Here is a 72,089-nt window from a genome sequence, read left to right on the forward strand (position 1 = left end):
TTAGCATTTCCCTTATGTATTGAGGTGCTCCTATGTTGGGGGCATAGATATTTACCATGGTGATATGTTCTTCTTGTATGGATCACTTGATCATTAGGTAGTGTCCTTCCTTGTCTCTTGTAATAGTCTTTAAAGTCTAATTTGTCTGCTATGAGTATTGCTACTCCAGCTTTCTTTTGACTTCCATTTGCATGGAATATCTTTTTCCATCCCTTTACTTTCAGTCTATATGTGTCTCTTGGTCTGAAGTGGGTCTCTTGTAGGCAGCATATAGAAGGGTCTTGTTTTTGTATCCATTCAGCCAGTCTGTGTCTTTTGGTTGGAGCATTTAATCTATTTACATTTAAAGTGATTATTGACATGTGTGTTCCAATTACCATTTTCTTAATTGTTTTGGGTTTGTATTTGTAGGTGTTTTCCTTCTCTTGTGTGTCCTACTTAGAGAAGTTCCTTTAGCAGTTGTTGTAAGGCTGGTTTGGTGGTGCTGAATTCTCTTAACTTTTGCTTGTCTGGAAAGCTTTTGATTTCTCCCTCAAATCTGAATGAGATTCTTGCTGGGTAGAGTATTCTTGGCTGTAGGTTTCTCTCTTTCAGGACTTTCAGTATATCCTGCCATTCCCTTCTGGCCTGCAGAGTTTCTGTAGAAAGGTCAGCTGTTATCCTTACGGGTTTTCCCTTATATGTTGTTTGTTGCTTTTCTGTTGCTGCATTCAATATTTTTTCTTTGTGTTTAATTGTTGTTAGTTTGATTAATATGTGCCTTGGTGTATTTCTCCTTGGGTTTATTCTGTATGGGACTCTCTGTGCTTCTTGGACTTGGTGAATTATGTCCTTTCCCATGTTGGGGAAGTTTTCCACTATAACCTCTTCAAATATTTTCTCAGACCCTTTCTTGTTTTCTTCTTCTTCTGGGATGCCTATAATTTGAATGTTTGTACACTTAATGTTATCACTGAGGTCTCTGAGACTGTCTTCTATTCTTTTTATTCTTTTTTCTTTTTCCTGCTCTGTGGCAGTTATTTCCCCCATTCTATCTTCCAACTCACTTATTCGTTCTTCTGCCTCAGTCATTCTGCTGGTTATAGCATCTAGAGTATTTTTAATTTCAGTTATTTTGTTATCCATTGCTGTTTGTTTTTCTGAGTTCTTATGAACTGTTTCTTGTACTTTCTCTATTTTGTTATCGATATTTTGTATCATTTTTACTATCATTACTCTGAATTCTTTTTCAGGCATTTTCCCTATTTCCTCCTCATTTATTTGGTCTTGTGGGTTTTTTTCCTGCTCCTTTGCCTGCACGGTGTTTCTTTGTTTCCTCATGGTTGTCCAAACTTTTAGGGTTGCTTGTCCTGGTGATAGAGGTGTTTATAGAAGACTGTCCAAGCCTCAGACTAATGTCCAAGTGTTGGGTTAAACAAATATTAAGTCTAGGAAACACATACATGTATACGACACACAATTACTGAATCCATGAGGACATAAGGCTCTAGAAAGACCTGACAGAACCCCAGTATGCTATCAGATATTCAAAGAGAAACCCAACAGAAATTGACAACTGAAACAGAACAAGTCAGAGAGAAAAGCAAAAGCAAACTAACAAACAAATAACACCTTACACATACAAACACTAATCCAGGGAGATTTTGTAAGCTAGAATCAAATATAGAAAAGATCTAGAGTACCACCAGACAGAATGGAGATTCTCAGAATGAAATTAGACAATTGTACTAAGAACTAAGATAAAGACAAAAACCTAATACTAAATACCAAGGCGGTGCATCACCTGGAGAATAGAGCAAGGAGTCTGAGCAGATCGATAGTGTTGCTTATAAGTATGTTAAGATAAAATAAGCTAAAAATGGATGGAAGAAAGGGGAACAGAAGAGTGTAGTGTGATTGGAAATATGCAAATAAAAAGAAAGGAATAGAAATGTATAAAAGATAGGGATGAAAGGAAAGTATGAGAGATATATTGTCCATACTACCAAAAACTTAGCTAGAAATAGAAGTATATAAAAAGGCAAAAAAAAAATAGAATAAGAAATATCATTAATTAATATCAGTAATCCCACTCCTGGGCATATACGCAAAGAAAACCATAATCCCAAAAGAAACATGTACCATAATGTTTATTGCAGCACTATTTACAATAGCCAGGACATGGAAGCAACCTAAATGCCCATCAACAAATGAATGGATAAAGAAGATGTGGCATATATATACAATGGAATATTACTCAGCTATAAAAAGGGATGAGATGGAGCTATATGTAATGAGGTGGATAGACCTAGAGTCTGTCATACAGAGTGAAGTAAGTCAGAAAGAGAAAGACAAATATTGTATGCTAACTCACATATACGGAATCTAAAAATGGTACTAATGAACTCAGTGACAAGAACAAGGAGGCAGGTGCAGAGAATGGACTGGAGAACTCGAGGTTTGGGAGGGGGCGGGGGGTGAAGGGGAAGCTGAGACGAAGTGAGAGAGTAGCACAGACATATATATACTACCAACTATAAAATAGATAGCCAACTGGAAGTTGTTGTATAACAAAGGGAGTCCAACTTGAGGATGGAAGATGCCTTAGAGGACTGGGGCGGGGAGGGTGGGGGGGACTCGAGGGAGGGTGGGGGGGAGTCAAGGGAGGGAGGGAATATGGGGATATGTGTATAAAAACAGATGATTGAACTTGGTGTACCCCCCCCAAAATAATAAATAAATAAAATAAAATAAAAAAAATTATGTTATAAAACTTGTAGATTCCTTAGGACTAAGATCGTAATTAATAAAGGAAAAAAAAAATCCAGAACTGATCCCAGAATGGACCAGTTCAATTCAATTGATAGTAATATTTCTGTTTCCTTAGAGTCTCAGCTTTAAGTGTCCTTCTACTGAACTTCGGTTGTTTTTTGTATTATTCTGTGACTAGCAGAGCTTCCTTTATTGTTGGTCTGTAAGTGTTGGTGTGTGGGGAGGGAGAGGGTACAATAGTGGCTCCTTCCCCTGGGAGTGAGTGAGCAGTGGCGCACTGTTGTTTCAGTCGGGCTTGGAGGTAGGTGCCTGTTGCAGCGGGACGCTGGTGGCTCAGGTGTAAACAGAAAGTCTCAGAGTTGGGCCTCTTTCAGGTTTTTTTGTTTTGTTTTGTTTTGTTTTTTTCTCGGCAGCCTCCCTGCTGCCAGCGTTCCAAGGGGTTTTAATCCAGCCCCGCCCGAGTGCCTGAGGGTACTTATTATCCCTGAGTGCCTCAGGTGGCCCACAGGGCATCTTTCCACTGCCTGTTGCAGAGGTGCCGAAAGAGAGAGAGAGGCTATGTGCATGGCTCCTCCCCGCCGCCAGTGAGCCTGCAGCCTCCAGCCGCCATCATGGCCGGGCAGCTCTCAGGGGCTGGCACTCCTCGCCGCGGCCCTCTTCCCTCCTGTCCTCTTGGTCCGTCCCCTTACTGGCAACAATATTTCTCACCCTGAACCAGCTCTCCGGTTCCCATGCTCCCACTCCCGGATCCTCTGTTCAGCTGTGAATTGATGGCTCAGTCCCGGAACGCTGAGCTGCGGTGCGCACCCTCCACCCTCCGTATGTTTCTCACTCCCTCCTGTCTGCCACAGGTCCGCTGCTTCACCCTCTTTGAGCCGTCGTAGACGCCTCCCTACTGGTTATGTCGGGATCCTTGTGGTCTTTTCTGGTGTCCGAGGTCGTCTGCTGGTGTTGAGCTGGTTCTCTGTGGGAATTATTGCGTCCTTCGGTGCATTCCCAATGCATCTGTGGAGAGGGATGCATTCCACGTCCCTCTATTTCGCCGCCATCTTTTTCTCTCCCAAGCTGCTTTGTTCTTAAGACATACATCAAGATTCTTTCTTTAAGAGTGTTTTGTTAGGAAAAAAATCCAAACCTTTTTTCTCTTCTTTGTATTTATGTTGGTCTGTGAAATCTTATATTGCCATTGATGACTCTTTCTCAGTATTTTCAGCTGTCTTAAAAGTCTGCTCTATACCAAAACACCTTTTTGTGTTACTATTTTTTTCTCAGTTTCCAACATTTCAAAGTTTATGACTGTCCCCCTAAATAATTTATTTTTTTCTCTATATAATTTCCTTAATTTGACCAAAGAATCAAACTGGTCTAGAAGATTGTGTGAGCTTCACAGTGATTTCAGAATCAAATGAGAAACATTCATTGCAATTTTGATATTCTTTGTGTCTAAAGTGGCTTTGTTATTTATTAACTTCAAAGTGACAAAAATGTATTTTTTTCACATCTACTCTTATGCAACAGCATCTACATAGTTCCTATTTTTTCCTTATTAATTAATAGAAAGATATCTTTCTAGGATGCTATCATCTGGCAAAAAAAAAAAAAAAAATTTCCTGAACACAGTGTAAGAAAATGATAGTCATAGAGTAAAGATGTCTCCCTTTCTAGTGACCACCTCTCGTAGCCTTTTTTTCTCAAATTACCAATTGCCATACTCAATTTATATAATTAATCAGAAAACAGTGGGGCAGAAATTTAGATGTATTTAATAACTCTGTGCCCTTATATTACAGAATTCTATGCTGTAAAATTATTTTAAATATTAATTAAAAAGGAAGTAAATCAAATTATTCATAATCTTTGATTTCCATAGTAATTAGCCTAATTTACATATTTTAAAGTCTCAAATTCTAAAGCACTTATGTACGATATTGAAGTTCCTGTATTTTCTTCTAGAATCCAGAAAAAAAAGGTACTAGACTAATGCATTATGAAGGTACTCGTAGTCTAGAAAAGCTTTTTCAATGACAAATTGAAAACAAAATAGTATTCAAGGTGTGATTCAATTGCAGAGATACGGTTGTGTGTTCTGTGTGTCTGTCCATTTCTTACATCTTTATTCTCATCCTCTCATGTTATTTTGAACTTGTATAATGCTTAGGAACTTGTGTAGTGAAAACTACAATATATTTGATTTCTATCTCCCCCAAATTAATTCCTGATTACTTTCCCATCCATGTTGAAATGATACAAATGATACTAGTGTAACACATTTTCTTTTTAACATTTGTTATAATTGGTAATGGGAATGCAAAAAATTCAAGAATATCTCACATGAAAAGTTAGCACATCCTCCAAGCAAGGAGCTATATCACTGCTAATTTTATATTAAATGATTTTTAAAAATCATTTAATTAATTATACATACAAGGGATCCTATTGGGAGGAGAATTAAACAACCCAAAATAAAACCTTTCCTTGGGAATGAATGATCAGAAGACACTAATTATTTACAGTAAAACTAACTCATATACCATATTTTAATGAAAGGTGAAGTGTCAGTATACCTAAAAAAAACCCCTGAGTTTATTAAATGTCTGCAAGAGAAAGAACAAGACCAACCATCACATTAATTTTACTACTAAAAACTTGACTTTAGGGAGTTCCCTGGTGGTCTAGAGTTTGGGATTCAGTGCTTTCACTGTGGAGGCCCAGGTTCAATCCCTGGTCAGGGAAATAAGATCCCACAAGCCGTGAAGCCAAAAAACAAACAAACAAACAAACAAAAAACACTTGACTTTAAGTTTCAGTGTATTGGTATAAAATGCCATGAAGTTTACCATATTAGAATTTATTTTATTTATCAAATCCTTGAAGAGATGGATGAAAAATTACTCATTTTATCATATGCTGTGGCATCATCCATCCAATAAATTTGGGGACAGATTGTCTCAATACACAAAGTCCAACACAAGGAGGGCAGTACCTCAAGACTCAATTTATTAATAAATTGGTGTTTATTTTATTAACTATTAAATAAGATATTATTAAATTAATAGTCAACCATATTAATAAAACCAGTGAGGCTTAATACTTATTGGGAGTTGTGTCTGTGAATTATAAAACTTATGTAGCTTGCACTAGCATAAAAGAATAAGAAAGTAAGACTGATATTAGTAATTTTAAGATATCTCTACCAAATATGTTATAACAAATATAAAAAGAATGTGTAATGGTTCATTTCATGTATCAACTTGACTGGGCTAGTGGATGCCCATATAGCTGGTAAAATATTATTTCTGAGTGTGTCTGTGAGTGTGTTTCTGGAAGAGATTAGCATTTGAATTGGTAGACTGGCTAAAGAAGATCACCCTCAACAAGGCGTATGGGCATCCTCCAATTTAGCAAAGGCCTGAATAGAACAAAAAGGCAGAGGAAAGGTGAATTTGATCTTTGCTTGAGATGGGCCAGCATCTTAGTCTACCTTTGACAATAGCACTCCTGGTTCTTGGGTTTTCAGTTTTGGACCAGGATTTACAAGATTGGCCCCTTGGTTTTACAACTTTCAAACTTGAACTGGAACTTATACCATGTATTTCCCTGGTTCTCCAGTTTGCAGATGGCAGGTATCAGGCTTCTAAGACTCCATAATCATGTGTTTCAGTTCCTATAATAAATCTCATCCTATATCTATATCTACACCTGTATCATCTATATCTCCTATTTGTTTTGGTTATATACAGTTTATTGACTATATATATTACATATATCCTATTGGTTCATTTTCTCCAGAAAACTCTGATTAATACAGATTTTGTTACCAAGAATGATTCTAGAGGAACAGAATTTTAAGGATGAGTTTGGTGAATTGGTTCTGGGGTTTGTGGAATTGCTCTTGAAACTCATTAGATTTAAGGATGCTAATAACTCTATTTCCCATAATAAAGAGAGCCCTGATAGTCTAGGGCATGAACTGATTGTAGAGATATGTAATACATCTACATTGGCTCCTCATAATAAACCACTTATGAGAAACAAGAATCTAAGTGACTCTGTGTTTGATAATTTGAACATTTTTTGAAAACTAAGGAATATGATGACTTTGGGTGGTTGTTCCTAAAGTCACTGGAAAAGTAGTAAGGAAAGGATGAGTTAAGGGATTCAAATCCCCAGCTCAATTACTGCATGTATGACCTAAGAGGTTTTATTTTGTTCTGAAGAAGATCCTTGTCTCCTAGAGCCGCAGGGCTGAAATTGCTGAAAATTAACTGCAGAATCTCATCCAGCAGAAGTAGCCTCCCCACCCCCAGTGGCAGTGGCATCTCCAGTCCCAGCGGTAGAGGCCTTTCTACTCACAATGGTATTAACCTTTCCACTTCCATCTGAGGTCATAAAACTAGTCTCAATAAATTTAATAAAGTGACATCATACAAAGTATCTTCTCTGACCATAATGGGATGAAGCTAGAAATCCATAACAGAAAGAAAATGGAAAATCTACAAATATGTGACTATTTTAAACAACACAAAATAGACAACCAATGAGTCACAGAATAAATTACAAGGGAAATTAGAGAATACATAGAGATGAATGTAAACTAAAACATAACTACCGAAAATACTAGGAGGCAAAAAAGGCAGGGCTCCAAGGGAAATTTAGGTCTGTAAATACATACATTAATAAAGAAGAAAGATTTTAAATCAAGAACCCAACTTACAACTTGAGGAACTAGGCAAAGGAAACTATATCTAAAGCAAACAGAAGGAAGACAATAGAGAAGCATAAGAAAATAATAAAGGTTAGAATAGAAAGACATGAAATGGAGAATAAAAACGGTAGAGAAATGAATAAAACCAAAAGGTCAATCTTTGAAAATATCAACAAAATTGACAATATTTAGCTAGATTGACAAAGAAAAATGAAAGAAAGATGCAGATAACTATAATCAGAAATGAAAATGGGGACATTTCTACTGTCCTTTTTTATAACACTATTTTTTTGAATAAAAAGAGCTATAAGAGAATACTATGAATAACTATGCCAATGACTTAGATAACTTTGAGGAAATGGAGAAATTCCTTGAAACTTGTAAATGACCTAGACTGTCTCAGAAGAAAAAAAAAAATCTCAACAGACCTATAACGTGTAAAGAAATTAAATCAACAACTAAAAATTTCAATTTTGTGTTGATCTCAGCCTATCAATAATGATGCTATTGGACTCCCCTGGTGGCGCAGTGGTTAAGAATCCACCTGCCAATGCAGGGCACACAGGTTTGATCCCTGGTCCGGGAAGATCCCACGTACCGTGGAGCAGCTAAGTCTGTGCACCACAACTACTGTGCTCTAGAGCCCGCAAGCCACAACTATTGAGCCCACATGCCACAACTACTGAAGCCTGTGTGCCTAGAGCCCATGCTCTGCAACAAGAGAAGCCACCGCAATGAGAAGCCCGAGCACCGTGATGAGGAGTAGCGCCTGCTCGCCACCTCTAGAGAAAGCAACAAAGACCCAATGCAGCCAATAAATAAATAAATTAGTTAATAAAAAAATAATGATGCTATTGACTAGGGATGCCTGGGGGAACTCATCTGGGTCCCTATTGCTTGTGGTGAGTCCCACAGACATTTCCCCACCCAGCCAGTGTTGTGGCCAGACCAGTCCATGTGGCTCTTTTTATGATTTCAAGATGCAGCTCAGCAACAATCATTAAGAAACTTTGAAAAAGTATATGTGAGGCAAATATTTGTGGGATATATCAATTTATAACATAATACAGTATAATATATATAATATTTGTGGGATATATAATATGTATAATATTTGTAGGATATACATATACACATACATATACAGCAAATTCAAGAGACAAATAATGTATTATCAGGAAGTTGGAGAAAGTGGGTTAGGAGATTATTTCTTTTTTTTTTAAATAGGCTGTACTCTTTTTTTAAAAATTAATTAATTAATTTATTGGCTGTGTTGGGTCTTCATTGCTGCGCTTGGGCTTTCTCTAGAGGTGGTAAGCGGGGGCTACACTTTGTTGTGGTGTGTGGGCTCCTCATTACAGTGGCTTCTCTTGTGGAGCACGGGCTCTAGGCATACGGGCTTCAGTTGTTGTGGCATGTGGGCTCAGTAGTTGTGGCTCGCGGGCTCTAGAGCACAGGCTCAGTAGTTGTGGTGCATGGGCTTAGTTGCTCCGTGGCATATGGGATCTTCCCAGACCAGGGATCGAACCCCTGTGCCCTACATTGGCAGGCAAATTCTTAACCACTACACCACCAGGAAAGTCTAGGAGATTATTTATTAACCTTTGTAGGACATTCTGCTGGGTGATGAAAAAGTTTTGAAAATAGTGATAATGGTTTCATAATACTGTGATTGTAATTAATACAATAAATTGCATGCTTAAAAAAGATTGTGGCAAATTTTATAAGATATATATATTTGCCACAATAAAAGAATTATGTAAAAAAGTCATGTGAGGCTGGCAGAATAATTTAACTTCAAGAATTTGCACTGCTTACATGAGTGAGATAGTGGCATTAATTGCATTGTAGGAATAAGGGCAGGTCCATGCCTATGGAATTGTCCTTTGGAGACATTAGGTATGGAGATTGTCAATGAAGACTGTATGAATCTGGTGGAACAAGCTTAAGAGTGAAACCTATTGAACTGAAATTCAACAATCAAGTGTTTATACTCTGTGGTTAAGGGAAAATTAGTAAGAGCAAGTTAGACTTATAGAACCTTGGTCAATCCGTGACTGGGCCCAAGTAGTGGGGAGAAATGAAATAAACAAGCAATAACAAAACTTAAGAACCAGTGAAAAGAAAGACTATATGGCAAGTTAGTAAAAAGACATACCACAGAGTTGTGCAATCATTAGAATTAGTCACCGAAGGCTGATGTTTTAAAAAAATTTTTGCTTCTAAATCTAGAATTTATAGGTTGTGCTTGGGGAAAACGTAAACTTGGAATGAACGTCCATGTTTCTTCAATCTATTTTCAGTTAATTCCAATTAGACATGAAATTTAAGACTGTAACCAAACAGGACCCTATGAGGCCTTTGCAGAATAAACCCCTACCCATGTCCTCTGCCTGCCTTTTGTGTAGAAAAAACTTTAGTCAAAGAATAAATTTAATCAGAGAAGTGAAAACATGCAGAAAGGAAAACAGTCAAGCCAAACAAAATAATAATACTTTAGCCATTAAACGAAGTCAAGGACCTTTAGCTCCTCAAGGACAGTAGATAATATTCTGAGCCATGTCCTTTGAGCTGTTTTGTGGGTCCTGAAACCCCCACCAGGTGGAGGAAGTTACCCGTGTGCTGCCCACAAGCACTAGAACCCAGACGGGTTGGAACCAGAAGGTTGATGATGCTGACTCCCCATTACCTCACCATCAACCAATCAGAAGAAGGTCCAAGAGCAGATCATGCCCTGCTCTTTGAACCATTACTATAAGACTCCTCACTACCCCCTCCAGATGGGGACACATACTTTTGAGAGCTCTAGCACGCAGTGGCTCACTTTGTCTGGCAAAGCAATAAAGCTATTTCTTTGTACTTCACCCAAAACTCTGTCTCCGAGATTTAATCCGGCACCTGTGTACAGAGGCTGGGTTTGGGCCTCAAGAGAGTGGTGATATATGACTGGCTTCACTCTCTCCTCTCTCAATTTGTATTGCTTTATTTCTATTATGAAGCATTCTTTTGTGTTTTTAAAGTTCATGGTTCCAAAAGTTCAAAGTGTATATATTCACAGTACAATCATTTATTGCTAAATAATGCATTGTATACTTTTCTATTAAAATACTGTACTATATTTTTATACTTAATATCATCATTGTTAATAAAATGATTTATCACTATTGCTGAAGACTATTTTATGCATTAATGTCTTAACTGATGCTTTAAAAAATAACACACATGTAATTTTAAAGGGTTTCCTTGAAGTCACACTGCTATTTTACTAGAGAGGCTGTGCCATGTACTGGAATGGACATATATCTTGGAGGTGAGTGCTACTGGATGCAAATCACATTTTCCAGCAATTACTGGCAACATGTAGCTTTGCTCAGTCTATTCAAACATATTTTGTAGAAAAACACATGCAAATAAACATACAACTTTAAAAACACTAAAGAGGGCTGCCAGTGGAAGTCTGAGGAATGGGAATGGGAAACGGAGATAGAAAAGTTTAAAAACAAAATAAGGGAACAGAAATACCTAAAGATAATTGTAATATAGCAAGACTGAGAGAAAGGACTGTCAATGATCTACACAGAAGAAGGAAATGGGAGTCATTAGACTTCAATTTTGCCATTCCTCAAAAATTTACCTTGAGGATTAGCAAATATATTTTACGTGGAAAAGTTTATTGCTCTCATTATATGATTAGCATTGCTATGAGTGAAAAATGCAAAAAGACATTTTAAAATTGAAAGAGTTGCAGAAAACTTTGTTATGAAAAAAAACTTTTTTTAATTTCACACAAATTACACCCACCTTATTTCTCTCTATATGACTCTGATTCAAAGTTAGACTTTATATAGATGTTTCCTCTCTGAAAGTTTATCTTTAGTGTTTTCAATGGGATTTATTCAACTAATATTTATTTTAAAACATATACTAATCACCATTGTCTTTCCAGGGGTCCATATGCACACTAAAGACATGAAAGTAGACTTGAGACAAAATAGATAGGGGATTCATGAAATAGAGGGGAAGCATAGTGTCTGTGGAAGATGGGTAGCAAATATGGCTACCCCTCTCTCTCCACACCCTCTGCAATATGTCTCTCCAGCTCCTTCCATGTATAAGTGATTTTATTTTTCTCCCTTGAATCTTGGCGGGTCCTGTGACTTGCTTGGCTAGTAAGAGTGTGTGTGGTGGCCAAGATGCTGCGCCTAGGACCCCAGAGGCCTGGCGTACTTCCACTCTCTCCCCTGGAGCCTCACGGTCTTGCCATGTGAACAACTATTAGCTGGAAGATAAAACACTCTCTGGAGGAGGGTTCATTTATCTTTAAGGAGTCATTCAACTTCTAAATTTGTGAATGAGGCCCTACCAGACAGCAAGAGCCAGTCATCCATAATGACAATCCTATCAACAAACCCAGCTAAGATCGGCTGATGTCTGTGCAAATTGGCAGAAACACCCGTTTGACCCAGAAACTCAAGTTTCAAACCACTGATTTGGGGATGATTTGTTATTGCATGATAACTAACTGCAGGATCTGACAAGTGCATATATGAGGGGTTCCAAACACAGATGGCTAAGGAGGGATGCAGGGGAGAAAATCTTTGTAAGAGCTGACACCTTGAACACAGGTCTAGAACTGAAAGTCAAAAACATTCCAGGCTGGACCATTGGGGTTTATGGTGAGAAATGTGAAGGATGGTAAGGAATAAAATAACCAAATGTGGAAAACCTTTTCTGAAAAATATTAGTGAAGGTCAATGTTTTGTCAATGTTAAAAAAACAATTATGAGGAAACAATTTTGCCTTCATATTGATTTCCTTGTCTATAACCCAAGGCTTCCTTATATTTTGCTGGTTTAATTTTCTTTAGGTCTAGGACTTTAATTTGCTGAAATTTGCTGGTTCCCACTGGCTTAATTTAGCTATATTTAGGACTTGCATCCTATCATGTATTTCAGCACTAGTCCTGCTTTGTCATCATATAGATGGTCTTATTGTCTCAGCAGATTTTACCAGATCACTGCCATCTGGGTGATGAATTAATGCAGAGGCTGTGCTCTTCACTTTATAGACAATCCAATGAATCTAAACTCTAAGGCTTTGGGCTTTAAAGTTTCTTTTACAAGATAAATGTGGACCTCCAGGTGCCTAAACTCATATATTTTCCTCTCCAGCGTTAAAGTCCAATCCTATTTGCTCAAACTAACTCATTGTTATCTTGGATAATTAATTCCTGCTTGAGAAGAGCAATTGTGATCATATATATGTCTTTTTGGATGTTTGCACTGAAAAAAAAAACCAATGGATACCATTACTTCATTATTTTCCTGTGAGTTCAAGAATTCAGTTTCTTTCTACGTGAAATTTAAATATTTATTTTTATCTATTCGGCTGCGCCAGGGCTTAGTTTCAGCATGCAGGATCTTCGATCTTCATTAAGGCATGTGGGATCTTTTAGTTGAGCCATGTTGGATCCAGTTCCTTGACCAGGGATCGAACCTGGGCCCCCTGCATTGGGAACACGGAGTCTTAGCCACTGGACAAACAGGGAAGTCCATCCACATAAGATTTAATAGTTCTTTTATTGGTCAGAGCCAGGTTAGCGCTTGGGTAAGGCCCTTTTCCTGGGAATCTAATTTCATGTTCTCCTGGTATGAGATGTCAACTTGGAGAAAGTTTATTTTCAACACGAGTTGAAATGACTCAACTTGTTTATTTCAACAAGCATTAAAAAGATGATTTTTAAAGTGGTATAAGCATGTTGATATGAACAGACAATAGAGCAGGGTACGATGGTTAAGAAATGAAGATTGTGACCTTAAGGTCCACTGCTCTTTTTAAATTTATATTTTATGCTTAGTTTCAACATTCCTTTACTTCTTTGAAATTAATGAAATTCTTTTGATTAAGTCTATAAAAGCTTGTTTCACTTGCTTGTTCCTCAGGGTATAAATAAATGGATTTAACATGGGGGCAACTGAAATGCTAAGCACTGACACACACTTATTAACTGTCACTTCATCCTTTGCTGAAGCTTTGACATAGATGAAGATACAACTGCCATAGGTCATAGAAACCACAATCACGTGAGAAGAGCAGGTAGAAAAGGCCTTCATCTTTTGCTGGGCCGAAGGGAACTTTATGATGGTCTTGATGATGTATGTGTAGGACATGACTACACACAGAAGTGTGACGATGTCGGTCAACACAGCAAGGGCAACAACCATCTGTTCTATGAACCATGTGTCTGAAGAAGAGATCTTCAGCATAGGAGAAGCATCACAGAAGAAATGGTCAATGACATTATAGTCACAGAATTCCAGGTTTAAGCCCAGGCAAAGTGGTGGAAATGTGACCAGGCAACCTGCTATCCAACAGCAGAGAACAAGCCATGCACAGACTCTGCTGTTCATGATGGTTGCATAATGTAAGGGTTTGCAGATGGCCACGTAGCGGTCATAGGACATGATGGCCAGGAGAAAAAATTGTGCTGTTCCAAAAAGGAAAAAAAAAAATAGTTGACTAACACAAGCATTATAGGAAATAGTCTTGTCCCCAGTTGTTAAGCTGTATAAGAATCTGGGGATGCAGACCGTGGTGTATAAGGTTTCCAAAAAGGAGAAATTTTTGAGGAAAAAGTACATGGCAGTTTTAAGGTGAGACTCTACAAAAGTGAGTATAATGATGGTCAGGTTCCCAGTTACAGTCAATGTGTAGGAGACAAACAGAAGCATAAAAATCAGAACCTGCATTCGAGGATCATCTGTCAGTCCCAGGAGTATGTATGTAGATAATGATGTACAGTTTTTCATTGCTGACTTGTACTTCTTCTCAAATTCCTCACAAACTCAAGTGACATTGAACTGGGAAAACCTGTATGAAATTATGAGGCTATGGCCAGTGGATAAAAAAATCCAACCATTGCAATGAATAATCACTTTCTTCTTTGACTTTATAAGGACCCGTCAAAACTCTGGAATTCTCAGCTCTTTTGATGCACATCATAGATCTCCTCAAGATCAAGTTTTTCTGAAATATGTTTGTACTACAGTCTATATTTTTATACCCACTTGCATGTTCTCACATCTCTATTTTTCAATTAAACTCTGTCCTCTATTCTCTGAAATATATTTAGCTATAGAATTGGAAAGGATCATCAGTGTGATACCACTTGTGGATATTATGTCGTTTTGTTCCTAATAATTCTTCATTACTCACGAGTTTGAATGAACTCACAAGCTGCTTGAAGTGTGGGTTCCTGTCAAACGCAAATAAATGGCTGAGTTTGACATTTTATACAGAGCCTATAGGCCTTGAGTGCAGTATTTGAATGTTTGCTTTTACTGCATTGACCAAAGAAGTTATTTCATTTTATATATTTTACTTTTGGTATCAGAATTGTCATCCAAATAACACCCATTGCTTTCCAGGTTTTCTGTTCATCTTGAAGATTCTACATGAATGCCAACTTTCTCTCCATTTTCACTCTGATAGAACACAGTGTTTCAGAAGTACTACATAAACAAGTTACCTGCTGCAGTACTGGGTAACGAAATTAAATATTATTAGCAAGAAAACAACAACAAAAAACCCAAAACCCTGAAGAATTTAACCTCAATTGTTTGTACTTTCAAGGTGAAGAAGGATAAGGGGACACAGGATGAGAAACAGGTTGGAGGAGACCAAGGACAGATGACATTTCCTTGTCAAGTAGTAACTTGAATTGGATCCTGCAACAGAAAAATGACAGTGGAAAAACTGGGACAATCCAAATAAAATCTGTATTAAATTAAATTAAATTAACCTATCTTAATTTTATTTATTTATTTATTTCAATTAGTCATTCGCTCCTCTGAGACCCTGCAAGCCAGAGCCAAAAACGCTCTCCTCCCTGGCGCCTCTGGGGACCCGCAGACCGCCGCAAGGTCGGCCGGCGCACTACGCATGCTCAGTCCGCGGGCGCCGGGACCGCATGTCAGGAATCAGTGTGCGGCCCCGCGGCCGCCGAGCCGGCAGGGGGCGCCCAAGGAGCGCGAGGGACCTGTTGCTGCGTGGGCGCGGTGGACTCCTGGATGCCTGGCCTGGCCATCACCAGGACTGGTCCTTAAATCTGTTTTTTAGTGATTAGTGTTTGTAAACAGTGTTAACTCCTTAGTGTTAAGAATTCCACTATGGTTATGCAGGGTGAAGGATATCTGGGGACTGTCTGCACCATTTTTTCAACTGTAAGTACAAAATTATTTCATAATTAAAAATTTACCAAATAGAAATAAAAATGAAAACCAAAAGAGCCAACAGCAATTACTAAGCACATTCTATCTAGGAGGCAGTGTGTTGGGGCAAGTCTTCACATGGATTATTTGTCTGATATAATATATCCACCCTCCAATCGTTTGTGCTTCTTCAGCCGTATTTTTGTGGTTGTGTCCATTTTATTCTATCTATACGTGTGTGGGATATCATTTGAAGTTAACGTTTGCAGTTAAAATTATGGATTAATATTCATCAGCAATACCTGAATTGCATGGATTCTGTCTGTACCTAAAAGCCAAAATTATAACATCGACTAATGAGGCCTGACGTGACCCACTGATGGTACGCTCCTGTGATGAGGATGCCCATATTTGGAAAGGAACGCTACCTGTGAATCAGCTGCTCAGAGTGCTTCCACCAAAGGGGGCACTCACTTTCCACAAACCAGAATGACGTCTCTACCAGCCTGAGTGGACTGGTACAACTCTGTTCATGACTGGCTTCCCATGCCTGTGCACCCCTTCACTAGACTGATGCTAATACTGATAGGTTTTCCAGGTTTTGGCTTAGTGTCACTTCCTGCAAAAAAGGTTCTTGACACTTCATTGTGTAAGGGATCTGCTTCTCGTTTTTGCCCCTGTAGCCCACTATGCTTGTCTCTTTGTTACCACTAAATATGTAAATGTAATTTTATTGAGATTGGGCTATGTGTTGTTCATTGAGATTCCACAGCAGCTAGCCCTATTCAAGCTTTATCAAGCGCTCAATAAATATGTTTATTGTAAAATTCATAAATTTTATATGCACTCTTCTGACTCAGAACAAGCAGTCTGTTTTCTCATTTAATGAAATTTCCATTCACTTTTATTGTACATTCTTTAATACAAGTATGTAAGTCCAGTTGGAGGTTCTTGATTTTTTTCTACAAAGGGTCAGTTAGGTTCTTTTGTGTTTTAGCTTTATTGAGGTCTAATTGATATCAAAATTGCACGTATTTAATATATATGCCATATATAATGTCTGTTGTCCATTCGCCTTCATTTTAAAAATGAGCTTTTTAAAATATAAACATCATTCTTTGCTCCTTGGCAGTACAAAAAAAAGGCTACATATCTGTTATAGTCCTCAACTAGAAAAGAAAAGAAGTCATTCGAAAGTTTTTGCCTGGATCAAAATAGTATTATATCAATGTATTTGGTCTTCTTTCTCATTGCTTACATAGCAGCTAACTCAAATATTTTATCCTTCAGTCATTGTCTGGATACCTTATCATTTTCCTACATTGCTGAACCAAAAGGCATTTGCCTTAGGGGCTTCAATTACTTGGAGTTTCACTTGGTTGCTTTAAAAAATTCCCTTCCTAATTATTGGGAAAGGTGGATATCAGCTCCCACTTTGTTCTTAGTCCCACAGTTTAACCTACAGAGTTCATAGAAAAGCAGAAGAAGGGAAGAACAGAGAACATTTTACCTAAAAGAGCCTCCCCACCTCAACACTAGGTTAAAGGTCATAAAGGGACAACACAGCATTTCCAGTGGTGGGACAGAAGTGAATTGTATCTGCAGCCCAGACCTCTGCCCCCAAGTTGAGATATCTCAGTCACCCTCAAGCACCTCCGTCAGCCTGCGTGCACTAAGGAAAGAGACTAATCTTTTCTTCCAAAAATGCCACTGTTTCCTTCAGTAATTCATATTCCACCTTCTTAACACTGTCATGAAATTGACATTGACATTGATATAGATGTTAAAAAATTGTTTCCATTAAAATATGAAAGATTATTAAAGGATGGGGTCACCGCTTGGTAAAACATAAGCAAATAAGTCTCTCAGTGGAGATTTAATTCACATATTTTATACACAGTTTTTGTTTAAAATGACGGTGAGGTTATGTCAGAGGATACATAGGACTGTCCCTCTAAAGTTCCACGGCATTTAGATGAATGTCATTATTTTGATACATGAAAACAGCTTATCAGTGCCTGTCTTATACTTGCCACTCCTATTGAGAAGCCACACTTCATAAGCGGTTGTTGAAACCTTTCACAAAATATCAAAGTGACAAATCATATTTTGTCACTTTGGTATAGATACTTCCTTCAGAGGAAAGCATCATTCTAGAGTTCAGAAAAGGGAAAGAAAATGATAAAAAAAAAATACTTCTCTGATAACCTCAGATGTGTGCTGGACCCTAAAGTTGCAGAGGGTGAAAAAAGTCATCCGGGAATGTCTTAAGGTGCAGAGAGGTGGGTGGGCTCCGCCCGGTCTTAGGAATACAGACTTATACTCACAGAGGGCTCTGCAACTGGAGAGTTTTTATGGTCTTCCACCACCCACAGAAGACGAAGATTTTTTCAACAGGAAGCGCGACCCCCTGAGCCCAGGAGATCTTTATTCTGGAACTACAAAGCTAACAGTAGTTTAATGGCTAGGGAGGGATCTCTCTCTGTTGTTGGGAAAGTTGATATTCTGATATTTCTGGCAGAGAGACATATTTCTAAACTGACAAAGTTTTCCTTTTAAAAACATGGACCCAATTTTCAATTAAGTGAAACAAACAGGTCCTTGTTGGTCGTGTCTTAAACATTACTAATGAATCTCTTGTGTAATAGACTTTGGGGATATAGTGGAGAACACAGAACTCAGAGAAGGGAAAATGTCCTCAGAGAGGCAGCTGTAAATAACATTAGCATCAGAAGCAGGCCAGGTATACAATAATAAGGATCAGATTACAAGACAAAAGGCCATCTTCTGTTTTTTTAATGGCCAACAAACACATGAAAAGATGCTCAACATCACTCATCATCAGAGAAATGCAAGTCAAAGCCACAATGAGGTATCACCTCACACTAATCAGAATGGCCATCATCACAAAATCTGGAAACAACAAATGTTGGAGAGGGTGTGGAGAAAAGGGAACTCTCCTGCACTGTTGGTGGGAATGTAAGTTGGTACAGCCACTATGGAAAACAATTTGGAGGTTCCTTAAAAAACTACAAATAGAACTACCCTATGATCCAGTAATCCCACTCCTGGGCATATACCCAAAGAAAACCATAATCCCAAAAGAAACTTGTACCATAATGTTTATTGCAGCACTCTTTACAATAGCCAGGACACGGAAGCAACCGAAATGTCCATCAACAAATGAATGGATAAAGAAGATGTGGCATATATATACAATGGAATATTACTCAGCTATAAAAAGGGATGAGTTGGAGCTATATGTAATGAGGTGGATAGAACTAGAGTCTGTCATACAGAGTGAAGTAAGTCAGAAAGAGAAAGACAAATATTGTATGCTAACTCACATATACGGAATCTAAAAATGGTACTGATGAACTCAGTGACAAGAACAAGGACGCAGATACAGAGAATGGACTGGAGAACTCGAGGTTTGAGAGGGGGCGTGGGGTGAAGGGGAAGCTGAGACGAAGCGAGAGAGTAGCACAGACATATATATACTACCAACTGAAAAATAGATAGTGGGAAGTTGTAGTATAACAAAGGGAGTCCAACTTGAGGATGGAAGATGCCTTAGAGAACTGGGGTGGGGAGGGTGCGGGGGACTCGAGGGGGAGGGAGTCAAGGAAGGGAGCGAATGCGGGCATATGTGTATAAAAACAGATGATTGAACTTGCTGTACCCCCCAAAAAATAATAAATAAATAAAAAAATTAAAAAAAAAAGGCCACCTACTGTTTTTTTATTTCAACATTGTTAGACATTTGTAAGATGATAGACAGTTTTTCCAATTTATCAATCCTGTAAAATTTGTAATTAAAAGTTAGTGTCAGTATGATTATTCAGATAATAATAGAGAAAAAATCTGTTATCAAAAGAAAAGGCAAACTGATAACTTACTGTTGATAGTTTTCAGAAATACCTCTGAGATGTTTATAATTCTTTCGTTTTTTAATTCATGGGCCTTTTTTAAAAAATTGAAGTATAGTTGATTTACAATGTTATATTAATTTCTGCTGTACAACGAAGTGCTTTAGTTATACATACACATATATTCTTTTTTTATATTCTTTTCCATTGCAGTTTATCACAGGATATTGAATATAGTTCCCTGTGCTATATAGTAGGACCTTGTTGTTTATCCATTCTATATGTACTAGTTTGCATCTGCTAACCCCAAATTCCCACTCCAACCCTCCCCCCACCTTTGGCAATCACAAGTCTGTTCTCTATGTCTGTGAGTCGGTTTCTGTTTTGTAGATAAGTTCATTTGTGTCATATTTTACATTCCACTTATAAGTGATATCATGGTATTTGTCTTTCTCTTTGTGACTTACTTCACTTAGTATGTTAATCTCTGTGTTGCTGCAAGTGACATTATTTTATTCTTTTTCATGGCCGTGTAGTATTCCATTACACCCCCCCCCCCACACACCCACACACCCACATGTTCTTTACACATTCATCTGTCAATAGACATTTAGGTTGTTTTTCATGGGCCTCTTTATTTCTGTATTTATCATGATCTTATTCTATTTCATTACAAATTTTAATATGTATTTTTGCATTTATGTTTAAGTACATTTAATATTTCTTCATGTTCAAATATATTTATTTTTAGTTTGTTTTATAGGCACATTTTAAAATGCTTTCTTTATGCTTTGATTTTAATATGTGTATGTATAATTTTCTTTGTCATGTTTATGAATTCACTGAACTCAAATATATAAATTTACTTCTTTTGCAATATTTGGGAAGTTTCCAGCCATAAATTATTCATAATTTTTCTGCCCCAGTCTCTCTCTCTCTTCTTCTAGGATTCAAATTACACATATTATAGACTTTAACATTGTATCATAGGTCCCAGAATTGTTGTAAATTAAAAAAGTTCTGTTTCTCTCCTTCATAAGGATTAAATAAGTCAAATCTAATTTCAAAATCATTGCCTTTTTCTTCTGTATTCTCTGTCCAGTAATGAAGTCCAAAGTGTGACTTTGTTCAGAGTCACTGTATTTTTCATTCCTAATATTTTCCTTTTAATACTATGTGTTTTCTCTTTCTCTTTTGAGAAATCTTAACTTTTCATTATCTTACTTTATCTCATAAAGCACGGTTGTGTAGATTGATTTAAAGTCCTTGTGTAATTCTACCAATATCTGAGTCACTGTGGACTTGGCACCTACAGCTTGTCATTCCAGTAGATGATTGTCCTTTGGAATGGGTCATTTTACCCATTCTTTGTAAATCCAGTGATTTTGGATTGTATCCTCACACTGTGACTGTTACACTGCTTAAACTCTGGGTTCTGTTATATTCACCTGGGGAAAGTGATTGATTTTTTTTTTAAGCTGCCAGTAAACCCTGTGAGACTCAAAATACAAGCTCACTCTTCTGTAGTGTTGGCTGAACTCTCAGTTTAACATGTTAAGCCTTTGCTAAAACTGTTTTCCTTTTTGCTGTTGTTTGAACCACAGATACCTGGTTCAGGGTTCATCCTGAAATGTGTGCATGCTTCTCTCTCTCTCTCTCTCTCTCTCTCTCTATATATATATATATATATATATTTATTCATAAATTTTATTTATATATATTATATATATATATGTATATATTTAAGGTATGCTCTTCTCTGACTCTTTCATGAATTCCTGCGTCTGTCTCAGACTTGCCCAGATACTTTCCCATGTATCCTGTTATTGTATAGCGTATTCTATAAATTCAATTAGTTCCAGTTGATTGATGGGTTATGGGGATCATTGTATGTAACTAGTTGCTTTTCTCTTTTTCCTTTTAAGATTCTCTTTTTATGTTTAATTTTTGCCATTTTATTTAGAATGTGTCTTGGTGTGGACCTCTTCAAATTCATCTTGTTCAGGACTCTGTGTGCTTCCTGGACTTTGATATCTGTTTACTTTCCCAGGTTAGGGAATTTTTCAGCCGTTATTTCTTCAAATAAGTTTTCTGCCCCTTTCTTTTTCTCTTCTCCTTTTGGACCCCATAATGCAAATGTTAGTACTCTTGATGTTGTGGCAGAAGTCTCTGAAACTATCCTTTTAAAAAAATTTTTGATTCTTTCTTTTTTCTGTTCAGCTTGGGTTATTTCCTCTACTCTGTCTTCCAGTTCATTGATTTGTTCCTCTGTATCTTCTAATGTGGTGTTGATTCCTCCTAGTGTATTGTAAAATTTCAGTTATTGTATTCTTCAACTTTATTTGGTTCTTCTTTATATTTCTAACCCTTTGTTAGACTTCTCACTGATTTCATCCATTCTTTTCCTGAGTTTGTTGAGCATCTTTGTGATCATTACCTTGAATTCTTTATCTGGTAGACTGCTTATCTCCATTCTGCTTATTTCTTTCTGGGATTCTGTTTGTTTCTTCCTTTGGAATATATTCCTCTGTCTCCTCCTTTTTCCTAATTCTCTGTATTTATTTCTTTGTATTTGGTAGGTTGGTTATGTTTCTAGATCCTGGAGAAGTAGCCTTATATAGGAGATGTCCTATGGGGTCCAGCAGCATACTCTCCTCTGGTCACCAGAGCAGTATGCTCTAGGGGTGCCCCCTATATGGGTTGTATGGGCCCTTCTGTTGTAGGGGAGCTGACTACTGTGGGCATGCTTGTAGGCGGGGCAGACCCACAGCCCAGCTTCCTCCCAGGTCCTGTTTCATGCAGCGGTTGTCACCATGCTGGTTGGTGGGGTGGGGTCCAGTGCATCTAGCTGCAGGGCCTGGCAAGTACTAGGACATGTACCAGTTTGCTGATGGGCAGGATTTTGTCCTGGGGCAGCTGGCTGCAGGTGCCATGGAGGCTTGAACCTGGTACCAGCCCACTGGTAGTCCAGGTTGAGTCCCAGGGTGGCTGGCCGTGGGGCCCAGGGGCTCCTGGGCCTGGTACTGGCTTGCTGGAGGGCATGGTTGGGACCTCTTGCATCTGGCTGCTTGGCCTGGCAGATTCCAGAAGTGGTGGGGACCTGCTGGTGGCTGGGTAAGCCCTCTGCACTAATAGGCTGAAGAGATGATTTCAATTTGGCGTTTGCCAGCACTAGTGTCCTTGTGGTAGAACAAGCTTGTAAAAATATCTGCTGCCAGTGTGTGCATCCCAAGGGCAATATCAGTTGCCCTCTGCCTCTCTGGAGGCTCTCCAAGCTCAGAGCAAGTGGGGCTGACCCAGGTTCCTTTCAAATTACTGCCTGTGCCCTGAGACTGAGAGTGTGTGAGATTTGCATGTGTCCTTTAAGAGCAGAGTCTCTGTTTCCTACAGCCCTCCAGCTGTCCCATATGCAAGCCCTACTGGCCTGGAAAATGAGAAATTCTGGGAGATTATGTTCTTGGTGCAGGATCCCCAGACTGTGGGCTCTGTTATGGGGCTCAGATGCCTAGTTCCTGGGGGGAAACATGTGCAATTGTGATTATCCTCCCATTTGTGAGTCAATTGAGGTTCCCAATCTTGGGCATCTTTTATCAATTTTTTTCTCAGAAAATTAAATGAATATTCAGGAGGCTGTAGTTGAATTGCTATCTCAGTGATCTCATGGAATAAAAAAAGCTGTGATAGAAAAAAAAATTTATGTTATCCAAATGAGAGGTCAGTCAAAGGGAAGAAGTGAAAAGGTGGGATCAGAAGTGGTAATTGGATAAATCAGTAAGTTGTTCAGACAGCTTTTTGGGAGTAATATGAAAAAAGATGAATTATTAAGGTTCACTAAAGAATTAATATAATAGTGACATATCAATTGTAGGGTGTGAGAAAGTCAATTTGGTTCCATATGCACATCTGAAAATTTACTGAATTTTTCCGAGGTTGGAAAATTGTGACTGGCAAATTTTTGGACAGGGGACTAAGTTTAATCCCCCAGTTATGCTTATGGAATCTAAAAGAGATTGGCTGAGGGACCAACATCTACTTGCACAAACCCTTGAGGGTATCTCGAATATATTTCTTGTGATAAAGTAGGATAATTAAATGTACCATAATTACTAATGTACATAAAGGGTCCAGAAAAGCAAAATATTATGCAGACATGTTATAAATATATATATTTAAAGCTCTTTATTGGAATATAATTGCTTTACACTGATGTGCCAATTTTTGAGGTACACCAAAGTGAATCAGTTGTATTTATACATATATCCCCATATCCCCACCCTCCTGCAACTCCCTCCCACCCTCTCTGTCCTGGCCCTCTAAGTCATCACCCATCATGGAGTTTATCTCCTTATGTTGTGCAGAAACTTCCCACTAGCTATCTATTTTACATTTGGTAGTGTATATATGTCAGTGCTACTCTCTTACTTCGTCCCAGCTTCCCCTTTGCACCTCCCCCGCCGTGTCCTCAAGTCCATTCTCTACATCTGCATCTTTATTCTTGCCCTGTCACTGCGTTCATCAGTACCATTTTTTTTCATTAGGTTCCATATATATGAGTTAGCATACGGTATTTGTTTTTCTCTTTCTGGCTTACTTTGCTCTGTATGACAGACTCTAGGTCTATCCCATCTCATTACAAATAACTCAACTTCATTCTTCTTTATGGCTGAGTAATATTCCATTGTGTATATGTGCCACATCTTCTTTATCCAGTCGTCTGTTGATGGGCATTTAGGTTGCTTCCACGTCCTGGCTATTGTAAACAGTGCTACAGTGAACATTATGGTACATGTTACTTTTTGGATTATGGTTTTCTCTGGGTATATGCCCAGTAGTGGGGTTACTGGGTCATATGGTAGTTCCATTTTTAGTTTTTTAAGGAACTTCCAAACTGTTTTCCATAGTGGCTGTACCCACTTACATTCCCACCAACAATACGGGGGGGGGGGGGGGGGGGCGGTTCCCTTTTCTCCACACTCTCTCCAGCATTTATTGTTTCTAGTTTTTTTTGATGATGACCATTCTGACTGGTGTGAGGTGATATATCATTGTGGCTTTGACTTGCATTTCTCTAATGATCAGTGATGTTGAGCATCTTTTCATGTGTTTGTTAGCCATCTGCACATCTTCTTTGGAGAGATGTATATTTATGTCTTCTGCCTATTTGTGGACTGAGTTATTTGCTTTCTTGGTATTAAGCTGCATGAGCTGCTTGTATATTTTGGAGATTAATCCTTTGTCTGTTGCTTTGTTGCCAAATATTTTCTCCCATTCTGAGGGTTGTCTTCTCATCTTGTTTATGATTTCCTTCACTGTGCAAAAGCTTTTAAGTTTCATTAGGTCCCATTTGTTTATTCATGATTTTATTTCCATGATTCTAGGAGGTGGGTCAAAAAAAGATCTTGCTTTGATGTATGTTATAGAGTGCTCTGCCTATGTTTTCCTCTAGGAGTTTTATAGTGTCTGGCCTTACATGTAGGTCTTTAATCCATTTGGAGTTTATTTTTGTGTATGGTGTTAGGAAGTGTTCTAATTCATTCTTTTACATGTTGCTGTCCAATTTTCCCAGCACCACTTATTAAAGAGGCTGTCTTTTTTCCATTGTATATTCTTGCCTCCTTTGTCAAAGATAAGGTGCCCATATGTGCGTAGATTTACCTCTGGGCTCTCTATTGTTTTCCATTGATCTATATTTCTGTTTTTGTACCAGTACCATACTGTCTTGATCACTGTAGCCTTGTAGTATAGTTTGAAGTCAGGAAGCCTAATTCCACCAACTCTGTCTTTCCTTCTCAAGATTGCTTTGGCTATTCGGGATCTTTTGCGTTTCCATACAAACTGTAAAATTTCTTGTTCTAGTTCTGCAAAGAATGCCATTGGTAATTTGATAGGGATTACACTGAATCTGTAAATTGCTTTGGATACGATAGTCATTTTCACAATGTTGATTCTTCTAATCCAAGAATGTGGTATGTCCCTCCATCTGTTTGTATTGTCTTTGATTTCTTTTATCAGTGTCTTATAGTTTTCTGTGTACAGGTCTTTGGCCTCCTTAGGCAGGTTTATTCCTAGGTATTTTATTCTTTTTGTTGCAGTGGTGAATGGGAGTGTTTTCTTAACTTCTCTTTCTGCTCTTTCACTGTTAGTGTATAGGAATGCAAGAGATTTCTGTGCATTAATTTTGTATCCTGCTACTTTACTAAACTCATCGATTAGTGCTAGCAGTTTTCTGGTAGAGTCTTTAGGGTTTTCTATGTATAATATCATGTCATCTGTGAACAGTGACAGTTTTACTTCTTTTCCAATTTGGATTCCTTTTATGTCATTTTCTTCTCTGATTGCTGTGGCTAAAACTTCCAAAACTATGTTGAATAATAATGGTGAGAGTGGGCACCCTTGTCTTGTTCCTGTCCTTAGAGGGAATGCATTCCATTTTTCACCATTTAGAATGATGTTGGCTGTGGGTTTGTCATATATAGCTTTTATCATGTTGAGGTAACTTCCTTCTATGCCCACTTTCTGGAGGGTTTTTATCATAAATGGATGCTGAACTTTGTCAAAAGCTTTCTCTGCATCTATTGAGATTATCTTATGGTTTTTATCCTTCAAGTTGTTGATGTGATATATCACATTGCTTGATTTGCGTATATTGAAGAATCCTTTATTCCAGGGATAAACCCCACTTGATGATGGTGTATGATTTTTTTAATGTGCTGTTAGCTAGTATTTTGTTGAGGATTTTTGCATCTATATTCATCAGTGATATTGTTCTGTTAGCTAGTATTTTGTTGCAGATTTTTGCATCTATATTCATCAGTGATATTGGTCTGTAATTTTCTTTTTTTGTGATATCTTTGCCTGGTTTTGGTATCAGGGTGGTGGTGGCCTCGTAGAATGAGTTTGGGAGTGTTCCTGCTTCTGTTATATTTTGGAAGAGTTTGAGAAGGATCAGTGTTAGCTCCTCTCTAAATGTTTGATAGAATTTACCTGTGAAGCCATCTGGCCCTGGGCTTTTGTTTGTTGGGAGATTTTTAATCACAGTCTCAATTTCAGTGCTTGTGATTGGTCTGTTCATATTTTCTGTTTCTTCCTGGTGCAGTCTTGGAAGATTTTACTTTTCTACGAATGTATCCATTTCTTCCAGGTTATCCAATTTATTGGCATATAGTTGCTTGTAGTAGTCTCTCATGATCTTTTGTATTTCTGCAGTGTCAGTTGTTACTTCTCCCTTTTCATTTCTAATTTTGTTGATATGCGTCTTCTCCCTTTTTTTCCTGATGAGTCTGGCTAATGGTCTATCAATTTTGTTTATCTTCTCAAAGAACCAGCTTTTAGTTTCATTGATCTTTGCTGTTGTTTCCTTCATTTCTTTTTCATTTATTTCTGATCTGATCTTTATGATTTCTTTCCTTCTGCTCACTTCGGTTTTTTTTTTTTTTTTGTTCTGTAATTGTTTTAGGTATAAGATTAGGTTGTTTATTCGAAATTTTTCTTGTTTCTTGAGGCAGCATTGTATTGCTATAAACTTCCCTCTTAGAACTGCTTTTGCTCCGTCCTATAGGTTTTGTGTCATCGTGTTTTCATTGTCATTTGTTTCTAGATATGTTTTGATTTCCTCTTTGATTTCTGCAGTGATTTCTTGGTTGTTCAATAGTGTATTGTTTAGCCTCCATGTGTTTGAACTTTTTACAGTTTTTTTCCTGTAATTGATATCTAGTCTCATGGCATTGTGGTTAGAGAAAATGCTTGATATGATTTCAATTTTCCTGAATTTTCTGAGGCTCGATTTGTGACCCAAGATGTGATCTATCCTGGAGAATGTTCCCTGCGCACTTTAGAAGAAAGTGTATTCTGTCGTTTTTGGATGGAATGTCCTATAAATATCAATTAAGTCAAGATGGTCTAATGTCTAATTTAGAGCATGTGTTTCCTTATTTATTTTCTGTTTGAATGATATGTCCATTGATATAAATGGAGTGTTAAAGTCTCCTACTATTATTGTGTTACTGTCGCTTTCCCCTTTTATGGCTGTTAGCATTTGCCTGATGTATTGAGGTGCTCCTGTGTTGGGTGCATAGATATTTACAATTGTTATATCTTCTTCTTGGATTGATCCCTTGATCATTATGTAGTGTCCTTCCTTGTCTCTTGTAATAGTTTTTACTTTAAGGTCTAATTTGTCTGATATGATTATTGCTACTCCAACTTTCTTTTGACTTCCATTTGCATGGAATATCTTTTTCCATCCCCTTACTTTCATCTGTATGTGTCCCTAGGTCTGAAGTGGGTCTCTTGTAGACAGCATATGTATGGGTCTTGTTTTTGTATCCATTCAGCCAGTCTGTGTCTTTTGGTTGGAGCATTTAATCCATTTACATTTAATGTAATTACTGACATGTATGTTCCTATTACCATTTTCTTAATTGTTTTGGTTGTGGTTTTGTAGGTCTTTTTCTTGTCTTGTGTTACTGCCTAGAGGAGTTCCTTTAGCAGTTGTTGTAAGGTTGGTTTGGTGGTGCTGAATTCTCTTAACTTTTGCTTGTCTGTAAAGCTTTTGATTTCTCTGTCAAATCTGAATGAGATTCTTGCTGGGTAGAGTATTCTTGGCTGTAGGTTTTTCTCTTTCAGGACTTTAATTATCTCCTGACGCTCCCTTCTGGCCTGCAGAGTTTCTGCAGAAAGATCAGCTGTTATCCTTATGGGTTTTCCCTTATACATTATTTGTTTCTTTTCTCTTGCTGCTTTTAATATTTTTTCTTTGTGTTTTTAATTTTTGTTAGTTTGATTAATATGTGCCTTGGTGTATTTCTCCTTTGGTTTTTTCTGTATGGGATTCTCTGCACTTCTTGGACTTGGTTTACTATTTCCTTTTCCATGCCGGGGAAGTTTTCCACCATAATCTCCTAAAATATTTTCTCAGACCCATTATTTTTTTCTTCTTCTTCTGGGACACCTATGATTTGAATGTTGGTATTCTTAATATTATCTCTGAGGTCTCTGAGATTGTCTTCCATTCTTTTTATTCTTTTTTCTTTTTCTTGCTCTGTGGCAGTTATTTCCCTCATTCTATCTTCCAACTCACTTATTCATTCTTCTGCCTCAGCTATTCTGATGTTTATACCATCTAGAGTATTTTTAATTTCAGTTATTTTGTTGTCCATTACTGTTTGTTTGCTCTTTAGTTTTTCTGAGTGCTTATTAACTGTTTCTTGTATTTTCTCTATTTTGTTGTCTAGATTTTCGATAATCTTTACTATCATTAACCTGAATTCTTTTTCAGGCAATTTGTGTATTTCTTCTTCATTTATTTGGTCTTGTGGATTTTTATCTTGCTCCTTTGCCTGAAAGGTGTTTTTTTGTTTACTCATTTTGTCTAATTTATCGTATTTGCTGTCTCCTTTCTCTATGCTGCCTAGTAGAAATTCCTCTTATCTGTATTCTGTTTGTCTTGAGGAGTCAAGCACTGGAGCTTGCTGGCCTTTGATTAGATTTGGAGCTTGTTGTTGAGGATGAGAACTCTGGGGGAGCGCTTGCTGATTAATATTCTATGGGGTCAGGAGTTCTCTGGTGGTCCAATGTCCTGGACTCTGCTCTGCTGTCTCACAGGTCCAGGTTTGGCCCCTGGCTGGGGCACCAGGACCCTGGAAGCTGTGCGGCATAGAGAAAAAGGAGGTAGAAGGAGAGCAAAGAAAAAAAGGAAGAAAAAAGGGAAGAAAGGGAAAAGGCAGACAGTGCACCAAGATTGGTGGCAAAAGCAACTCTAATCAGTCAAAATCACACAAGGAGATGTGCACACTTGTACTTGCAGAAAGAGACAAGGAAAAGAAACCAATGAGAAGAGAAAATGAGAGAGCAAAGAAAGAAAAGAAGAAAGTACTCATACCAATTACAAGCAAGTTCAAATACGCATATATACAGTAAAAATGTAACTAACAAATACCTAAAACCAGAAACAAGATAAGCATACCAAAAAGTCCTCCAGTACTTCTAGGTATGGGTCTGTCCCTGCTGTGGAGAGGACTGTGGAGAGCTGAGACTGTGATCTGGTATTAGTCCTGTGTGTATTTGTCCCCACAGCCCCCAGTTGTCCTCTATGTCTGCAGTCTCCATTGTAGAAGCACCCATCTAATCAGGTGATCCACAGATGCAGATTCTTTCAAGCCTATTGTGGGCATTAAATCTGCCCCTCTTGTGGCTGTTTCTCCTTCTCTTCTTTGGTTCTGCAGATCTCAGGGATCAGTTTTGGTTTTGGTCCCTACTTTGTGTGTGGTTTGCTCTCAGGAGTTTGTTCCCTACCCAGGCAAGAGGGGGTGAAAGAGGGTGATTGGGGCTCACTTGCAACTTCAGATCAGAGGTAGGAAGGGATATGGCAGTCTAACTGAAATCTGTGGGATTGCTTGCAGCAGCAGAGGTCAGTGTGAGCCTGAGGTGTGCTGTGCATTCTCCCAGTGAAGTTGGTCCTGATCTGAGGACCCTTGGTGTCGGTGGGCTTCCCCTGCTGCCAGGAGGGTGTGGCCAATAACTTGCCTTACACACAGGACCCTTGGCGGCTGTGGGTGGGTGGGCCGTGGGCCAGTGGCACAGTGGTGGGGGTGGGGGAGCGGGGTGGCAGGCAGGTGAGCGGGCGTTCGGTGGGACCCAGTGTTGCATGAGGCAGGTGGGGGCGTGGGACTGCGGGCTTTTTGATCCAGCAGCCGCGAGTCGTGCCGCTTTGTGGCCTGTGAATTCACCGGGAGGGATTTTCCTCCTAAGCACTCTGAAACTAAAGTCCCCTGCCTCTCCATCCGGCCCAGGTTTTCCCCCCAAACTCCCTATCTTGCTGGTGGACCTGCCCCCCAGGCTTTTCTCATGCAGCCAGCCCCCGCTCTCTCCCTGGGGACTGTGCTCTGAAGCCCAAGCCTCAGCACCCCCACTGCCACTGGGGATGAGCAGATTAGCTTCTCTGGCTGGGGAGTACTGCCTGACTCCTCTGTGGGAGGATCTCTCCGTTCTGACCTTGGATGACCTGCCAGTTGTTCTCTCTTCTAGGGGCTCCAAGGCTCCCCCTGTCCTTGCCCGCCAGTGAGGGTGCTTCCCTATGTGTGGGAGCCTTCCCCCATCACAGCTCCCTCCCAGAGGGGCCGGTCTACTCAGAATTGTTTGTCTCTTTTTTTTTCCCTTCTTGCCTTTGCACTACCCGATTACGTGGAATTTCTCTTGCCTTTTTGGCAGTCTGAGGTCTCCTGCCGGCATTCGGGAGGTACTCTGCAGGAGCCACTCCAGAAGTGGATGTGTTTTTCATGTATTTGTGCGGAGGAAGGTGATCACCGCATCCTACTCCTCCGCCATCTTTTTCCAGTTTCGTTATATTTTATAATGTCTTCACTACAGTGGACTTATTAAAAACTGGAAAGGGCCATTTAAACACTCATTATTCAAAATAAGTTGTTGACAAAAAATGGAAGGCTAGAATTTTATTAAGATAATTGCTTCCTCACAGTGAAATGAGAGGGAGTAATACAGGTACTTTGCTGTAGAGGTGTATAGGACCAGAAGATAAAAATTAGGGTGGGTAGTACTGCAACCTCACAACTTTGTATGTAGGATTTTTCATACTGTTTTTCCTCATATGGTTGTGCTGGGCCAAGTTGGAATGTATGTGTGTCTGAGGAGGAGGATGCCAGTAGTTAAGCCACAATATTCATACCATTAAATTTAACAGCACGTACTTGTAAGGCTGCTTCAGGTGGATCATAATTTCACCCATGCAGCCAAAGTAGAGCTAACTGTGAATGGGGCCCCTTACTAAATGGCAGGAGTAGTTCTGTGATACTTCACCTGTCAAATCTGATGACAACTCCTGGCACGTGGGCTAGAGGAGAAACATCACCAAGCTCTATGTGACAGCCCATCCTTTGGGCGAAGACTGTAGCTGACATGGAAAACCAGACTCATTCATCATCAATGTGTAGCTTACACAGTCATTTTAAACATAGGCACCTGGCAGATAGGTGAGGAAAAAGGGGAGGGATGGATCACATATTGGGCATTTTTATAGGCCAGGTCTAGAAATGGTGCACATCGCTTCCACACCCATTCTGTTAGCTGTAACGTGGGCTACATAGCCACATGTAACAGTACATAAATATGGCAGAAAATGTGGTTTACTGTATTTCCAGGGATAACAGCTGATATGTTGGCAAATAGTAATTTCTGCCAGATAGTGAGAGTAAACATCCTCAGAGCTTAGTTTCAATGAAGAGTGGAATAGTCTGGGTTCACAGTAAACAAGTTTAAAGAGCAAGTGAGGATGTCAATGTGACTGGAGAATAAATTATACAGAGACAGTATCAGAAACTTCAGGTTTTGTGCCTATTCATCCTTCCTTTAAATTGGATTCATTGACTCATTTTTCCTTTACATCTTTGTGAGGAACACAGTTTTTTTAATTGAGTTAATAAAAGTTTGCTTCACTTGCTTGTTTCTCAGCGTGTAAATAAAGGGATTCAACACTGATTAAAATAGAAGTAATAAGGAGCGAAATTCCTTTATCAATAGCTACCTTGTCCTTGACAGACGGTTTGACATAAATGAAGATGCAGCTACCGTAAGGGATGGAAACAACAATCATGTGGGAAAAACAAGTGGAGAAGGCCTTCTTCCTTTGCTGGACAGAGGGGAGCCTTAGAATATTCCTGAGGGTATAAATGTAGGAAAGAACTAGACACATGAGGGTGATGATGAAGGTCAACACAGCACACACAATAACCATCTCTTCTATCGACCACCTGTCTGAGCAGGAGATCTGCAGGATAGGAGAAGCATCACCGCAAAAGTGATCCATGACATTTGAATCACAGAGTTACAGGCCTGAGCCCAGACTAAGTGGGGGGAGTATGATGATCAGTGCTGCTCCCCAGCAGGGGAGGATGAAGTTCTTGCCGACTCTAGTGCTCATGATGGTCATGCAATGCAGGGGTTTGCAGGTGGCCACATAGCGATCACAGCCCATGGTGGCCAGGAGGAAAAATTCTGTCACTGCAAAGAGGTCTGTAAACAACAGCTGACTGGCACTGGCGTTGTAGGTGTTGGACTTGTCCCCAGATGACATGCTGTACAAGAATCCTTGAACTCAAGCAGATGTGAATGAAATTTCTAAGAAGGAGAAATTTTGGAGGAAAAGATACATAGTTTTTTTTTTTTAAGAACTTTTATTGAGATACAGTTAACATACAATAAACTGCGTATATTTAGAGTGTACAATTTGGTATTTGTTTTCTTATTAGTAATGTATATATGGCAATCCCAGTCTCCCAATTCATTTCCCCCCTACCCTCCCTGCTTTCCCCACTTGGTGTCCATATGTTTTTCTCTACATCTGTATCTCTGTTTCTGCCTTGCAGACCAGTTGATTTGTACCATTTTTCTATATTCCACATATATGTGTTAATATACAATATTTGTTTTTCTCTTTCTGACTCACTTCACTTTGTATGACAGTCTCTAGGTCCATCCATGTCTCTACAAATGTCCCAGTTTCATTCCTTTTTACAGCTGAGTAATATTCCATTGTATATATGTACCACATTTTTTTTTATCCATTCATCTGTTGATGGACATTTAGGTTGTTTCCATGTCCTGGCTATTGTAAACAGTGCTGCCATGAACATTGGAGTGCATGTGTCTTTTTGAATTATGATGTTCTCTGGGTATATGGCCAGTAGTGGGATTGCTGGGTCATATGGTAACTCTATTTTTAGTTTTTCAAGGAACTTCCATACTGTTCTCCATAGTGGCTGTTACATAGGTGTTTTAAGATGGGAGTCAATCTGAGTGAGGATGATGATGCTTAGGTTTCCAGATACACTCAACATGTAGGACAGAAATAGAAAAATGAAAAGCAAAATTTTCACTGGAATGTCATCTGACAGTGCAGCAAGATGAAGGTTGTTACTGTGGTTTGGTTTTTCGTCCTTGATTGTTGACTCCATTGTGTGTATGTACCACATCTCCTTTATCCATTCATCTGCTGATGGACATTTAGGTTGCTTCCATGTCCTGGCTATTGTAAATAGTGCTGCAATGAACATTGGAGTGCATATGTCTTTTTGAATTATGGTGTTCTCTGGGTATATGCCCAGTAGTGGGATTGCTGGGTCATATGGTAGCTCTATTTTCAGTTTTGCAAGGAACCTCCATACTGTTCTCCATAGTGGCTGTATCAATTTACATTCCCACCAGCAGTGCACGAGTGTTTCCTTTTCTCCACACCCTCTCCAGCATTCACTGTTTGTCGATTTTCTGATGATGCCCATTCTAACCGGTGTGAGGTGATACCTCGTCGTTTTGATTTGCATTTCTCTACTAATTAGTGATGTTGAGCAGCTTTTCATGTGCCTCTTGGCCATCCATATGTCTTCTTTGGAGAAATGCCTGTTTAGGTCTTTGGCCCATTTTTTGATTGGGTTGTTTGTTTTTTTGATATTGAGCTGGATGAACTGTTTATATCGTTTCCTTTGCTGTACAGAAGCTTTGAAGTTTCATTAGGTCCCACTTATTTATTTTTGTTTTTATTTCCATTGTTCTAGGGGGTGGATCAAAAAAGATCTTGCTGTTATTTATGTCAAAGAGTGTTCTTCCTATGTTTTCCTCTAGGAGTTTATAGTGTCTGACCTTACATTTAGGTCTTTAATCCATTTTGAGTTTATTTTTGTGTATGGTGTTAGGGAGTGTTCTAATTTCATTCTTTTACATGTAGCTGTCCAGTTTTCCCAGCACCACTTATTGAAGAGGCTGCCTTTTCTCCATTGCATATCCTTGCCTCCTTTGTCATAGATGAGTTGACCATAGTTTATCTCTGGGCTTTCTATCCTGTTCCACTGATCTATATTTCTGTTTTTGTGCCAGTACCATACTGTCCTGATCACTGTAGCCTTGTAGTCTAGCCTGAAGTCAGGAAGCCTGATTCCACCAACTCCGTCTTTCCTTCTCAAGATTGCTTTGGCCCATTATTTCTTTCTAAACACATTTGACAGTGACTTCTTTTCACTCCCTGTAAGTATTTTGTAGTAATATGTCTGCTTCAAAATTTATTACAGAGAAGTAAGGGAATGTTAGGGGTATGTTTATAGATGTGAAGAACCATATCCCTGATTTTTAAGATGTTTTTGGTCAATCTTATTTCAGCTTGAAATACACTCCATCACATTATTATAAATGACATTTAGCAATAGCAGGTTTAACAAGACTTGGCCATTTCTTAATGATAATTCTACGTTTTTACTTACATTCCATCTACATGTCCTTTTTCTTACAGTCCATCTACATGTCCTTTTAATCATTTATACCTCAACTCACCTGATTTTTGCACCATTTAAACTACTCCAGACAAGGTTACTGCTAGTCTATCTCTTGTTTCACTCTTTAAACACAATTCAGTCTTTATTGAACTCAAACTCTCTGCTACCTGTGAGAGAATAAACTGCTGCTTTATGAAAGTCATGACAGCTTAATTTCCACCATCTCACATTTTTCTCAATTTTTTCCTACCACTTTGTCTGTTGTTTTCCATTCTCCATCATGGTGCTTTCTTTTTCTAAGACTTCTGTTTATTCATTGACCTGAAATCTCTTTTTGGGCAATCCTTTCTTTCACTCTGCTCTTTCTCTAGGAGATTCTCAGAAATAAGGTGACTTCACTTAGACTGATGATTCCCAAATTTACATCTGCAGGGAAAATGGACCCTACAGTATTCTGACTTCAACATTCAACATATTCTTGGACATATAGATCAGATTTACACGGTTTGAATTTTGACTTCTTCGGCAATTTGTTTAACTTCTTTATTTTGTGCTTCTTTTCAAGTGTAAATTGAGATAAAAATAATGTGTACATCTTAGGGTTGTACTGATAAATGTAGATAATACATACAGTATCTACAGCAGCATCTGGAACATGGTGAACAGTCATTACTATTTACTACACTAAGCATTCTTATTACGTTTCCCTATTATTTCCTTTTGAGAGTCTTCTAGATGTGTCCATTTCAAGATTTTAAACATGGCACTCATTATTCTGTTTCCTTCCCTGCCAGTCCTAAGTCATATAAGGACATTCTTAAGTCTTCCTTTTTCTTTACTCCCATTTGCAGTTTATCTCCAGGTCTTGCCATTGCTGTTATCTTCTTAATTTGTTCCTTTTACTTTCTCACAATACCAGTTTTACCCTGTGTATCTTTATCTCATAGCTGAAATATTGGGAAAGTATATTAACATATGCTTAACATATATCATTGCTTCCCCTGTTCAGTATTTTAAAACCAACACAATCAGAATCATTTTTCTCAAGCCCAGCTATGATTAATTCTCCCCTATGTGTTGTGGAAATTATGTTTCAAACTGTTATTAATTGAGTGTTATTCCACACTAGGTATTTCCTTAAAAACTCTTGCTCCTTCTCTCAGTTACATGGAAATTAATTCATTTAGGCTTTAGGTAAGGATAGTGAAGAGGGGTGATAAGGAACATATTCATGGATTTTGAATTAGAAATGCGCAAGCGTTTAGATTACTGGAGTGTTTTCAGGTAATAGATATTTGAATAAACGAATGGTATATTTGCCTTAAACAAATATAAGGTATTTTCCTTAAAATGACTTATCAGGTCTTTAGAGTGACCTCTAAGAAAGTTTTTGCAATTTTTGTACGACCCTAATGGTAAAATTAAACTGATCTTTTGAGACTGCCTTTAATGTTAAGCTGGTATGACTGACTCTCTATTGCTTTCCTATGGACTGATGTGTAGTAAGAGGAAGTATACTTCCTGGGCTTTTTACAGTTTCAGGAGTAAGATGCAGTCTTCTCATTCCCCTTTCCCTTTTAGCCTCAGTTTCCCCCATAATATCTGGTTCACGGAATTATTGTGAGTATTGATTGAGATAATCCGCACAGAGGGCCGGTAGATGGTGAGTTAGAGCCACTACCCCTACTCTTTCTCTCTTCATTTTCTTTGTCTTTCTCCTCTTCTTTTTGCTCCATAACTTGCTCTGATACTTATGCTCATGTATGAGGTCATTAATCAGTACAGATACTGTGTTTCTTTCCTGGGTTCTTTATAAAGCGGGTGGATTTTGGTGCCTCTGATAACCTGTCCAGTAGAGAAATGCTAAGGGCAGAGTCCAGAGACCTGCAGTTTTGGACACGAGGCAATCGGTATTCCTCATTTCTTTCTCAGCTATCATTGAGTCATTATTTGGGCAGCTGTTTCCTTTTGTAAATGAAGTGTTTATGTCATTTGTTCTTCCTCCATTCTAAGGAATAAAAGGAGTTTCCATGGAAAGATTAGTTTGTTATATGAAGCATTTTACTTATTTTTTGTCATCTGTTCCACAAGAAACCTACAGATGTGTTCTTCTAAGGTCTGATGAATCAAGGCATGTTATTTCTATCAAGACAGTTACAAATAATGGCATCAGACCACAATAGATAGGAAATTGCCTATGGTTCACAGGCATCTCTATAGAAAAGGAGCACTAATCTTGTCTCAAGGGGAGAAATAATTAGCTGATAATCAGTACGCTTTGAGAGAGTATCATAAAGGAATTGCCCCTCTGAACCAAAACGAGAGAATTCTAAAATTCCCAGTGCCTCACTGTAGCATCAAACTCAGAGCCTTCTTCCCAATCCCCAAACTCTCCTCCCTTTCTAATCATCAATACTTATCTTCTGTGATCCAGGATGTTAAGTGAGTGTTCTGGTAGACCACTTTCATTCAGGTGTATTTTCTTTGTTTGTTTGTTTGTTTAAGAACTTTTATTTAGATACAGTTAACATACAATAAACTGCATATATTTAGAGTGTACAATTTGGTATTTGTTTTCTTATTAGTAATGTATATATGGCAATCCCAATCTCCCAATTCATTCCCCCCCCAACTCTCCCCGCTTTCCCCACTTGGTATCCATGTGTTTGTTCTCTACATCTGTGTCTCTATTTCCAGGCGTTTTCTATTTAGTATATTTCAAGAAATATTTGCTTTTGTAGTTAGCTCACTCTAATTTGATCACTAATGGCAACATTGCTGGTAATTTGACACTCTAAATGTGTTATAGTTAAAAATTGGTATAAATATGTGTTGATTTGTAAGAATGACATTATAGGGTAGGTCACTTCTGTTTGTCCCTCCTGTTCTTATGAAAACTCACGAATTCATTCAAAACGTATTTATTGAGAACCTATGATATGGCTAGTTCTGCTGTAGATACTAAGGATAAAAAGTGTAAATAGATAACTGACCCATCTCTGATGATGTATGTAATAAATATCTCCAATGAGTCCAATTTCTTCAAATTTAATTCTTCTCATGCTAAAAAAAAGTTAGAAATAACTATTTTCTTTTTGTAGATATCCAAATTAATTTATTGCCATCTCTGAGTTTTAAATAGATAAGTCTAATATTTTGCAGAGACTGAGGAACTAGAATGTTGAATGAAGAAAAAAAACTGAAATTACCAAAGAAGAACATACTTACTCTAATGCAAGGTAATCATGGCTCTAGTTGGCTATGTAATCTTCATAGTCTCCAAGATGAAACTGAAAGTATAAGTGGACTCAAATATGTACTCAGATATGCAAATGCCCCTCTCATGAAGACATACACTTTCACAGGCAGTTTTTTGCGGTGGACAATACAGTCTGAGTTTCACCAGACTCTCATCAAAGATTCTATTCCACTTTGAACCTGGGAAACAATTTCTTATATCTTAAAGCTGAAATACAAATTAATTTATTTTCAATGTCTGAGAAATATAAGGTGATTCTTAGAAGGTTTTGAAAATGATAATTTCTGATTTCTCTCAGCAAAGATAGATTGTTACACAGTGAAGTAAGATGAATGTTTTATTATTTCAGACTCTTATGGATGTGCAGGGGCCCTCTGTGTGGACAAAAAGAGTCTTTTGTGACCGAAGTTCAAACATGACTAATGAATGTAATGTGCACTGAATTTTGGCAAAATACCCAATAGAGGCAGCAGTGGGAATCAGATCCTTGGACACAATAGGATACAAAAGTTTCATTAGACACATTCCAACTGCAACACAATAACTTTCTAATGAAAAGATATTTCTGGACACTCTTCAACCCATAGATACCAAAGTGTTAGGAAAATGCAACAAAATTGCTTTATGTCTATGTTTTCAATGGGAAAATATTTTTACATGTATATTTTATATATATGAAATTTATATACATACAGTCACTTTCTAAGCCAATAACTGTAAATATTTACATGGTAAAATACATATTTGCATCATAATTTTTCTGCATTGTGCTCCTTTATGGATAACCATTATTTAATAAAGGGTCTCTTATTTATTATAAAATTACCTATTAAATATTTTATATAAGCATCCTTTATCTCCTTAGTTTATATAATCAGAAGAGGAATTCCTGAGGCAAAGGCCACTAACAGTTTAGAATTTTGAAGTGTATTGTCACATTTTGCTTCCAATGTGTGATACCACTTATATAACACAAAGTGTTTAGATCTCTCTTTGGCACTGTTGGGATTATGGGATCTGAAGGAATTCCACCCTTATTCCTTGCTTGCATTCTGAGTCAACTAGAGAGAGAAAGTAGGCATGGAAATGGAGATTGAAATACCGGTCTTATTATGGAGGGATTGAAAACATGGCTTTGAATATCCCAATAAGAATATCTTGAGTTAGTCACATCTACAGATAGGCAGTGCTAAAATTCCAGATCTACGCCACCACCTGGGTACAGAGCCTTTTGCTAAATGACTTCAAAGAGTCTGAAATCTGTAGAAAGGACAGTGTAAAGGAGGAAAGGGAATAGGAGAATCTAATATAGCCCATCCTTGTTGAGAATCCAGCCATCAGGGAAAGGATAGGTAGGAGAGAAGTCAGGAGATTGCACAAAAAAATTATTGAAAAAAATGTCCAATCTTAGAAATAAAGGAGAGTGCCTGCCTGTCTTTACAATCTATTTTTTTTGGCTACACCAGGAGGCATATGGGATCTTAGTTCCCTGACCAGGAATTGAACCTGTGCCCCCTGCAGTGGAAGCACGGATACTTAACCACTGGACTGCCAAGGAAGTTCCTACAATCTAATTGTAAATATGTTCGTCTAAAAATTATTTAATTGTACCGGAAAATACAAAGGTATTTGACTTTGCTATTTACTCCTTGGTTAAAATCCAGACAATGTGAAGTGACACATTAACTGGATGCCTGTTCAGTAGAGAAGATACTCTCAAGATTACAATTTTATGGCACTATAGGGTATTTACCACTCCAATATCTATTAGACACTGTTCAGTTTCTAATACGAGGGTGAGTCGAAAATCATCCACACTCATTATATTAAAACTTCTGTAAATTCTACAGCCAGAGTGCGAATAATTTTTGACTCACCCTTGTAGATACTGAACAGCAGTCTTTTGGTTATATGCTTATTCCTAGATTTCTCCTCTAAAACAATAGCCTTACCACCTTACTGGTTTCATTGTTGAAATTAGGTAAATAAAATATTTCGCATGTGTTCATTGAGTAATTGTATGATGCATGTATTTTTTAATTTTTGGAAAGTTATTGTATAAGAGAATGAACCTCCACTTGGAGAGAGTATGAAGAGTAGGGACTATATATTTCTTCCTAATATTTACCACATTCCTAATGTTTTCTCTTAACCAAATTGGCTTAATATTAAACTTATGGTTAACAAAGCATATGGTTTTACGCCTCAAGATAGAAGATCAGGTCTCTTTAAGATGGAGCAACTCCCAGCTTTCCAGTTTTATTTTCCATTGTCAGTTCTTTTGAATATTTTTCTGAACCTATGGTGGACATCTTAGAATTTACTCCAAATCAGGGTACTAAATAAATTACCAAGCCCACTCTAAACCTATAATTTAAAATTTACCTCCTAACATTTTTCCAATATCAAGTACTTAGATATGTTACCTAATACAGGTAATCTAAGATCAAATGATAGCAGTATAGATACGCTAGTAGTAAAACTCCATAACTTAGAGATAACCCAAATTTAGATGGTTAAAAATTCTTACACTGTATAGATTCTTACAATATGAAGATACCGAGTTCTTATAAAGTAGCCCTAGAATGCTAGTTTGTGAAATAAAATTCTCTAGCCCTGGTGCATTAAAAGTATAAAGAAGTTTATAAATTCTTTCTCCCCAAGTTTAATTCTGCTTATTCTTCTTTTTCAGCAGCTTTATTGGGAGGCATAACTGATATATTAAAAATGTACATATTCAATGTATGCAATTTGATGAGTTTTTACTTATGCATACATCTGTGAAACTATCACCACATTCAGGCTAAAGGCACATCCATCACCTTTATTTTGAAGTAGAGGTTAGTTGATGTTTGGATAGAATTTGGATTTTTTTGTTTTTTCAAAAACTAAAGCCTGAATTGGTATCTTCTAAATTGGATTAATTCCTTCAAGGGCTTAAAAAATGTGAGTAACTTACCTACTTTTAAAGATTCCGCAGTGCTAATGAAACAATGAATTTATTATACCACTTTTTAAATTCTTTATTCTAGCATACAGGAAATTTACTGAAAAACCCTCAATCTTTTTAGCAGTTATGCCAGGAAATATTAATTTTCCAGAAATATTTGTTGTTTTAAAAATTCTCTATATATTTAAGACTTGCAAGGTATTTTTATTATTGCAGACAATGTGTATTTAACTTTCTAATTTATTTTCTTATCTTGTATTCTTCATTACTTATGGCATCTTCAAGAATACACGTCATTATTTTCCTTAGTTATAAACAGCACTTTATTATTATTATTTCTTTTAGAGTAAGTATACTGGTGATGAATTCATCTAGTTTTTATTTTTCTGGAAATTTCTGTTTCACTGTTAATAATATATTGGTATGTTACATCACAATGAGGACACAAAATTAAGTTTTACTGGTTAACTAACCTTATAAATATATACAACTGTATAACCACCAGCAATCAAGATAATTCTCTCTTACCCTCTGTCAGTTAAGATTCAACCAAAGGTAGCCGATTTCTACGTTCTAGTATCATATATTACTTTGGCTTGCTTCTGAACTTCATCTAAAAGGATTAATACACTACATATTTGTATCTGTCTTCTTTTGTGCAATATTTTTGTGTTCGTGACATCCAAAGACTTGTGGCATATAGCAACAGTTTGTTCTTTTTCAGTGCTGTGTAACAGCTCAGTGAATAATTATGCTAAAATTTATTTGTACTGCTGTTAATGTACATGGAAGCCTGCAATATAAATTTCATTTACATTTGCATACATTTCTGGTGGTAATATACCTAAATTTTAATAGCTAGTTGTGAGGTATATTTTAGAGAGTGCGTGTACCAGTTACACTCCTGTAAACAGTGTGTAAGAATTCCAGTTTCTCCACATCTCATTTGGACTCTGTGTGGGTGCCTGTATGTGTGTCTGCAGTCATATCTCATTTTCATAGGCTTAATTGCTATTTAGATATTTCTTTTTAAAATTAATTAATTAATTAATTTATTTATTTTATTGGCTGTGCTGGGTCTTTTTTGTTGTGCGCAGGCTTTCTTTTTAGTTGTGGTGAGTGGGGGCTACTCTTCGTTGTGCGAAGGCTCCTCATTTCCGCGGCTTCTCTTGTTGCAGAGCACTGGCTCTAGGCGTGTGGGCTTCAGTAGTTGCAGCACATGGGCTCAATAGTTGTGGCTCACGGGCTCTAAAGCGCAGGCTCAATAGTTGTGGCGCATGGGCTTAGTTGCTCTGCGGCATGTGGGATCTTCCTGGAGCAGGGATCGAACCCGTGTCCCCTGCATTGGCAGGCGGATTCTCAACCACTGCACCACCTAGGAAGCCCCTAGATATTTCTTTATGTGAAGTACCTGTTGGAAATATTTTGCTCATTTTCTTTGCTTTTAAAATCAGTGTCATTAAGGTATAATTTATACACAATGAAATGCATCCATTTTAAGTGTAATTTGAGAAATTTTGAAAAATATATCCATTCAAGTAATCACCACACCACAAGATATATAATGTCTCTATCCTCTCAAAACATTCCCTCGTGTTGCTCTCCGACAGGACACTGCACTTTGATCTCATCTAATCAGTGACCTTTCTGTCACTACAGATTTGTTTTCCCTGCTGTAGACTGTTAAATTTATGGTATATAGCAGGTATGGCATCTTTCACTCAGAGTAAAATTTTCTATTTTATTTGTTCTAGTGGTTTATTCTTTTGGCATTTGAGGGGTTTTCCATTGCATGAATATACTGCAGTATGTTTCCCTATTTTTTGATGAACATTTGGGATGTTTACAGTTTTGAACTCTATGAATCAAGGTGCAACAAACATTCATGTTTATCATTTTGTGGTATGTCTGTTTTCATTTTTCTCAGGTAAATAACTAGGAGGGCAATTGCTAAGACACATGATAAGGAGGTTTAACTTTATACCAACTTGCTAGAATGTTTTCCTAAGTGGTTGAATCACTTCACCTAAGCTCCCCAGCACTGTATGATAGTTCCAGTTGCTCTCTGCTCTTGTTGTGACGTATTGTCAGCCTATATTCTAATTGTAGCCATTCTAGTGAGTGCGTGACTCATTTTAGTTATAATTTGAATTTCCTAATGACTTTGATATTGAACTTCCTTTCACGGGCCTATTGGATATTCATGTAACTTCCTTTATGAGGCGTCTACTAAACTTTTTGACCATTTTTATTTGGCTGTTATCACTGAGCTTTGATAGTAAATTGTTCAGGCTGTTTGCATATGTGATCATGAGGGGTGTTGGTCTACACTTTTATTGTAATTTCTCTGGCTGGTATTATTATCAGGTTTATGTGGCTTTCGTAAAATGAGTGAGAAAGTATACTTTCTTCATGGGTTCTGAAAGCATTTGCATAGATTGGATTCTTTATCCCTTTGATAGTATTCACCACTGAGGCAACATGATTTTGGAGTTTTTTTTCTGAAAAGATTTTTAGGTATTAATTCACTTTCTAAAAGACAAAGAAAGGTATGCAGATTTTCTATTTCTTTTTTATCAGGTTTGTAATTTTTATCTTTAAAATAACTTTTCTTCTTCATCTACGTTGTTGACTATATTGGTTTAACATTGCTCGTAATCATCCCTTATTAATATATTGACATCTGGAAGATCAATAGGTGTGTGGTAACTAGACTTACCCTGGTGCTTATTTCACCATGTATAAAAATATCCAATCACTATGTTGTGCACTTGAAACTAATATAATATTATGTCAATTATAATTCCATAAAAAAGAATGACTTCTCTACTCTAATATTATAACATATCTGGGAAAATCTTTCAAAAGAAGTAAGAGGAATGAGATAATCTTGGGAGGTTCTGATTAAAGAATTAAAAATATTATGTTTAGTTCCTCATAAAGCAATGTTCAATAATTAGTTCTTTTTTTTTTTTAATTATTTTTTTTGGGGTACACCAGGTTCAATCATCTGTTTTTATACACATATCCCCGTATTCCCTCCCTTCCTTGACTCCCCCCGCCTCGAGTCCCCCCCACCCTCCCCGCCCCAGTCCATCTTCCATCCTTGAGTTGGACTCCCTTTGTTATACAACAACTTCCCACTGACTATCTATTTTACAGTTGGTAGTATATATATGTCTGTGCTACTCTCTCGCTTCGTCTCAGTTTCCCCTTCACCCCCGCCCCCTCCCATACCTCGAGTTCTCCAGTCCATTCTCTGTATCTGCGTCCTTGTTCTTGTCACTGAGTTCATCAGTACCATTTTTAGATTCCGTATATGTGAGTTAGCATACAATATTTGTCTTTCTCTTTCTGACTTACTTCACTCTGTATGACAGATTGTAGTTCTATCCACCTCATTACATATAGCTCCATCTCATCCCTTTTTATAGCTGAGTAATATTCCATTGTGTATATATGCCACATCTTCTTTACATTCATTTGTTGATGGGCATTTAGGTTGCTTCCATGTCCTGGCTATTGTAATAATTAGTTCTTTAGTACATGAATTGAAGGGAAAATTAATGATCAAATGGCTCTGAAGTCAACCTGAGTGGTGTATAAGCTGAGAAATTAAAATATTGGTTTTCAACCTTATGAAAAACATAAGGTAGATGTGCATCTTTTGAGTTGATTTATCAACAGGTATATTTTACTTTCTTAAGAGAAATGCAGTTATTTTGAGTGAGCTATTAAAGACTTGTTTAACTTGCTTATTCCTCAGAGTATATATAAAAGGATTCAGCATTGGTGATATGGAAGAAATAAGCACTGACATGCCTTTGTTAATGTGCACCTCTTCTTTTGCAGATGGTTTGATATAGATGAAGATGCAGCTGCTATAAGTGATGGAAACTACAATCATGTGGGAAGAACAGGTAGAAAAAGCTTTTTTTCTTTGTTGAACAGAAGGGAATTTTAGAATTGTCCTTATGATGTATAAGTAGGAGAGAACTACACACACATGCAAGAGTGATGATGAAGGTCAGCACAGCATAGACTATGACCATCTGCTCAATTAACCACGTGTCTGAGCATGAGCTCTTCAGGAGAGGAGACGCATCACAGGCAAAGTGATCAATGACGTTAGAGTCACAGAATTCCAGATGGAAACCTAAGCTGAGTGGTGGGAGGATAATCATAAGTGCTGCCATCCAGCAGCAGAGAACCATTGTTTTGCACAGTTTGTTGCTCATGATAGTCAGGTAATGCAAGGGTTTGCAGATGGCCACATAGCGATCGTATGACATGGTTGCCAAGAGAAAACATTCAGTTGTCCCAAAGAGATACGTAAAAAATGGTTGAATGGCACATGCATTATAAGTAATGGTTCTGTCCCCAGTTGATATATTGTATAGGAATCTTGGAATACAGGCGGTTGTAAATGAGATTTCTAAGAAAGAGAAATTTTGAAGGAAAAAATACATGGGAGTTTTAAGATGGGGATCCACCAAGGTGAGGGTGATGATGGTCAGATTTCTGGTTATACTCAAAATGGAGGTGCTAAACAGAAAAATGAAAAGCAAAACCTGCAGCTGAGGCTCTTCTGTCAGTCCCAGAAGGATGAACGTTGTTATTGCAGTGTGGTTTCTCATTATTGACTCTTGGATTTTGCCAACCCTACATGTGGATGTCAGAGAGACTTGAACTTCAGAATCCAACAACAAAATCAGCCAGTGATGAACACTCTCTGGCATATTCGACTCATCCAACATGCATGAGTTTTGCTTGTTGATCTAAGAGATACATTTCCTATTTTACAGTGAGCTGAGTGTCCCAATCTATTTATACATAATGACCATGTAAATTTTAGTTATCGAATTACAGTCTAATTTTTCCTTTAGTAACTCCTAAAATTAATTTATCATGAATGAAGCATTTTTAACTCCTACCCTGGGCTGTGCATTTTGAATTACATTTATTTTTATTTCTTATATTATAGCTAGTTTTTATAGCACCAAATGTTTTCCTTCAACTCATAAGCTAAATTTCAAAAAATTATTAACTTTAGTTTCATTTCTTTGTGTTAGAGTTTGTGAATTGTTAAAATCCTTAAATAAGATTTTAGACCAGGACCCAAATATGGCATTTCAATTATCTCTAAAATATAATATTTTTTCTTTCTAATGATTGAGTATTCATTCTAAGGACAAGACATGTTTTGACTCTAAAACATCTAAATTTGTAATTTTTGCATTTCTCCTCTAAGCTTCACTCCCTGTATCTTGTATCTGCTCCTTGGATAACACTGAGAAGTACAATCTGATTATTTTGTTGCACTCTTCCATCACATTGGGAGGCAGTGTTGAGTATAATGAATGAACTGCTGAAGGACATAAAAGCTATACTTTGATACTTTCGTTTAACCACTCATATTGAAACACATTTATACACTGTATTGTGGAGAAAAAGTCAAGACAGAAGTTGCTGAATATCCTCACCATGAAACTCTCTTTTCTCCACCTTCATTTCTTTTAAGTCAACGTTTTGGTCTCTATTTTTACATTTTGCCTTTATTTCTCAGTCGCTTACTGTCTGGTTTTGAACCTTAGCAGTCTTTATAAAGCACTCCATCACATGTTCAATATCTCCCTATGACTTAGTTCAATCTAAGTCATGCTATTAATACAATTCAATATAATCATAATAATACATACTTATAAATGTCTTGCTGTGCTTGAGGCACTGGTCTAAGTGTATTACATATATAATCCATGTAATTTTTAAGATATCGGTAGGGAGGTATATTATACCATTTTAAAAATGGAAAAACTGAGGCACAGGGAGATAGAGTATATGTCGACTCTTTTCTAGATATAAAGTAAGCTCACAGAGAGACTCCAGAGTCCTAGGCCTGAATCACTGCACTCTGATTATCGATGCACATTTACCGGAATATCTTGGCTTCATGAAGACAGTATTTGTATTGGTAATTAAAACAAAGGTAATGTTAGTATGTAATTTATTGTCAAATCAAGATACTTGAGAAGCAAAGAGGGAAACTAGTAATAATTATGTTGCTACAACTGGTGTAACTGGGCTGTTGAAAGCAAAAACTAAATGTATGCCCCTCAATTCGTGTGTAATATCAGAGCTGATGGAGATGAAAAATCACCAAACTGCAGCTGGCTAATGTTTCCTTTTATTCTTTATTCCTGTGATTATATTGATCCTTCCATGTTTGCTCAGCATTTCTTTCGGGAAATGTTAAGGCTGAAGACTAGGGACTATATTTTTCTGGGTTAAGATCAATAGCTGGGTGAGAGTTACTTCCCATCTATCCTCAACTATACTGATAGATAATCATAGGTTTCTAACTTGTAGGTAAGGTCTTCAGGGCTGCAAATTCTCTTACCTTTACTAAATGCAACATGGTTCTTCTGTGAATAGTCTTTTCTTGTGTTTTTAGAATATTTCCCTCAGAAAGTCTTGATACACGTACTACCAGAGCTTTTTTTTTTTGATTCTTTTCCTTTATTTACTAATTCTCAAAATAATATGTTGTTTCCCTAGCATCCTCCACATATGACCAAGGAAATTTTAAAAAATTAAAGTATAATCAACATTTAACATTATATTAGTTTTAGGTGTATGACATAATCATTCAATGTTGGTATACATTGTGAAACAATCACCACAGTGAGTGTAGTTAATATTCATCACCTTACAGAGTTACCCCCAATTTTTTTTCTTCGCATGAGAACTTTTTAAGATCTACTCTCTTAGTAACTTAGTAAGGCAGTGCAGTATTATTAACCATAGTCACCAAGCTCTAAATTACATTCCCATGACTTATTTATTTTATAACTGAAGTTTGCATCTTTTGAGCTCCTTCACTCATTTCTCCCTCACCCCCATTCCCCACCTCTGACAACCAGCAATCTGTTCTCTGTATCTATGAGCTTGGGGTTTTTAGGTGTCATTTTGCTTTAGTTTTTTAGATTCCTCGTGTAAGTGACATCATATGGTGTTTGTCTTTCTCTGTTTAACTTATTTTAGAGCTTTGAACAATGTCTTTCTCTCTCTTGTGTAAGCAAGTAAACCCTGTCTTCTGTTGCTATAGGCCTCGCGTACTGGGTGAAGTCTGCATGGTAGCCAGACACCATCATAGGGAAGGATATTAATTGAGGCTCAGGGTAAATAAAGTTTGATGGAAGGCTGATAGCCACTTGAACAGTGCTTTGGCATCTGATGGTGACCATAGCTCACACTGAGAATCTCTGTCCTGTTTTCTTCTTTTTCATGAACTCAGTTTACCACTCAGTAGTTCCCTTCATATTTGATTCAGTTTTGCTTGGGTCTTAAAACGATCTCATCTTTAATAATCAATATTTTGCTTTTGTCTGAATCCAGTCTTACATATATTAAATATTTAATGATGTTGACATATTCAAATTGACTATATCCTGGTTTAAGTATTTAACTTTCACAAAATATTTTTATTTTACAGAAGATTAAACGTTAATAAAATCTCTACTATTGATATGTGTGTTTGAATTTTATTTTTTGTATGTTTGTGTGTGTTTGTGGGGGATTTTATTTCTGAATATTCACCATCAAGGCCTGCTGCTGATTTCTAGGGACCATCATTCTAGAAAAATGACTGTGGGATCTTCCCATGAAGTGCTAATATTAGTATTCACTGTATCGGTTATTTAAGTCTTAACACGGGGAGTGGGAGGGATAAATTGGGAGATTGGGAATGACATATTCATGGTGCTATATATAAAATAAGTAACTAATAAGGACTTACCGTATAGCACAGGGGACTCTACTCAGTACTCTGTAATGGCCTATATGGGAAAAGAATCTAAAAAAGAGTGGATACACATGTATATGTATAACAGATTCACTTTGCTGTACAGCAGAAGCTAACACAAAAATATAAGTGAACTATTCTCCAATAAAAATTTTAAAAAATTAAAAAAAAAGTCTAATACTCTGCTTAAAGAGAGAAATCTATCATGACATTTCCCATCCACCTCCCACCTTCTGCCAAAATACATGCATTCATATTGTGAAAATAACTGAAGCAACAAACATTTGCATACTTACCCTTTAAGCAGTAAGTTATTTCATGGCATCTGTTGTCTGTTTATTTGAAGACACTCATAATGAGACCTGGCTGAACAGGAATAATCTAGAGGAGACGTGAATGCTAAGTTTTCTCAGGAAACCACACTCAGCTAGAAAATCCCTGGAAATGCCCAGAGCCCTCCTACACCATACAGAGCTTCTTCTATGAGAGGCCCTCAGCCATTTTACACAGGAAATATATGTTTTCTCTTGCTAGCTAAAATAAAGGAATGCCTTATCTAAAGGGCTAGGTATATCGTGAGCTATTGAATGATGAGGGATAGTTGATATTCTGAACTTGTTGGTCAGGAAACTACATTTGGCACCAAGTATTATGTCTACTTAATTTATGCATTCCACCTATTAACAAGAGTCAGTAGAGTCAACAGACAAAAGAGTCCCTGAAGACCCAGGTTTAAAAATCACTAGGGAATATTAATATAAAGTATTGGCAATCAACCTTACACAGGCAGCAATGGGGACAGTACCTTTGAGGACAAGAAAATGCAACAATAGCATTAGACACACTCTGATGGTGCAGGATAATATAAGTCAAATGACAGAATGTTTGTTTTTTCCTGCAGTGTCTAAGGCAATGAAACTGGCATAAGCAGCTTTTCTCTACTTTCTTTATATTTCTCACCACATGTATTAAAAATATATGTGATCTCAATCTGGGAGAAGAAATCATTAGAATGAAAGGAATTGGGTTGATAACCTTCATGGGTTATTTTAGAAAAAGACTCAGCATCTTTCTTTGTGTTAGAAAGAGTTCTCTGCAACTACACAAAAAAAGAAGATCAGTAGACAGTTCAGTTCATAAGTTTGTTTTCCTTAGTCTAAAGGGATATCAGTAGAGGGTCCTGGGAAGAACTGCCTCCAATAATGATTGTAGGTATCAAAGAATAATGAATGAAAACACCAACTCCACTACAGCAACAGACTATTGAGAGGGTGAGTGAGACCCTAAGAGAAAAGCTGAGAGTGTGCACTTAGATGTTTAGACACAATTCCAAATAAATAGGGCCAAACCTCGTTGAATTCTCTTTCTTCTTTTGTAGACTCCAGTTGCTATCACTTTTTTTATTTTTACTTTTTCTCAAACACAACTGTTAATTTATCCTGTAAGCATTTATTGAGAACCTGTTATATATTCTGTGCCCTGTCTCTCTTCAGCTCGAAGTGACTTTGTCCAAAAATGAAAGGCTGCTTTAATTTGAATGCAGGGCAGACTGCACTTGTGATGACTCAGCCAATTAGTACTTGATAGACACTATCCAGCTTCAGAGACAATGCCTTACATTTATGCACATAAAAGAATTTAGCCAAATGATGGGCAGATCATGAAGAAGGTCTTAGGGAGTATATGCCAGTGGCTTGACTTTGAATTATCTATATACAACCTTGGGAGTTGTAAATAAGTCTTGTTTTTTTCAGGGAAGGTTGAGGTGAGATTCAAGATTTATAGGCATTTTTGTGCTGAACAAGATTACCTATCAAACGGAAAAGCAGTTGAATTCCCCATTTGTGATAAAACACTGAAGTGGTTCTAACTATAGTTGTTAGTGTGTGCTCTAGGTGGACAGAATAGACAGACTTTCCCAAATTCTCATGCTTTCAAATCTGTTTCGAAGTGCGTTAGGGACAAAGGGGAAGATTATAAAGGGATGGACAAATTCAATTGTTTTAACTGGTCAGTAAGTTTAAGAGTTACTATCGGGAGACATCTGGGGAAATGAAGAGAATATTAGCTGCATAGCAAACTGCCTTTCATTGATTCTTCCCAAATAATACAAAATGGAAAAGTAAATTCTACACCAGAGGTGAGCAAACATGTTCTGTAAAAGGCCAGATAGTAAACATATTCGGCTTTTGGGGCCATGAGGTGTCTGCTGAACTACTCAACTCTGCTGTTAAAAGCAGCCATGGATACTATGCAAATGATTGGGAGTGGACACATTCCAATAAAACTTTGTTTGTAAGAACCAGTGTGGATAGATTTTACCCTCAGGCCTTAATTTTCTGACTCTTGCTCCAGAATGTGGTCCCGACTCCTAAGGTACTCCTAAGTGGCTTTCCCAGTGTTCAGCTAGAAGCCTGTGGTTGAGGAGATACTCACAGGGTCTCTTGACTTTGGCTGGTCCAAAACTCCAAGTCCACTGACTGAGGGGCCTCTACTTTCTCTGTCCAACTCTCAGCCATATCACTGGTGAACACAGACCACAATTGCCCTACCTGTGTTCAGTCAGTCGCTCAGCCAAGGATCGATGGGGAACTTCTGTCAGGATTCCAGCTCATTGCAGCCCTGACTGGAGGATACCGACCACTTCAGCTGACATGATCTTTGCCAACTAAACTCAGGGAAACTGTCAGGTTGAGCTTTGTCTCTAGATGGTAGTGTGGACTGAGCTAGTGCCAATTGTGGACTCATATTTTACTGAAATTCCCTTTCTTAGAGGGAAATTTGAGCTGCTTGTTGTCCAAAGTTTCCTCATATAGTTGATTAAGTTCATGATTATTAGAGGAAAATATGGTCGCAAACTACTTACTCTGACAGAGATGGAAGCAAAAGTAGTCATTTTTGTTTTATTTTTTTGTTTTTATGTGTGCATGTGTGAATGAGTGCTTGCATGCAATTGTCATGCAGGTGTGGTCTAAAATTTTCACCTCTTTCTTGAAGTAAATTCTCTACATATTCTGGCTTTATAAAATCTTTTGTATATCATATTTGTTTCCAGATGCCTGAGATTTATTTTCATATTTGGCTTAAAATATGTTTTAATTTTACTTGACATTCCTATTTTGAATTCTTTTATTTTAAAGATTGTCTTATTAGTACCTTTAAACAAAGATGAAATATTTCTGCCTATATTTCACATTTCTTTTTGTGTATTTACATATGCAAATTGGAGTTCAGCAAAAGTATTGTTCCAAAATTTTCCCAGATATCATATTTAACATCATATATAATTCCTTTTTGAATAATATTAGAAAAACTTAGTGAGAGATGAAAGTTTTGTTTCCTAAAAATAAATTCTCATGTTCTTTTTCTGTTTTTTAAAAATAATTTTATTTATTTATTTATTTATTGGCTGCATTGGGTCTTTGTTGCTGTGCAGGCTTTCTCTAGTTGCATCAAGTGGGGGCTACTCTTCGTTGCAGTGAGCAGCTTCTCTTGTTGTGGAGCATGGGCTCTAGGCATGCAGGCTTCAGTAGTTGTAGCACGCGGACTCAGTAGTTGTAGCTTGTGGGCTCTAGAGCACAGGGTCTGTAGTTGTGGTGCATGGGCTTAGTTGCTCTGTGGCATGGGGCATCTTCCTGGACCAGGGATCGAACCCATGTCCCCTGCATTGGCACTCAACCACTCAACCACTGAGCCACCAGGGAAGTCCCTCATGTTCTTTTCATGATATAAATAATTTTTGTTGAAATTAAAGAGAGAGAGAAGTGATTTGTTTCAAGCAGTTTCACAAATCAAGATTTGAAGGATTATGAGAAGGTTAACCTTACTGAACTAGTTAGGATTTCCAGAAAAAATGTGACGCAATGAATCTGTCATTTTCATTTCATTATTTAAATCCAGTGTGCTCTTACTTGTGTCAGATAAATGCAATTTTTTTTATTGTGTCACTGAAAGCTTGTTTCACTTGCTTGTTCCTCAAAGTATAAATAAAGGGGTTCAACAATGGGGCAACAGAGGTAGTGAGCACAGATAAGCCTTTGTTAATGTCCACCTCTTCTTTGGCTGAGGGCTTGATGTAGATAAAAATACAGCTGCCATAGGTAATGGAAACAACAATCATGTGAGAAGAACAAGTGGAAAAAGCTTTTTTTCTTTGTGAAGCAGAAGGAAATCTTAGAATTGTCTGGATGATGTATATGTATGAGAGAGCAATACCTATCAGTGTAGTGATGAATGTCACTACTGCACAGATTATAACCATCTGTTCTATGAGCCACGTGTCTGAGCATGAGATCTTTAGGAGGGGACCTGCATCACAGCCAAAATGATCGATGGCATTGGAGTCACAGAACTCCAGCTGGAGGCCCAAGCTAAGGGGTGGTACAATGATCATCAACCCAGAGACCCAGCAGCAGAGGACAAGGAGGGTGCAGACTCTACTGTTCATGATGGTTGTGTAATGCAGGGGTTTGCAGATGGCCACGTAGCGGTCATAGGACATGGAGGCCAGGAGGAAAAACTCTGTGGCTCCAAAAAGTCCAATAAAAAATATTTGACTGGCACAGGCATCATAAGTAATGGTATTGTCCCCACTTGATATACTGTATAGGAATCTGGGAATACAGACTGTGGTGAATGAGATTTCTAAGAAGGAGAAGTTTCGGAGAAAAAAATACATAGGTGTTTTAAGATGAGAATCCATGAGTGTGAGAATAATAATGGTTAGATTTCCAGTAATGCTCAATATGTAGGTAAGAAACAAGAAGATAAAAATCAGAACTTGTAGTTGTGGATCCTCTGTAAGTCCCAACAAGATGAATGTTGCTATGACTGTGTGATTTTTCATTACCATCTTTGATGTTTTAGGCAATCTACATGGAAAAAGTCAAAGAGAAAGTATCTAAACAGAAGAAGTAAAATAATAAGTCAAAAATCAATGAAATAGAAAATAGAAAAAACAAGAGAGAAGATTAATAGGATCAAAAGCTGATTGTTGGAGATGACTAACATTGATAAAATTGTCATTGAGACTGATCTGGAGAAAAAGAGAAAAGATGGAATTTATCAGGAACCTGAGATATGACATCATTACAGATTATACAGACATTAAAAAGATAAAAGTGGAATGTTTTGAAAAGCTCTGCAAAGTAGATTTGGCAACTTGAATGAACTGTGGTCTATGAAAGATATAGACTACCAAAGCTTATTCAAGAAGAAATATCTAACCTATATAGCTCTATCTCTAATATTAAAGTAAACAAATACATTCTTAAATCATCCCACAAAGAGAACTGCTGCCTCAGATGGCTTAAGTGTAGATTTCTACCAAACATTTAAAAACAAACAGAAAAATACCAGTACTATACAAATCCTTTCATACAGTTGTTGAAAGCAGAAATCATAACATTATCTGATGGGATTGCCAATGTGTATAGACAAGGTAGAAAATGCTAACCATAATAAAAAGGGGAAGAGTAAAAGGGGACAATTTTTTTAACATTCTACCCCTGGTGGTAAAATATTGTTTCTAAGTCGTTTGTGAAATGTTCAGTGTATAAATTATCATTCATAAGCCACACACAAACCTTTAAGAGATGATATAGTAAAAAACACATTATGTAAATTAAAATGGAGCACTAAAACTATTCAACTGAAGGCAGGAAAGGAGAAACAAAAGAATGATCAGCAATGGGAACATACAAAAATCCAAACATAAATGCTGATATACTGCATATAAATGATCAAAACATACCACACTAATTAAAAGATAGAGATTATAAATATGGATTTTTAAAAAATAACCTACCTGGATGCTATACAAGCACCCCACTTCAAATATAATGACATAGATTAAAAATAAAAGAATGGAAAATATTATGTAAAGCATAATCAAGAGAATGCTGGAGTTACTGTATTAATATTGCCACCAAAGCAACTTAACAAGTATACAGAAGAAAATTACACTCTGATAATTGAGTCAATTCACCAAGAACACTTGAAGATTCTAATTGTTTATATATCTAACAGTGCATCAAAATGTATGAAGACTAAATTGGCATAAGTGAAAGATGAAACATAAATTAGCAATTACAGTTGGAGATTCTCTTACTAATTAATTGATAGAGCTAGTTGACTGAAAATCCACAAAAATATACCAGAAGTAAACAGCATCTTCAATTAATTACATATAATTGACATAGAAATGGACACAATAAAAAATGAACTTGCAGTATATCGTAGACCTAATAAAAAAACTCTCTGCTTTTAGAAAGACACTGTTAAAAAGTGGAAAGGAAAGCCATGTACTAGAAGAAGATATTTATAATCTGACAAAGGTCTTTTATTTAGTATATACTCGTACATATTAATACTAAAAATTATAAATATGTATTATATATATTTCATTTTATATATGCAAAATACATATTGCTAAATATATATTATATTATACTATATATAACATGTTATAGTCTAATACACTAAAAACACTAATAGATCTGTACATATATTTGTATGTATAGACACACATACACACACATATACAATTTACTGATAAAAAGACAAACAGCCTAATAAAAATGGCTGAAGGTTTGAACACATACTTCATGAAGCAAGGTGCATGAGGGCAGATGTGTACATGAAGAGATGCTCACTATCATTAGTCATCAAGGAAATAAAAACTAAAAATGGTAATAGTGTCATTCTAATGACATTTATTAGAACAGTCAAAATCAAATGTACTAACCAAAATCAAAATAACTAACTTAATGTGGTAAGTGTGGGAAAAGTGTTAGACAAATCAAATTTTCATATATTGCTTGTGGAACTATAAAATAGTAAACCCACTTTGGAATACTGCTTTGCAGCTTATAAAATTTGTGTATATAAATCCATGTCTATGAATTTACCCACGAGGAGAAAAAAATATGTTCATAGAAAGACTTGACAATTGGATCTTTATTCAAAATAACCAAACATGGAATGCAATACAAGTAAACGTGAAGAGATAATAAATAAATTGTGATGGAATGCTATGTAGCAATAAAAAGAATTCATGAGTGAGAAAACATGGATACATCTCAAAGTAGTATGCCAAGAGAAAATATATACACACTAAAAAGAAAATACTAAAAGATTTAATTTTTATACAATTCTAGAAAAAACTCCAAATCTCTTATGAGAGATTAGTGTTTCACCTAGGGGTTAATTGGGAAAATGTACAATCAAACTTTTTGAGGTGGTAGAAATTTATATATCTTATTTCAGTAGTGGTTATGAGGATATATATGTAATTTGTCAAAATCCACTGGAATGTTACACTTGAAATAAGTGTAATTTATACATACAATGCATACAATCGATTAAACAAGTCACGGCGTAGGAGAGGATATTTGCCATAACTGTCAAGGACAGCAACCAGCACGTATGAAGTTCTACTGCAAATCAACAAGAAAACAAAACCCAACACAATAAAATTAGACAACTTTCTTCACAAAAGAGCACATCTGAATGTCAGTGAACATATCAAAATGTATCTTTCTAGGATTTAGGGAAAAAGAAATTAAATTCACAACTACTGAACAAACATCAGAATAACTAACATTCAATGCATGGACCATACCAAGTATTTTTGAGAACACGGGGTAAATAGGACACTAATATCTTAGTTGCTGTGTACGTTCCTATAGACACTGTGAAAAAATTTTGAATATGTTTATTAAGCTGAATGTCCGGATATGTATGAAACGGGAAATTATTATTCTAGGTATTTACCCAGTAGAAATGTGTACATAAGTACCCCAAATAAATGCATATTTAAGAAAGTTCATAGCATTATTCTCAATAATCCAAAAGCTCAAAACACTAAAATATCCTTCAGTGATAGAATCGGTTGTTAAATTGTTATATTCATAAAATGGAAGAGTATAACAGTGAAGATAATACTGCTACGTGCAGTAAATAGCATGGAGAGTTCTCACAAACAAACTTTTGCGTGAAAAAGCAAGCCATAAAAGAATTCCATTCACACCAATTTCAAAAGTAAGCAAAACAAATCTGTGGAGTTAGAAATCAAGACAGTAGATCTATTCAGGGAACACTGTGAGGGTAAGATGAGGTCTCGGTACACATACAGCTTATGAGGTGCTGTTAATGTTCTGTTTCTATGTCTATTAATAGAAGTGCGCCCTTATGATTCGTTAACTATTCTGTGATGTTAAACTATGTTAAAATTTAATAATTTTAAGAAAATCAAGGCAAACCCTGAGACTTGGCCATATCATGTGACACTCCAGTAGTCTATAATAGTGCTTTAAATCTATGCTTTTTACCAATTTTTAATTCAGAAAACCTTTTAAAAAAAATATATCCAACCTATTGCAATATGATTTGCCACAGGTTATATTCATTAGCATAGATCAGGTTAACATCCACTCAATAACTGAAGTTCATTTAAATGAAGGTTTTTTTAAATAAATTTATTTATTTAATTTATTGGCTGCGTTGGGTCTTTGTTGCTGTGCACGGGCTTTCTGTAGTTGTGGAGAGTGGGGGCTACTCTTCCTTGTGGTGTGTGGGCTTTTTATTGCCATGGCTTCTCTTGTCGTGGAGCATGGGCTCTAGGTGCGTGGGCTTTAGTAGTTGCGGCTCCTGGGCTCAGTAGTTGTGGCTCGTGGGCTCTAGAGTGCAGGCTCAATAGTTGTGGCACATGGGCTTAGTTGCTCCGCAGCACGTGGGATCTTCCCGGACCAGCGTTCGAACCACTGTGCCACCAGGGAAGCCCCTAAATGAAGCTTTAAAGTAATAAATTCTTCTGGTCAGCATATACGAGGTGAGTCAAAAATTATGCGTACTCTGGTTGTATTAAAACTTCTATAAATTCTACAGCCTTAGTGTGGATAATTTTTGACTCACCGTTGTATATTCCTTTTAAATTTTTATGTAGTCTCTACTTATCTTCTCTATCTCTTTCTTGTTCGTTCATCACTCAGGCTGCTAAAATGTGGCTTCTTTATCAACCAATCCACTGTCATTGTTCTTGCTCAATTCATTATTATTACTCTTCTTCTGGAAGGCCTTTTTCTACCCTGTGGACCACAAATAGATATGGCCAATCTGTGTAGACTCTGCATGCTTAGTTTGTTGTAAAAGAGCCCATCTTTTCTCTTCCAACTGCTTCTATGCTATTTCAGAGCAGTTTGATCTCACACTCAGTATGCTACATTCATGCTCTAACAGGACTTCCTGTCTCCTGTTTTGATCATTTTAATTCATTTTCCTCACTATATCTAGAATAAGTTCTGAGGTACCACCTCAGTTCCTCCAGCTGAGGTTAAGCACGTCTCCACTGTGTTTCTGTATTCATCACCCTTAAATCAGAGCTGTATAGTATTCCTTATTTAGTGTTTGTTACTCAGTTAGACTGTGATAATCTTAAGATCAGGACCTGTCTTGTTCTCAGTAGTACAGTCAGATCTTCTTACATTTCCTGGAGTATGATTGTTGCTCAGTATATGAATAAACACATATATACTTATGAGTATAGATCAGGATGCACTCTTTACTTACATTTCAGAACTCTACTTGATAGTAGTTCTTTACTCTTGTGGTCCTTATAGAAGATACTACAATAATGTTGAAGGTACTTCCTTCAGTTTAGGAGTTTGTATCATGCTCCCTTGACCCTTTGGTGCACCAGTTTTTGAATAGTAGAGTCACTCAGGCTGGGCATTTCCTCAGCTCTACTGGTCACAGCTCCATAGGACTGTTCATTCAAATTGTTTCCAATATAGATCATGTGAAAAAAGATAGGGATAATAGAAAAATATATCTAATGAAGTCTTTAAGAAGTTCTGGATATGAGCTAATGATAATTTTCTGTTGTTATTTACCTGCAGCTTTTGCTAGAAAGTCCCTTAATTGTGCGGGATACTCCTTTTGATTTTACTGATAGTTCATAGGGGAAACTATTTAGACAATAGTTCAGTTAGACTAGAATTAGCATTTCTCCTGGATGTTGTATTATTGGATGGCTAGTTTCAACCAAAGCTTACTCTTGAGTTCCTTCTTTGACCAAATGGTCATGGATGAAACCTATGTAACAAAAGGCAGCGTTTAGAGTTAGACGCTATCGGAGAGGACAAACACTGATATGGGCTCATGGGCAAATAATTTGGTTTAAATGTTGTTCTCTATCCTGAAATATTTGCAGTAGATCAAATTGAGAAACATAGGATTGTTCTTCCCTAAAGCCTATCTTTTTTTCCCCCCTGTGGCCATCCTCTCTTCACTCTGTATTGTGACCTCTAGCAAAAGTCCCTGCTGATCTTGGGTGTTATCCCAGGATGCAAAACAAGCTTTATGTCCTTTTAGTTACCTACTTCAGAAAGACATGTCAGAAACATTCTGACAATTTAAGTTATATTGCAGGTGTAACTTAACTTACTAGTTATGTTTTTAAAAAGCCAAGATTTTTTTACGTGAGATATCAAAGTTTTATTAAGTTGAGATATATTTATATATTTGAGATTGTGTGTATGTATCTGTGTACAAGCATGGGTGCTGGCTGTGGGGACCAAAAGATATTACATTATATGCCCATCAAAATTGACTGTTTCATTGCCCACATACTTAACCAATTTATAAAACATGCCTAGAGTTGTTCTCATTTGCTCCCATGATTAATATTCTTGAAAAAGAAGTGACATTCAAGAAATGAAATTAATTTCTCACATCTTTGTGAACTACCCAAATTTTAAAAAATACATATGCATATATCATGTATATTACATTTAAATGTATATCTATATATAAATGTCTGTTTACATATTATATATATATATACACAAACACACACACACACACACTTAGGAAAGTGATAGGAACTATGTTAGTTATTTTTCCAAATTTCAGAATAGAAAAACTATTGATTTGAGAAATATGCACATAGTTACATTTTAGTCTGTCATTCAAGTTTCAGTTTTTGTTTTCTTCCCTTATAGTCTCACAATTAAATAAGAATTATTAGTAGTGACATGCACATAGTCTAGCAATTCTTTCTCACTTAACTTTCATTCAAGGATAGCAGTGGAAATGAATGAACACGCTATATCCATTTTATATCCCTGTTTCTAGCATTTACTCTGAATAACAATATCCATCTAAAGTCAAAAATGAACTATTTCTACATAATCTGTATGGAAGGAAAGACTAGTAAACAGGCAAAGGAAAACCAGAAATTCTCTTTGGTTCTTGAAAAGTTGATAGTCTCACCCATCAATTTTAACACAGAGTGGTGGTTCCCTGAAAAATTTCGCTACAGTTGTGACTGAGGATGCTTTCTTTATATGGTCAACCTGTAACATGTAAGATAAACTAAGTTAAAAAAAGTGTCCTTGGTGACCCTGCTTCAAAGTCACTAGTGAATGTAAAATATAACAATATAGAAAAACAAAACAAAACAAAAGCTAACCAATGCACCTAGGAATTGAGATGGTGTCCTTGGAGACTGGAAGATGCATTAATAACACCAAGGTCAGGATGTATCATCAGAGCACTAAATCTTTGGCAAAATGATGATCCAAATAATACTTTGTTCATGTTAATTCACATTTTTTAATTGCTAATAATGTATCACAATTGTCAAATATTTATTGGTAATTTATGATTTATTTATGAACAGAATATCACTACCCTTTCACTGTTTTTTTTATTATTTTTTTATTTTTAAGCTCTTTATTGGAATATAATTGCTTTACATTCTTGTATCAGCTTTTGAGGTACACCAAAGTGAATCAGCTGTATCTATACACATATGTCCATATCCCCTCCCTCCCACAACTCTCTCCCACCCTCCCTGTCCTGGCCCTCCAAGGCATCACCCATCATTGAGTTGATCTCCCTTTGTTATACAGCAACTTCCCACTAGCTATCTATTTTACATTTGGTAGTGTAAATATGTCTATGCTACTCTCTCACTTCGTCCCAGCTTCCCCTTTCAACCACCCCCCCAACCCCGTTTCCTCCAGTCCATTCTCTGCATCTGCATCCTTATTTTTGCCCTATCACTGGGTTCATCAGTACCATTTTTTTAGATTCCATATATATGAGTTAGCATACAGTATTTGTTTTTCTCTTTCTGGCTGGCTTCACTCTGTATGACAGACTCTAGGTCTATCCAACTTATTACATATAGCTCAATTTCATTCCTTTTTATGGCTGAATAATATTCCATTGTATATATGTACCATATTTTCTTTATCCATTCATCTGTCAATGGACATTTAGGTTGCTTCCATGACCTGGCTGTTGTAAATAGTGGTGCAATGAACATTGGGGTGCATATGTCTTTTTGAATTATGGTTTTCTCTGGGTATATGCCCAGTAGTGGGATTGCTGGGTCATATGGTAATTCATATGGTAAAAACCTGCACTCAGAAAAGTATAAGACACTGATGAAAGAAATGAAAGATGATACAAACAGATGGGGAGATATACCGTGTTCTTGGATTGGAAGAATCAATATTGTGAAAATCACTATACTACCCAAAGCAATCTACAAATTCAGTGCAATTCCTATCAAATTACCAATGGCATTTTTTACAGAACTAGAAAAATCCTAAAATTTGTATGGAGACAAAAAAGACCCCGAATAGCCAAAGCAATCTTGAGAAGAAAAAACAAAACAAAACAAAATGGAGCTGGAGTAACAAGACTCCCTGACTTCAGACTATACTACAAAGCTACAGTAATCAAGACAGTATGTTACTGGCATAAAAACAAAAATATAGATCAATGGAACAGGATAGAAAGCCCACAGATAAACCCACACACCTATGATCAAGTAATCTATGACAAAGGAGGCAAGGATATACCATGGAGAAAAGACAGTCTCTTCAATAAGTGGTGTTGGGAAAACTGGACAGCTACATATAAAAGAATGAAATTCGAACACTCCCTAACACCATACACAAAAATAAACTCCAAATGGATTAAAGACCTAAATGTAAAGCCAGACACTATAAAACTCAAAGAGGAAGAGCACTCTTTGACATAAATCACAGCAAGATCTTTTTTGACCCACCTCCTAGAGTAATGGAAATAAAAACAAAAATAAACGGGACCTAATGAAGCTTAAAAGCATTTGCACAGCAAAGGAAACTATAAACAAGATGAAAAGACAACCCTTAGAATGGGAGAAAATCTTTGCAAACGAATTAACAGACAAAGGATTAATCTCCAAAATATATAAACAGTTAATGCAGATCAATGTCAAAAAGAAACAACCCAATCAGAAAATGGGTGGAAGACCTAAATAGGCATTCCTCCAGAGAAGACATCCAGATGGCCAGAGGCACAGGAAAAGCTTCCCATCATCACTAATTATTAGAGAAATGCAAATCAAAACTGTAATGAGGTATCACCTCATATTGGTTAGAATGGGCATCATCAGAAAATCTACAAACAATAAATGTTGGAGAGGGTGTGGAGAACAGGGGACTCTCTTGCACTGTTCGTGGGAATGTAAAGTGATACAGCCATCATGGAGAATAGGTTGGAAGTTCCTTAAAAAGCTAGATTGTTTGTTTCTCATGGTAATTTTTCTTTTCATTATTCACTGTTTTGCAAATTTGGCTTTCAAGAAGGCTTCTGTATCATCTTGGAATTACCCCCTTAGTTTTGAAGCATAGTAATGCGGTCAAAATGCTTGGATCTTTCAAAAGACAAAGCTAGAAAAAGCACATTAAGAAATCATTAGTTTACACTGCTGCTTCTAATTTTAATCCAACACTGTTGAATTTGTTTTCCCATTCATGTTTGATTCTCCCTGACCTCCGTTTTTTTTTTTCCTACAGTGAGATTCTTAATTCTCAACATCAGTATATTTACTAGTTTGCCCAGTGCTAAAATTCACACAAAATGAAATCAGAATTACTCAGTCAGTACCAATAATGATAATACACAAACTATATGAGATTAAAGATGTATTTGTAATCTTTTTACCCTTTCAGCTCTCCCACAGGGAGTCAATGATAAGAGCATGATATTTTATTTTATTTTATTTTATTTTAGAAGTGTTTTTATTATTTATTTATTTACTTATTTTTTATTGGCTGCATTGGGTCTTTGTTGCTGCGCACATGGGCTTTCTGTAGTTGCGGAGAGCAGGGGCTACTCTTCATTGCAGTGCTCAGGCTTCTTACTTTGGTGGCTTCTCTTGTTGCAGAACATGGGCTCTAGGCATGTGGGCTTCAGTAGTTTTGGCACGTAGGCTCAATAGTTGTGGCTCGCGGGCTCTAGAACACAGGCTCTGTAGTTGTGGTGCATGGACTTAGTTGCTCCTCGGCATGTGGGATTTTCCCAGACCAGAGATCGAACCCATGTCCCCTGCATTGGCAGGCAGAGTCTTAACCACTGTGCCACCAGAGAAGCCCAAGAGCATGCTATTTTAGAAAGTTACACACTAAATTATTTTTATTTGTTTCTTTGCTTTTTAATCCTTGTGATTTTTTTCTGTGAAATACTGTCATTTCATTTGATTCTATTTATAGGTAATTTTATATTTTGTTATATGATACTTCAAACTTTAATGTATATAAAATAATGATATGGTTGAAAAATCAAAATTTTATTTAAACGGTATACTAAGAAAGCTTCATGAGTTCATTTCTTGACAAATTTTTTGCATGTATGGTATAAAAATATCAATCTTTTAATCATATATTTATTTATTTAAAAAAAGTTCAGCATTCAAATCCTAGGTATGGTTTGAGGCATCTGTCATCTACCTATCATCTACCTATCACTTAACTATTTACTTAATTGGAAGTATTGCTTAATGGTTAACATACTACAGTTTGGAATCAAAGATCTGATTGCAATCCTGTCTCCATAATTTCTAAACTTTGTCATGAGTGGGAGCAAGTAAAATAATTTCCCTAAACCTAAGTTTTTTCAAAAGCAAAAAGAAATGTTCATAATTATATATACTTTGCCTATTATGATGATTAAATAATGTAAGTACAACAATTAGCACAGTACTTCATGCATGGTAAATGTTCAACACAAGATGGGCAGTAGAGTAATAAGTAATACTTCAAATGGTTTGGGTATAGGTACACATCCTTAAATCACTGAAGAAAATATTCATTCCCAGATAGTAGTATTATGCAGAAGTCCAAAGTTTTTCTTGGTATTGAACAGAGTTGTTTTTTAAAAAATAAGTAGTAGTAATATTTGTTGTAGGTACCCATATGCTGTTCTCCTAGTGACATATTCACATATTGTAAAAAAAAAAATAACCTCAAAAAGAATTATCTTGGTATCTTGACACATATGTATTACATATATGATCCAAAATAATTTGCTGGTTTGCAGGGTTTATGTGATTGTTTTGAAAAGAGTTTTTCTTAATGTGACAACTCTAATGACATTTTATATCAGCATGCTTGAAGCAATAAGCTAATTTTTATAAATTTATTTATTTAATTTATTTATTGGCTGCGTTGGGTCTTTGTTGCTGCACATGGACTTTCTCTAGTTGCTGCGAGTGGGGGCTACCCTTCATTGTGGTGCGTGGGCTCCTCCTTGTAGTGGCTTTTCTTGTTGCGGAGCATGGGCCCTAGGCATGTGGGCTTCAATAGTTGCAGAACACGAACTCAATAGTTGTGGCTCACAGGCTCTAGAGCCCAGGTTCAGTAGTTATGGCACACAGGCTTAATTGCTCTGTGGCATGTGGAATCTTCCCAGAGCAGGGCTCGAACCCTTGTCCCCTGCATTGGCAGGTGGATTCTTAACCACTGTGCCACCTAAGAAGTCCAAATAGTAAAAGGCAAAGGCCAAGTAATGTTTTGTATGCTCTTTTGAGCATTTTTTCATTTTTCCTATTTCTCCTCAGAGACACTATCCCCTTAGGTTTCTTGTAGAGAAGCATTCACTCCTTTTAAATAATTTGAAACTAGCAGATATTTCCAAATTTTCAAGCTAGCTAATCATTCAGGTTTGAGAATCTTTATGAATGTTTGTGAGGTGGAATTAGTTGGACACATATCATTTCAATTTTCTAGTATTAAAAAGAGGAGTTTATTAGAAATCTTTATTATTTAAGACCTAGATACTATCATATATTTAAATATATATGGTAGTGAAGAAAATTACATTATTAAAGTGGTCACATTTTAGGTCTCTGGAATTAACCTGAGAGATTATTTTATATTAATTTCCAACCTACAAAATTAAATATTATTTTTCAATAAGTATGTTTGCCTTTTATTATGGTTGATCCTTGTTCATGTAGTCTAGAGAAGCACAAACATATACCAACATATTCTACTGATGGTAAGTAAAATAGTGATTACTTTTCTTTCAAAAATTTAAGAATAATTATAGCTACCATGTAAATTACATACAAATAAATAACAGCAATTTAAAGGTGATATTACTCTTTGAATTAAACATTATTTATTCCTCCTTTTCTATTTTATGAATTTGTAAATGCAAGAGCATGAAGTTTGAGATGTGCATTTGCACCTGCATTTCCAGTACTTAGTGGTTTAAACCAGACACTGCACTGTGGAGTTGTGGAGGAATGATGATTATTCTACTGCTCTCTAGATAAAGAGAACCTCTGCAACTCTACAAGTCAATCAAATATAGCAAGGTCAGAAGATATTTTTCCTGGAGAATTGACTTCACATGTTTTAATCCACTTTTAAAAATAGAAAAAATTGCTCCTTGGGGAGTGCTAATTCTGATCAACACCTTGAAATATGACAGTTTATCACTGAAAATTATTGATTGTCAAATCTGCACTGGTTGCAGAATTAATGTCTACTTCTTGGTGTTGAATTTACTCTAATCCCAACAATGAACCCACAAGAATGTTCAATGTATTTTTCAGAAAAGGTAGAATTTAGGGAAGAGACATGTTAACAAAAGGAACAAGGTCAAATGAAGATGAGATCAAGGAAGGTTTAGATTCGTCTATGGTTCTGTAAGATCTACCATTTTCATCAAAAGCCTGGCTAACTCACTGGAAAATTAGCATAGGATGAGAAGAAATATGCTAAGAAATATGAAATGAAAAACAATGATTTGCTAAAGTGGTAAAATTGTTATTCTAAATAATGTGGGGTTTGTGAATTCCTATGTGCTAAATCATGTAGAACTATGTATTCAATAAGAAAAAGAAAAAAAGCTTCAGAACAGGCAAAGATACTGATTGGCAAAATAGTTAATGAGAAGCAAATTTTTTTTATTTAAAAGGAAGAAAACCTTCTCTATACTATATACGATGTCTTTTTTTCTTTCTCTCTGCTTATGTTCTAAGTTTATTTGGAAATAGTCTACCTATTTCACAAATGGTTACCTTAGGATAAGAGGAAAATTAAGTGCATCACTGGATATATTTTAGCTGAAAACATGGTTATAAAATGCATAACCAATTAGTAATCTGAATTCACTAATTTTTTTGCTTTTATAAAATAAAATTAGAGAATTAAAAAATAGAGAATTAAAAATATGTTTTATTGAATGATTTCCTTTGGTAGGATGATATTAAGAATAACATTTTTCATGAAAAACATAATGCACTATAATTTAATATCTGCCTGAAAAGGTACTTTATTTTTAATTACTGTTATTTTTGTATATATTTGCAGAAATCATACCTGCATGTGCCATATGTAGGTATTTGTAGAAATGGGATCAATTTGTATAAACCTTTTTGTGATTTTGTCTCTAAAGTACATTTGGAATACTTTAATGAGAATATATACATTTATCTATGTCCTCACTTCAAAATGTAACTATCTGAATGAATAAAATTGCCTATTTTGAAATATTTAGATTGTTTTCTATTTTTCACTCCAACTATGCCATGACATATAACTTATATCTAATATGGAGGTTGAATTGCTTTTTCAGAAAGGTAAATTTTCCATTATATATTCTGAATGTTTTTTCCTCTTTAGAAATTTGTTTTTTCCGTTCACATTTACTGAACTATCCTATTGTTGTGATAGTTTCAATTTATTATCTTGTGTAGTCTTTAAAAATTCATTCTTAAACAATAAAAGTCCTGTTCAGACTTTATTCTTAAGAGTGGATTGTCCTTTGGTTCGGTAGCCATTAATGGATTCTTCTACCTCAGATCAGTAGCTGGGTTGTATGTGCATCAGCACAGTTTTAAGTCCAGTTTCTAACTGCTTAGAGGCTCCCATCCTTGCTTCACTTCTGCTCTGTTAGTCACACTGTTTTCATCATTGGCCATCTGAGATTCTGAAAACCTACAATTATAAACACAATTGTCTCATCCAGATCATCACACACTTCCTTAGATTAATAGTGACTGATTAGGTGTATAAGTGCTTACTTGGGACATGAGGACATAAACAATGTGACAAGAAAACAGTGGTGTTTCCCTATCACAGAGCTGCAAGTGGTGAGTAGTGTTAGACTCTGGATATCTGTAACTGGGTGGAGATTGTAATGGCATTTTCTGTGTTTTCTCTTTTATTCTTATGGTCACCATTATATGTAGCAAAATGTTGAAGTCCTAAATAGATTATTAGTGTTTTGTAAATGTGGTTATATCTGCTTTATATTCAATTTAAATTTTTCCTAGATTCAACTAGTGTTAATTTTGTTGTGGTATCACACACTTACACTCTGTTTTTCTGCTCTTGTCATTTCCTTTGTCTTTCAGTAGTTCATCGAGAAGTTGCAAGAGGCTATAATGGGGCTCTAATAAAATTTAATATGAAATCTAAAGTTTCAGAATTTAACTGTAGGTCTTAATTCATTACACTGGCGTAATTTTATTTTGATGAAGTTAATAATTAAAAATGAATGAATGATTTTCAAATCCTGAATCAAGGATTTAGCTAATTGATTTAACAATGGACAAATTTGGAAACAGTTATAATTGACTGGAAGTTTGTAAATAAGGCCGAAAAAAATCAACTGTGTGGATTTTGCAGGTCAATTTCCAAAACTGAGTTGACTTCTGTAATAGTTTTTGCAGCACAGTTCTAGATTGTATTTTCAACCTCATGTAAATAGGTATGTTTGTGCACATGAATCCTTTAATATATCATATCTTGGGTATAAAACTACTCATGTAGTTTCTTATTTTTGTACCTCTTTATGTCTAGAACTTGTTTGAAATCACAAAAGAGAAATGAAGAACCGTACAAGGCACGTAGAGTTTATCCTTCTGGGACTGACGGATAATTCTCAGTTACAGATTGTAATTTTTTTGTTTCTGCTTCTAAATTACATGTTGAGCGTGATTGGAAACTTAACCATCATTGCCCTCACTCTATTGGATTCCCATCTCAAAACCCCAATGTATTTCTTCCTCCGTAATTTCTCTTTCCTGGAAATTTCATTCACAAGTGCTTGCATCCCCAGATTTCTAATCACCACTGTAACCAGGGAAAAGGCCATTTCTTATAATGGTTGTATATCTCAGTTATTTTTTTACATATTCTTGGGGGTTACAGAATTTTTCCTTCTGGCGGCTATGTCCTATGACCGCTATGTTGCTATCTGCAAACCTTTACATTATACATCTGTCATAAGCAGCAAAATTTGTCATCAGCTGGTATTCAGTTCTTGGGCAACTGGATTCCTGGTCATTTTCCCTCCACTGATTTTGGGTCTCCACCTGGATTTCTGTGCTTCCAATGTCATCGATCATTTCATATGCGATATTTCTCCTATCCTGCAGCTTTCTTGCTCAGACACACATTTACTAGAAATGATTGCATTTGTATTAGCTATGATGACCCTTATTGTCACATTGCTATTGGTAGTTCTTTCTTACTCTTACATCATCAAGAGGATTGTAAAACTCCCTTCAGCTCAGCAAAAGAAAAAAGCCTTTTCTACCTGCTCTTCTCACATAATTGTTGTATCCATCACTTATGGTAGTTGTATATTCATCTACATAAAGCCATCAGCAAGTGAAAGAATCACTTTAAGCAAAGGAGTAGCTGTGCTCAATACTTCAGTTGCCCCTTTGTTGAACCCATTCATTTATACCCTGAGGAACCAGCAAGTTAAACAAGCCTTCAGAGATGTGTTTAGAAAGATATTTTCTGCTTCAGACAAGTAATACTGTTTATTGAAATAGCATGAAAACATAAAAGGGACATTGAACAAAAACTATTTGGACTCTTCTAGTTTAAGAAATGATCTCTAATATTTAATTTATTAGATCACTTCAGCTTACCTGAGCTTAGAAACTCTTTCCATTCTATATATTCTGAATTAAACTTTCTGTTCTTCTAAATGAAATCTTTCTATGTTAGAAATATAAAAAATTGCAAAATTTATTTTCTCTAATAGCATGTTAGAATAAAATGAATGAAGAGGTTTGATTGTATTATAGAATATAAATTTTTGGAGAGCTATATTTGTTAGATAATTTAAATGAATATACCATGTTGTATTTAAAAGCTGTATCTTTATTAAAATTCTTACATTGAATTTTGTCATTATTAAATATGTTTAAGATGCTCCAAGAAACCTTATTCTTTAAAAGAGTAATGAAGAGAATTATTTTGTAAAGTGATTTTTTTAAACATCAATTGTCAATGTAGTAAAAAAGAATGTTCCTTTTTTAAAAACTGAAGTACAGTTGATTTATAATGTGTTAGTTTCATGTGTACAGCAAAGTGATTAAATTATATATTCTTTTTCAAATTCTTTTTCCTTATAGCTTATCACAAAATATTGAGTATAGTTCCCTGTGCTATACAGTAGGTCTTTGTTAGTTATCTATTTTATATGTAGTAGTGTGCATGTGTTAATCCCAAACTCTTAATTTATCCCTCCCTCCCTTTCTTCTTTGGTAGCTGTACATTTTTCTTTGTCTGTGAGTCTATTTCTGTTTTGTAAGTTTCCTTCTATCATTTAAAAAAAATTCTACATATAAATGATATCTTTTGTTATTCGTCTTTCTGTGTCTGGTTTATTTCACTTAGTATGATCATCTCTAGGTGATCCATGTTGCTGTAAATGGCATTATTTCATTCTTTTTTTTGTGGCTGAGTAATATTCCATTGCGTATATATATATGTATATATGTGTATATATATATACACGTGTGTGTGTGTGTGTGTGTGTGTGTATGCCACATCTTCTTTATCTGTTGATGGATATTTAGGTTGCTTCCATGTCTTGGCTATTGTAAACGGTGCTGCAGTGAACATTGTAGTGCATGTATCTTTTCAAATTATAATTTTTTACGGCTTCCTAGGTGGTGCAGTGGTTAAGAATCTGCCTGCCAATGCAGAGGTCACGGGTTCGATCCCAGCTCCAGGAAGATCCCACATGCCACGGAGCAACTAAGCCCCTGTGCCAAAAAAAAAAAAAAAAAAAAATTCTAACTGTTTAATGCAAATTATAATTTTCTCTGGATATATGCCCAGGAATGGGATTGCAGGATCATATGGTAACATAAACTTTCAGTTTTTTAAGAACCTTCATATTGTTCTTCATAGTGGTTGTACCAATTTACATTTACACCAACAGTGTAGGAGGGTTCCTTTTTCTCCAGATCCTTTTTGACATTTATTATTTGTATACTTTTTGATGATGGCCATTCTGACCAGTGTGATATGATACGTCATTGTAGTTTTGATTTGCATTTATCTAATAATTAGTGATGCTGACCATCTTTTCCTTGCCTATTGGTCATCTGTATGTCTTGTTTGTAGAAGTGTCTGTTTAGATCTAATGCCGTAATAATGGCTACTCTGTGCACCGAGGCCAAACAGAAATACGGAGACAGAGATTTTGGAGGAAGAGAGAGATGGCTTTATTTTTTCTGCCAGGCAGAAGGGAAGACACAGCAGGCTAGCGCCTCAAGAGCTGTGCGCCCCACTTCTCAGGAGTCGGGAAAGATTTTATATGTGGGGCTCTCAGTCCAGGTAAATGATAAGTGTCCAGGTGGTGAGGATCTTGCATTCTTTTCTTCTGCAAATTCATGGCCAAAGCTGGCATCAGGCAGTGCAGCAACCAGGACTGGTGTCCCTGAAGTTATCGGCCCATGACCTTTCTGAAATGAAGAGTGCTACAAAGGAGTGTGGGGTGGTGGGGGGCGGAGAAATGCCAGGTGCAAGGTGTAATTCATATGGAGTCAGAGAGTAATCAGCTTTGTGAAGGACAAATCTAGCTACAAGTGTTTGTTAGTTGTAAGCTAAAGAATAACCGAGATTGTTTAACTCTTTCAGGCCAGGTTATCTTTCTCCCTTAGCCTGTTTGAAGTTCTGTTTTCCTTGCTCTCAAGAGGAAAAAGAACAATTACTTCTATTTGCATTGCAACAGATCTTCTGCCTAATTTTTGATTGGGTTGTTTGTTTTTTTGATATTGTGCTATATGAGCCATTTGTATATTTTGGAGATTAATCCCTTGTTGGTCTCATCATTTGCAAGTATATTCTCTTATTTTGTAAGTTGTCTTTTCCTTTTGTTTATGGTTTCCTTTGCCATGCAAGAGCTTTTAAGCTTAATTAGGTCCCATTAATTTATTTTTGTTTTTATTTCCATTACTCTGGGAGACAGATTGGAAAAGATATTCCTGCTTTTATGTCAAAGAGTGTTCTGCCTATGTTTTCTTCTCAGAGTTTTATAGTATCTACTTTTACATGTAGGTCTTTAATCCATTTTGATTTTATTTTTTTGTGTAGTGTTAGGAATCTTTTACGGTAATTTCATTCTTTTACATGCAGCTGTCCATTTTTTCCAGAACTACTTATTGAAGAAACAGTTGTTTTTCCATCGTATATTTTTGCCTCCTTTGTTGTAGATTAATGTCTATAGGTGTGTTGGTTAATGCCATATTTCCTTACTTGCATTCTTTAAATGTTTTCACAAAGGTGGCATCAGTTTTTTTTTACTTCCACACCAAATTCAGTTTTTTTCTTTCAGTCAAAATCTGGATCAATCCATGGGACTGAACTGCATGTGGAAACAATATATAGAACTTGGCATAAAATGCAGTATTAAACTTCTTGAGTATATTGAATATTTTTTAAAGTGATAGAAGCTTATCAGAAAGACACAGTGCCAACTTAAAGGGGTTCCAGTTGAACACATCTGGAACAAATTGAGAATCATATGGTAAATAAAGCAGTGCTTTATAACTCAGAGAAGGAAGATAAAAATATAAATTTTTTACTGATGTAAAAGTGAATAAATACATAAAGGAGAACAAAACAAACTTTTTCTTACAGTCAAGCATGAACTAACAAGCATAGATGGA

At 36.6% G+C, this 72,089-nt stretch overlaps 4 protein-coding genes and 1 pseudogene across 4 annotated transcripts; 1 reads left to right on the plus strand and 4 right to left on the minus strand.

Annotated features, from left to right (window-relative positions):
* Nucleotides 1-13,326: 13,326 nt before the first annotated feature.
* On the minus strand, nucleotides 13,327-14,265 carry LOC130833733 (olfactory receptor 6C2-like). The gene has a single exon (XM_057703669.1). It carries the CDS (start codon nucleotides 14,263-14,265, stop codon nucleotides 13,327-13,329), a length of 939 nt encoding a protein of 312 aa, XP_057559652.1.
* Nucleotides 14,266-31,928: 17,663 nt separating this feature from the next.
* On the minus strand, nucleotides 31,929-35,092 carry LOC130834054 (olfactory receptor 6C2-like; annotated as a pseudogene).
* Nucleotides 35,093-44,713: 9,621 nt separating this feature from the next.
* Nucleotides 44,714-45,656, minus strand: LOC130834133 (olfactory receptor 6C68-like). Its single transcript, XM_057704198.1, is given in 2 exon segments — nucleotides 44,714-45,025; nucleotides 45,027-45,656. Coding segments are annotated over 2 exon segments (942 nt in total).
* A 7,080-nt stretch (nucleotides 45,657-52,736) lies between these two features.
* LOC130833233 (olfactory receptor 6C2-like) lies at nucleotides 52,737-53,669 on the minus strand. Its single transcript, XM_057702654.1, has one exon. It carries the CDS (start codon nucleotides 53,664-53,666, stop codon nucleotides 52,737-52,739), a length of 930 nt encoding a protein of 309 aa, XP_057558637.1. The 5' UTR covers nucleotides 53,667-53,669.
* Nucleotides 53,670-67,997: 14,328 nt separating this feature from the next.
* Nucleotides 67,998-68,936, plus strand: LOC130833050 (olfactory receptor 6C70). Its single transcript, XM_057702235.1, has one exon. The coding sequence runs from the start codon at nucleotides 67,998-68,000 to the stop codon at nucleotides 68,934-68,936; it is 939 nt and encodes a 312-aa protein (XP_057558218.1).
* Nucleotides 68,937-72,089: the final 3,153 nt, after the last annotated feature.

The sequence above is a fragment of the Hippopotamus amphibius genome, chromosome 12 (genome assembly GCF_030028045.1).
Source record: "Hippopotamus amphibius kiboko isolate mHipAmp2 chromosome 12, mHipAmp2.hap2, whole genome shotgun sequence".
NCBI lineage: Eukaryota > Metazoa > Chordata > Mammalia > Artiodactyla > Hippopotamidae > Hippopotamus > Hippopotamus amphibius.

What these genes read in the sequence shown, in the direction of transcription:
- LOC130833733 (XM_057703669.1), bottom strand. Translation starts at nt 14,265, where the DNA reads ATGAAAAACTGTACATCATTATCTACATACATACTCCTGGGACTGACA.
- LOC130833233 (XM_057702654.1), bottom strand. Translation starts at nt 53,666, where the DNA reads ATGAAAAATCACACAGTCATAGCAACATTCATCTTGTTGGGACTTACA.
- LOC130833050 (XM_057702235.1), top strand. Translation starts at nt 67,998, where the DNA reads ATGAAGAACCGTACAAGGCACGTAGAGTTTATCCTTCTGGGACTGACG.